The following is a 72089-nucleotide window of genomic DNA, read 5'->3' as shown; positions in this document are numbered from 1 at the left end:
GCAAAGAAGTACGAGACGTTAGGAACGAGGCCTGGAACAGGTCCTTTCCTCGTGCCTTCAGAGGGACCGGGGTCCTGCCCGCACCTTGATCTTGTACTTGTAGCCTCCAGAACAACGAGACAATAAATCTCTGTTGTTTAAGCCGCGCCGTTAGTGGTCATATGTATGGCAGCCTTACAAAACCAATATGGTAAGCAAAGGGCTTGCTGAATCTGTTCGGTTAGAAGTCTTCTTAAAGATTCTCCATTTTATTACGGAATTACTGGTGAAACAAGGAGGAAGCAACAGAAAGCACGTATTACTAAGGTACACAGAGTCAACTAGCAATTTCAATCAAGTAGTCTGCCAGCAAATGACCTGAAAAACCTTACATTTTTATTTTAAACTTAGTTATAATCCTTAAGGAGTAACAGAATCCTTTGTCTGAAAGGGACAAAGAAATCCATCCTCAGCTCTTCTCTTTGCTTATTACCAATATGAATAGATGTATTGTTTCTTATTGAATATTTTCCATGAAAAGATTCTATGATCCTTCTCAGGAATCTCTTTCTTGGCCATCTTGAGTTAGGTATTCCATCCCAAGCAGCTTATACCTACCTCCTCTCCAAAATAGTGTGAGCTGGTTGGTGATTTCTCTCCTCCTCTCTGATCTGGAATGTCATAACATAACATATTGGTGGCTGGGTCAACAGTATAATGTTCGTTAAACAATTGGCGTGGACAATGCGAGTCCTGTTGCTGTAATACTCTGTGATAATTATAAGCAATGTCATGATATTGGATCTAATTCAACCTCATTAAATCATAGATGAAAACTAAAATAAAATGGAATGATCCATATTGAGAAAGCAAGAATGCATAAAGTCTCCATATTTTCCAGCTCATGAAGCAGCAACTGGGCTCCCCTTCTAAGATCTGTCTCTCTTTATTAGCTAGAAACTGTAGAGATCCAGTCCATGGCTGAGAAACCATGCTGCTTAGAGATGGTCAATACAAACAATTAGAATATAAAGGAACTAGATTCTCAAGGTCATTGAGCCACTGCCCAATTGTGTGTCTCCTGTCTTTGTAAATTATACTATTAGACTGTTAATCCCTTAAGGTCCCAGATGGCTTTTAGTGAACAAAGGGTGAATATAATGGTACCTCATACCGGGAATACTGGCCATGTCTTCACTCTATTTCAGAGAAAACCAGAAAGTCTGTTACGTTTTTCTTCAGTCAATACATGAGCCTCTCACTGTCCATTATCTGTGATAGCAGCCGGAATTTATAGAGCCCAAACATGATTATGTTACCTTCTGCCCTGATTAAAACATTTATAGTTAGCAGTCATTAAAATACCACATTCTAATTTGGCCTTTAAATCATGAGTTCATCATCTTCCACATTCAAAGCTGAGCCTTGAGGCTTACTGCCCTGGGCATGAGAAGGAAGTTACCTGACTTCTTTAATCTTGAAATGAGGCTTGGGCTAGGGATGATTATCTAAATTTCTGTAGGCTAGGGGCACCTGGGTGGCTCAGTAGATTAAACCTCTGCCTTCAGCTCAGGTCATGATCCCAGGGTCCTGGGATCAAGGCCCCCATCAGGCTCTCTGCTCTGCAAGAAGCCTGCTTCCCTTTCTCTCTACCTGCCTCTCTGCCTACTTGTGATCTCTCTCTCTGTCAAACAAGTAAATGAAATCTTAAAAAAAAATTAAAAATTAAAAAAAAATTCTGTAGCCTATAAAGAACTAAACCTAGTAATTTGAGATCACAGAGCCTGCCATAGTGTAGAGAAGATACCCCATCCTTCTGTGATATGATAGCCAGGCCATGAAGTTTGCTGTCGTCCCATGGTGGATGAGGGAGCAGTGGTTCTCAACCCTCTCAGATCCAATGTCCCCTTTCCAAAACCAATGTTTTATAATGCTTTATTACTCTGAAATGAAAGTCATAGATAATATAAATTATCTCCACATAGAATTCCAAAAAAATCAATATAATAACCTAAGCCTAATATAAAGGAGAAAGAAAGTAATTTATTACAAAATAATAAGTCTTTCTAGCCTAAACATGTCTAGACTAGAAGACATAATGAAGGGGTCAGATGCTTGAGTCTTGTTATAATGAGAAAGTTTGCATTTAAGAGAAGTAAAAAAAAAATTCTTCTGTCTAATAAATACAAGGAAATGAAAGGGCAGAAGTACAAGTGGAAATGGAAATAAAAACCAGAATTAGGATATGTAATATCAGATGAGACTTACTTGTATATGATAAGAGAAAGAGGGAAATAACCGTAATTGAACTGTGGATAACAGCCAAGACAAATTACAGATAGTTGAAATGGAGAAAATGAGGAAATACGATATTTGTACAAATGAGTTTGGTTTTATTTGTTATACAATATAAAATAATTCCCTTTATTGTGATAACGGACAGGCAGTGATGAAGTATCACATATGCACACAACACAGGTCTTCTGTCTTAAAAATCCCACTGCATCCAATCTTTGGTATAATAAGACCTTGGATACTGTATTCTTAGGCAGAGGAAGAAGGCAGATTGGAAAACAATACCATATCAAACGAGGGTGGTTTGACAGGCTTCTGGGAACAGAATCAAAGTAAGATTAAAAAACAATAGACTGTTACAAATTACATAATTTTAATAGGTAACTTTCACAGCATAGATCACAGTGTGTTCTACAACATTAAAAACGTTAGAAATGATGCAAAATATATATATTTTAAAATCCTTATCATTAACATTCAGTGAGATCCCTGTATTTCTAAATCTGTTAAAAGGAGTCTCAAACTCCCTTGGATACATATTTGCAAGTTGCAGCAACAAACAGAGACTGATCTGGAAAAGCACATTGTACCAACAATTCGTACACCATGAAGGCACAGCCATTGGTGATGCATTCCGAAGTCATGGGCAAATCTTGCTAAACTTCCAAACAAAATGAGGTATAAGCAACACTCAATTTACATGGTACATTTCTTGAATTCATGGTCTATTAAGAATCATGTAAAAGTACTTCGTGGTTTTGAAGTGTGCAGGTCCACTTATATGCAGACCCTTTTTTATAAATATAGTACAGTACTGTCAGTGTATTTTCTCAATAATATTTTTTGTTCTCGAGCTTACTTTATTGTAAAAATACAGTATAGAATACACAGAACACACAAGATACGTGTTAACGGACTGGTCTATATGTGGATCTTCAACTGTGCCGAGTATCAGTGCCCAACCTTAACCCTTATGTAGTTCAAGGTTCAACTGTGTATGTGAACTAGAATTAGATTCTAGGCTCAGATAATTATAAGCATTTTTTTCACCTTTATGAAAGCCTAGTGGGATATTAAATCATCAGGCATAGTTCTCCAGAGAAGGTACACAAAGAGCCAATAAACACATGAAAAGATGTTCAACATCATTAGCTGTTCAGGAAATGCAGATGAAACCACCATGAGACAGCACTTCATTCTAACTAGAATCATTATAGTAAAAAAGGCAGACAATAGCAAGGATTAACAAGGATACGGAGAAACTGGAACCTTCATCCACCGCTGGCAAGAATGTGAAAGAGTGCAGTTACCGTGACGGATAGTCTGCATTTCTGCAAAAAGTCAAACGTAGAGTTACCGCATGACCCAGCAACTACACTCGTAGGCGTGTACCCAAGAGAAATGAAAAACATGTCTACACAAAAGCTTGTACAAGAATGTTCTAGCAGCACTATTTATAATAGTCCAAAGTGGAAACAACCTAAGTGTTCACCAACTGATGAATGAATAAATAAAATGTAGTATATTCATACAAGGAATGTATTTGGCAATCAAAATATTGAAGTACTGATACGTGGATGAACCATAAAACCATTTACTAAGTGAAAGAAGTCAAATGCAAAGGAGCAAATATTATATACAACCAGTTATACAAAATACTCAGAATAGGCAAATCCATACAGACAGAAAGTAGATTTATGGTTGCCTTGGAATAAGAAGTTGAGGTGAAATGGGGAGTCATTGCTAATGTGTACACGATTTCTGGGTGGGGGAGGTCATGAACTGTTCTAAGATTGATTGTGGAGAGTTGCACAACTCTGTAAATATACTAAAAAATGAGTAGTACTTTAATTAGATGAATTTTGTAGCATGTGAGTTTTATCTCAATGAAGCTGTTATGAAAAAAATGTCCGGCAAAATCTTGCACAGGGTAGTCCTAAGCACTGTGAGACATCCGTGTCTTCTGTCCTGTCCAACTAAACACTAGTAACAGCTGCCAATCATTGCAATAACCAGTAATAGCTCCACAGAGTTCCAAATATCCCCTAGAGAGAATCACTGAACTGTGGCAGAAGTAAAAATAAAGTCTACCCAGGTTGGTGGACTAGAAGGGGTGAAGCAGAAACGAGGGTGTGAAGATGCTTGGATGAATTCTCATCTCTTTATTCCGAGTTCCTGAAACTGTGGAGTGGAGATGAGACAGGCTGGGTGTCCCCTGGCCTCACTCATTTGGGACAAGTATGCTAGCTGAGAGGAACAACAGGAGTGGATAGATGATTCCTCCACTCATGGTTGGGGATCCTGGGAGGAAACCAGTGGAGGGCAGTCCTGCACCCACTTGGGGGAATGCCCACCGTAGTTAAAACGGTGCTGCGGTGTGTTCAGTCAGAGGGGTTCTGTCTGCATTCCTGATTCTCCCTCAGTTCCCCTGTGGCCTGGATGCCGAGTTTAGAGCCAGCAGGCCTGTTATGGACAGTCTGCCAGGAGCTGAATGACACATGTGGCAAACATACTGCCTGATTCCAGGAGAGGCGGGCAGGAACCGAAGGGCACTCCTACACTCCAAAGATGACGGAGAGGGAAGAACACGGGACGTTCATCTGCCATGGATGTTAATAGTAAACACTCACAGAATGTCCATATGACTCGGCAATCCCACTTCATGGTATATACCCAAGAGATATGAAAATGATATGCCCACACGAGAACTTGCATGCAAATGTTCATGGCAATATTAATCATGATAGCCAAAAATGGAAATAACCCAAATGTCCATCAACTGATGAATAAATAAAATGTAGCATATCCATACAATGGAATATTATTTAGCAACCAAAAGAAGTGAAGAACTGATACATAATACATGACTAGAACTTGAAAACATAATGGCAGGTGAAAGAAGCCAGGCATAAAAGGCCACATAGTCTATGATTCCATTTACATGAATGCTCAGAATAGGCACAGCCATAGAGACTGAAAGTAGATTAGTGGTTGCCCTAGATGGTGGGGAGAGGGAATTAGAGAGTTACTAATGGGCACAGGATTTTTTGGGGGGCAGTGAAATGTTCTGAAATTAATAGTGATGCTTTTGCACCTCTCTACAAGTATACTGAAGGCCACCTACTTGTTAATTTTAAAAGGGTGAGTTTTATCATATCAATTATATAATGTCAGTGATATCTCAATTTCAAAACATATGTGTATGTGGACATGTACATACAATGCAACATAATGACACCACGTTTTGTGTGTATGTTTTGAGTGTAATGATTAGATCTCTAACCTTGCTACACATGCTGATGCTTTTGCTTTGCTTTTAAGATAAGGACCTCTATGCATGGCCTGTGAAGATCTTTCCAACCTCATCTCATACCACATCCCACTAGCTGTCATTTTTCTGTAAGAAATTTGCACTTGCCAGACCGTCTTTCTCCTTACTTCATCCGGATAATTCCTTGTCAGTTCCTTTGGCAAGCCTTCCCTGACCTCCCTGACAAGGTCAAATCTCACTATTATATCTCTCATGGCACCATATGTCTTTTTTTTTTTTTTTTTTTTTTTTTTTTTAAAGATTTTATTTATTTTATTTGACAGAGAGAGAGAGATCACAAGTAGGCAGAGAGGCAGGCAGAGAGAGTGAGAGAGGGAAGCAGGCTCCCCGCCAAGCAGAGAGCCCGATGTGGGACTCGATCCCAGGACCCTGAGATCATGACCTGAGCCGAAGGCAGCGGCTTAAACCACTGAGCCACCCAGGCACCCCTATGGCACCATATGTCTTATTATACCACTTATACTGTGTACATTATATTCACATCATAATGAGTGCTTTTTGGGTTAATAGCTCTCTTTTCAATTAGACTGTAAATTCCTTGAGGTCTAGTAAATCACGTCTAGTTTACCCCCCCCCCACCATATACCCTGGAACAATATTGGACACACAATGCCTGATATATTTATAGAGATCGATAAATATTTATTGAATGAGTTAATTACTCCCTTTCTCTCTAGTTCCTTTTATTCCACTTCTGAGTTTACTTTCACTTCAGTTCATGTGTTCACTCAGTCAAAAATGCCTATTGAGTGCCTACTATGTTCCAGACTGTATATGGTTGCCTATGACTAATGAAATAATGACAAGCTTAATCAACTACAATGATAAAGGTAGGAGTCCATTTACCCACAAAAGATTCTGAATCAGCTTCAAGGATACAGGAATTCATCTTCTCATAACATGGCTATGTATATAGTACCAATGGAAGGTTTCCTGGACTTTTCCTTCAGAGTTCTCAATATATTATTCAGTCACCTAAATCACACAACTTTGTCTTGAATGTTTTTTCTTTTTCCTTTTTTTTCTTAAAGATTTTATTTGAGAGAGAAAGAGTGAGCATGAGCAAGGGGAGGAGAAGAGGGAGAAGCAGGCCCATGGGCCAATGCCGGGACCCCAGGACCCCAGAACCAGACCTGACCCAAAGGCAGAGGCTTAATGGACTGAGCCACCCAGGCACCTCTTGAATGTTTTTTTCTTGCTCCTAACCTAATCTTACTACCAATATCCAGCTCATCTGCAAATTTCAAACTACAAAAAGTCAGCTAACTGATTTTCATTAATGACTTTGATTATTCAAGCAATTGAATTCTCTTAATGAATCATATCTTATACAAATTAATTTGTCTATATAAATCAATCATAGCAAAAGACATTCTTATATATTATGCATATTTGTACTGACTCCATAAGTATAAGCAGTAGTGTATTTTTGGCAGAGGTATGGTTTCTCAAATTATGTCGATTGAGTATTTCTGTTGATAATCATAATTTTTCTTTTGAGTGTTCCATAGACAGTAAGCTTTTTCTTTTTAAAGTTATTTTGCCATTTTAGGTCAGAAAGTAAATGAATGAAAGCATACACACAAAAACAATATATTTCATATAACCTGTGGGGAGACAGCAATCGTACAGCTGTAAATTCTGTGAAGGTGCATATCATGGTTTTTGTTTATGTTTTTGTTTTTGCTCATCATTACATCTCCCAATCCCTGGTACTGTTACAGGAATAATGCAGGTGTTCACTAAATACCTGTTACATGAATGAATCAAAATACTCTAATTCAATAACTGATATTCTTACAGGATAAACTAATGAAATTTCGCCTAGTCAGCAAAGACTTCAAGTACATATGGAGGTGTTGGATGGAAGAGGAATTATATATGTTCTATATACGCATACTTGCTGGGTGTGAAAAGCTCAGGAAGGCCAGTTTCAATGCAATAGAATACAGTGGCATGGATTGTCTTAGGAGATGGTAAATTCCCTATTATTTGGAAATGTTCAAAATTGAACTCAGCCCTTGAGATGCAAGCTTTACATGGAAAGTTGGAGTTTAAAAGATGACTTTGGAGTTTTTTCCTACCCTGACATAGTGCAAAAAATGGTGATTGAGACACATCTTCATGCCTTTAAACTCATATAGTTCAAAATATGGTAAATTTGAACAAAGTTTTCTCATGTGAATCATGCAATAAAAAATCAGACTTATATTCTCTTGCCCCTCCTAATTCCAAGTTAGAATATGTATTTTACTCATTGGTTTATTTTATAAACTGAGACACAAACCAACACTTGACCTATGAATACCAATTACCCTTTCCTTTCTCCCCACCACCTCTTTGTATTTTTTCTTGGAATTTTCCCCCCTTTTAATACAAGGATGGTGTAAGGATGAACAAATAGACTACAAAATGTCTTCTGTAGACTCTTCTTAACTCCCAGAAGACATGAGGTCTTTGTTTTCTTTAAGTGAAATTCTAAGGGACAGTTAGATGAGATTACAAATGTCTCAAATGTTTTCCAAATAAAATACAACACTTAAGTTGAACAGTCTTTGGACATTCATTTTATTAATCTTAGTTGACCTGTGCATTACTTTGCCTCTTCATTCATCTGTCTGGGTTCCATGTTTAGAATGACCTTTCTATGACCAGAAAGACCACAATTCAGAAAAGGAGGGATTTCGATGAGATCTTCACTCACCTTAATGTATAACTATCTCACAAACAAAAGTTTGTGAGACAAAAGTTTCACAAGTGATTAAGAAAAGAGAACTAACATTAAAGGGGGAGTTTTTGAATATTGCATAGCAATTGTTCCTTTTTAAAATAAAATTTCTGAGCTATGCAAAGCAAGTTTATTCCCATAAATGAAACTGCTGTTCCTGTGTTGGCACACTGTCTCTTCTAGCAATAATATGTTTAGAAAGACACTGAACTGACTTTTTTTCAAAGGTATTTGAGAAAGGAGAGAGATAGACTTAGATATTCCTCCACAAGTTCCAAGAAGAAAGTGTCATTCTATGGCATTGAAAACAGTGATATTAACTCCAGCATGTAGGTGTCACTAGGTCATTTAGGACTGCCTAGCAACACGGGTCTTTTTTTTTTTTTTTTTTAAATAGCAACACGGGTCTTACTGAGAATCTTGACACCCTGGATCCTGCGGTGTTTCTTCTAAATAAAAGCTACTCTGCCTGAGTGGAGGGAGTAATTTCCTGATGCTCCTTTTCAAAATTCTTACCAATCTAACTTTTTCTTATTCCATATATGACAGTTACAACACTGAAATTGCTTTATAAACAGTCTGCTGTCACTATCTGATGCCTTGAAAGTAGAAGAAACACCCAGCAAGTTTCCTGACCATTTACTTCCATATGCTGTAATTTTAGAGGTCTCTTACATTCAAGATAGACAACTCTCATGCGAAAACATTAGGAAGTTTGAATGGGAAAATAAATGTTGATTTAAGATAAAAAGTGATCTTTTTGTAGAAATTATTTTAGAAATTATTTAAAATCTTGGACAAATATAAGTTCAGAAACCAGTCACTTGCTTAAAATGTTTCATTAAAATAGCACTTTGTTGTAGGTGATGGTTTGATACATAGCAGTCTCTGTGTTTGGTTGGAATTAAGACCTGGGCATATGTATGGATTTTTAACTTTTGACTCAGTTTCCCTAAGCCAAAAAGTGTACGTTTTTTTCTGATACTTTCTCATTAGAGATGATTTTGGATTTGGTAGTTCAGATCAATACGCTAAGGAAGTTAGAGTTACATAAATGAGTTAACTTTATTGTGTTCCACAGTCTTGAACTGCAGTGTTATTGAGTCAGTCTTGCAAATAAACCCTTTTGGCCATAAGGAGGAGCAGTTGAGAGAATGAATGAGAAACTCAATGCATTTTTAAATTTTTTTAGAGACAGAGAGAGAGAAAGAGAGAGCAAGGAGGGGTAAAGGGAGAAGGAGAGAGAGAATCTTAAGCAGGCTCCACTCTCAGCACTGAGCTCAATGACGGGCTCAATCTCACACCCTGAGATCATGACCTGAGTCGAAATCAAGAGTTGGAGCTGAACTGACTGAGCCACCTAGGCACCCCTAGAATGCCTTTTTAATGATATAAAACCAAATACAGAACCCTTCAATAACTATCTGTCTAAATAGAATCACAAAACATTTACAATTTAGAATTTAGAATGTGTTACCCTGTTAATACATAACAATAGATAATCTATTAGTCAGATATCCTGAAGGAATAGGTCTTGAAAACATAATATTGACTTGGAAAAAAACCAACACATTATTATTCATCCTCTATAATCGTCTCTTCTCTAATTTGAGTTGAAAAACGCTTTGCCGAAAATGTTCCCTTTCCCTGTCGCCCTGCTGCTGTTGTGTATGGGACATGGTTTCAATTCACCTCTACTGGGCCTGTCTTATGTGATTATTATCAAATAATATACTTTTTTTTTTTAACATGTCATCTTTATTAGATTGGGAACATCTTAATAATTAGACTAGAAACTCCAAGAGGAAAAAAAAAAAAAAAGAAACCCCAAGAGGATAAGAACTTCCTAAATTATTCATGGATGTCTTCCTAGGACCTGGTGTATAAGGCACTAAATAAATTTTTGTTGACTAAAGGAAAGAAAGCTTGTCTTACTGTATGTTCTCCATTTGGCAGGATGTTTGGAATATAATAGATACTCAATAAATGTTGAATAGATTTTCCAATAATAAACTTTTCAACTTCATAAAATGTAGGACTAAACCAGAAAACATTTTCTAGTTACGGAACTGACCATTAGTTTCTAATTATCAGATTAGAAATAAAGATGCAATTCAATTAACTTTTATTCTTTTACTTTTGCTTCGATAATTTCTAAAACGTAAACAGAATTGTCAAGATCACTAGTTAAAAGGAGTCTTTATAATAAAATCATTGTTATCTCCTCCAAATTACTTATTCAGAGCAAAAACAGAACTACACAGTAGAGAAACTGAATAGCCACTTAAGCCAGTGATGAAGATGGATATCAAACAGCCATTACATGCCTCTGGTTTTGATACTCGGAGAAAGACACCACATTCCTTATGCTGTATTCTATTAAAAAAAATGTAAGACCTCCATCTAATCATGAAGAAACATTAGACAAACCCCAGTAGACTCCTTTTCTAAAACAATGGGCCTGTATTTGTCAAAACATCATTGTCATGAAAGACAAAGACTGAAGAACTGTTCCAAGTTGAAGGGAAGTAGAGAGTTATAACTAATGCAGTTTGTGGTTCTGGATTGGGCTTTATATTGGAGCAAATAAAAACTATCCATACGAGGCATTATCAGAATAACTGACACAGTTATAATAATATATATATTATATATAGTAACAACAATAATAAACTGTAGATGAAATAAAAGTACAGTGGGCCCTTGAGCAATGCAAGAGTTAGGGGTGCTGATGCCCCCTCCAGCCCACAGTTAAAAATCCACATACAACTTTTGACTCCCCCAAAACTTTACTAATAGTTGACCAGAAGTCTTGCCAATAACATAAACTGTCAATTAACACATATTTTGTGTATCATATACTGTCTTTTTACAATAAAGTAAGCTAAAGAAAAAATGTTAAAATCATAAGGGAAAATATATTCACAGTACTGTATTCTATTTATTGAAAAAATTCATATGTAAGTGGATCCATGTAGTTTAAACCTGTGTGGTTTTGAGGGTCAACAGTATTGTATCAAATCACGTTTTTTTTTGTTTGTTTGTTTGCTTGTTCTGTTTTTTAAGTAGGCTCTATGCCCAAAGTAGAGCTCTAACTCCGGACTCCAAGATCGAAAGTCCACATGCTCCACCTACTGGGCCAGCCAGGTGCCCAAAATCATGTTTAATCAAATCAAATCAAATCAAATCAAATCAATGTCAAATTTACTGAATTTGATAACTGTACTGTGGTTATGTAGGATAATATCCTTACTAAGAGAAGAAGGGCCACAGTGTATGCAACCTACTCTAAAATGGTTCAAAAGTCAAATGTGCATATGGAGAGAGAAAACAAATAGGACAAAAATTAAAAATTAAATTTGGGGTTATTTCAAAATTAAAAGTAATTTTAAAAATCCAAGCAAAAAACACCACCCCTCAAAAAAACAAAGCCATGAATGGTTTTACACAATGGATGGTTAATAATTTCAAGTATCTAACTGTGGTATAAATTCTAGAGCATTGCTGACTCCATACGCTAATGGTTCCTTTGTCTTTTTTTTTTTTTTTAAAGATTTTATTTATTTATTTGACAGACAGAGATCACAAGTAGTCAGAGAGGCAGGCAGAGAGAGAGAGAGGAGGAAGCAGGCTCCCCGCTGAGCAGAGAGCCCGATGCGGGGCTCGATCCCAAGACCCTGGGATCATGACCTGAGCCGAAGGCAAAGGCTTTAACCCACTGAGCCACCCAGGCACCCCGTTCCTTTGTCTTTGTATATATGATTGTTCTCTACATTGGAAATGAACGTCCCATTAGGCCAGGAGCCTAAGTAAACTAAACTCCTAAAAATGATTTTCCCCACTAAATTTTTCTTAATATATTTACTGCTAATTCAATCACTCAGGCCCATCCAGTAACTTTTACTGGTTGCCTGTTATGTGACAGTAGTGTGCTAGATGATGGCAAAACAAAGAGGAGTAAGTTATGGTCTGTGTTCTTGACGAATTCTGGTTGATGGGAGAGTCAGACATTTGATTAGAATGGTGTACTACGGGAGACAGAAGTTGGAGAGATTGTCGTAGGAGCTGATTTCATAGAAGGAGTGATGTCTGAAGTGGATCTTGAAGGATGAGTATGAGTTTTCTAGATGAAGGGGAAAGGTATTTCTGGCATGAGGAGTAGCATGTGCAAAGGCATAAAACCTTGAAAAGCTCAATAATCATTTCTAACTTCAAAGATGTAGTTCAGAGACGTGAAAATGTAGGTCAGCTACTTTAAAAGATATTTTTATTGTGAAATGTTATACACATTCATAAAAGTGCATAAAACATATCAGTTTACTTATTATAAAGCAAATATACATATGAGGATCACTGAGCTCAAAATCTATAAAATGGCCAGTGATTCCCAAATTGTTACTGTTTCATTCAGTTCCACATGCCAACCTACTCCTTCCTGGAAAGGTAACCACTATTCTATTTTAATAGTTGCTTTAACAAATGGATACACCCTTGTAACCCACACCTCTATCATCTCTCTCTAAAATTCCCTTGTGTCCCACACTCCTTCCCCACCCAGTTTAACTACTTTTTGCTTTGTTAGTTTTTGAAAAGGGCAAGAAATCCTTAGAGATTAAAGTTGTGAAGTTGTGGGAGGGCCAGGTGTAATGAGTATTTATTATATATTTATTATATACCTGTACTGTGTTCCAGATCCTGCTGGATGCTTTATTAACCAATTTCTCACTATGCATAGCACACAGCTGAGAAAACTGAGGCTCAGAAGAGGTTCTTACTTGCCTAGAGACACAAAACCCATGATTGATGGAGATAGGACTAACATCCAGATTTTTCTGACCCCAAAATGTACATTGGTTTTATGCTTTTTGTTAAGATTTGATTTCTTCATGTAAAAAATTGGGAGTCAACAGAGATTTTCAGAGATTTCTTTGAACATAATTCTATTGACAGTGTGGAATAATTGAGGGAGGGAAAGAAGGGTAGTAGGGAGACCATGGAAGTGATTATGGCATAAAAGTGATTGTGGCAATGGTTCAGAGATGAGGTTTTAGACTAGAAGTTTGATGGTGCATATGGAGAGAGGAAATTATTTTCTCGAACTTTTTGAGGTATAGCCAATTGTTTATGGTGGTAGGTTAGATGTTGGGGATAAGTGAGATGAGAAACCTGTATACAGGTAACTTCCATTACTTTGCATCTGTGCCAATGCTCTTGTCTTTGACTCTAAGACTTCTGTCTTGAAAGCCTAAATGGATAGGAACACCTTAGGTTAAAATTTGAAAAAGAACAGTTTGGTAAGAAGTTCAGTTTTGGTCCTGCTAATTTTGAGATGCCTGGAGAAAGTCAGATGGTCTGTTTCATGGGTAGTTAAGAGTTTAGAGGCTCCAGAGACAGGTCTGACCTGGACATACTATTTTAGTAATAATTAGAATATATGTAACTTGAGGCACAGGACCTGGACTCAGACCTGTATTTAAATCTTGGCTCAGACACTAATACAGACTTAGGAACAAACTCCCTTATAATAAAAACATTACAAAAATGAAATTCATGTTATCTGAAATGCATTTGAGTGGAAGACTTGTCAAGGATGGTTTGGTGCCCATATGGCAGTGTGGTGCATGCACTGTGTCACCTGGCAAGACCTAAGTGTGCCTTAACACTGGGAATGAAAGATACAAGTTCACATCAGGGGTTTCCTGGTAGGCAACTTATCTCCAGGGTAGCACCCAAGTACAACCTACTCCTTACTCTCCTTAAAATAAACACCTTAGGGAATGCATTATCTTCTTTTTTCATATTATTTTGCTTGTATGATACTTAAGTGTTAAATTCTATATAGTTGATAACAGATCGACAGTTTAATATTTGATCCCAGACAAGGCGAGTCTTAATCACTGATTTATAGAATTTGAGAGTATGTAAAATGGTTTTAAAGCACTATTTCTAGTGGTTTCTTATGCAGCAATAATAAATGTGTATGTGTATGTGTGTGTATATTTATGGTAGAATTTTCCTGCCTTGAAGATGACAGAATAATTTTAAACCGTAAAATGATCTTAGGTTAATCATTAGGATGTACTTCCGGACTTTAAGGATCAAAAGGTTCCCTAAAGCCGTAATAATGTGTCACCTAGGTTGCTGCAGTGTACAATGGAGGGAAGACGTAATTTTTCTGGGATGATTTGTGCAGTGTTTTTAGAGGTAGGATGGTAATTCTCGATGATGCCCAAAGTCTAAGCTCTAGAGCCCTATGAAATTTCAATTAAATTCTTGTGATTTAACAACTCCATAAACTTTGACATAGCATTTTAATACCTTTCACAAATGCCAGGATCTACTGGCTCATCTTTCACATATAGTGTGATCCAAAACGGTTATGGTATAAAGTAGGCGACATAGTATAGGCAATACAGGGTAATGGCTAAGGTCATGAGTCTCAGAGCCATTCTGCTTGGGTTGAAAAGCTGGCTCAGTTGCCTATCAGCTGTATGTTTCAGGTAACCTTGGGGAGTTATCTAACCTATTTCTACCTCAGTTTCCCATTCCCTGCAGAATGGATTGAATTGTTAATAGGATTAAATGAGTTATTCTTGAGCTTAAAACGTATTACTCAGTACATGTCAGATACTAGTATTGTGATAGAAGGGACTGATCTAGGTATTAGTCCTAGTTCTGTTACTTTGTGACCTTTAGCGTATCAGCTAACCTCTCTGGATTTCAGTTTTCTCATTTATAAAGTAAGGTTTACTCGATAATTTCCATGGTTTCATCTTTAAAATTCTGGTTCAGTATTCAATATCTGTTTTACCCACACAGATGTTCAATCTTATCTATACTTCTAATTTCTCAAAAACTGTTTAAAATTCATTCTATTGGCAGGCAATTTTGGGGACCATCTAGTACCAACCACTCTAGTATAAAGACTGTTGCATTAACTCAGGAAGCTAACCATTTTTTACTCATATGTGGCCAGCAAACATTTCTAATTCACATATCTGAAGCAGTGCCTTTTCACATTTATGGAAACTTAAAATTGTATATTCATTTTTTAACCTGCCTTAAATAAATGTGCTTATAAAAGAAGGAAAAGATCCTCTGGAAATGAATATTTCACTCAGATTTTACCAAAGATCTCCAATGTTAAATAAAAATTACCTGTAACTCCACTGTTAAGGTGTCACATTAAATTTTTTTCGATACGCTTAAACATACTGCATACAATTAAGTATTACACAAATGATTTTTCTTGGCTGCATAACAAATACCATCACGTGGACATATCATAATTTTTCACCTTACATGTAGGTTGTGGCATTACATTTTAGTTTGATGTTGTATGACTCTTCTTGACAATGGGACAGAAAAAAATGATCAACCATACCACGTATGTGACTGGTGTGTAGAATGCACAGTACCTGCAATTCCCTTAAAAAAATGGATTACTTGGACCACTCTTCCTTTTCCTGTCACCCCTATAACCAAGCTGCTAAAGCCCCCAAGATCTATGTAAATGTTCCGTTCAGTATTTTTACAATACCGAGTTTATCAATTAATTACTGGACCTACCACAAACTTTCCTATGAATTTTGTAAACAGGTTTCAGTCCCTCGTTTGCTCTTCCAAAATACACACAGAACCTACCTACCATTGAACTGCTCTTTCAGGACCCCGAAAACGGACAATTCAAGCTACACAACTGCGGGGATTTTTCAGTGCATCTTTCGGCGGGAGAAGATAAAACAAAGCGTAAGGGCTTTTTCTCCCTTAACATTTCCCGACCGACAGTGGACACGTATTTGCTCGTAGAACAAAAACTCCGTCCTGGGAGTTGAGGCGGCGGCTCTCCTTCCCCAAGGGGCGACCGCATGGGTTTGAGGAATTTGACAGACGACCGCGATCTTCGGGGATGTTCCAAGCAGGACGGGGGCACCGAACTGGAGGGAAAGTGCGTTCTGCCCACGTGACCCACCTTCTTCGCCTTCAGGTTCAGAAGCGGTTCAATTCCGATCCTCCACCAGCTTCTTCCCAAAGACCTGATGAAAACCCCAAAGTGCTGAGAGGCACACTTCGAAAATTCTCGGGTGAAAAAACAAAAACAACAAAAAATCGACCTTTACCCTAAGCGTGCTGACAGCCTTTTCGGAATCACCACTACTACGGCTCACCCATTTGTCGAGCCTCTTCCTACAGCTCATTCCCGTGCTTTTCCAACCCTCCTTGTTTCGGTTCCAACGGAAGGAGAAAAGCAACAGTTTGCTTGCCCATCAGCCCGTCTCCCAGGCACCAACAGCCCGGGGCTTCGGCTCTCCGTCGGCCCGCGGGAGGACGCGCGGACGAGTGGCCGGCCCGAGACCCCCGGGTCGCGGCTCCAGCGCCACCGACCAAGGTTCCCTCCCCTCGCCTGGCCGTGGAGCGTCGCCTCCCCACAGGCCCGGGCGCCCGGCGGGGCGCATGCGCGCGGCGCTCCCGGGCGTGCCGGCCACACTCCCCCCACCCACTCCGAGAGCTTGTCACTTCCTGCCCTCGCCCCATCTCCGTCCGGGGTCAGTCAGTCGCTCCCTGTCGCTGCGGGAGAGTCTCTGCTTCCCCCTTCCTACCCGCTCCGCGGCGGTAGCTCAGGCTCTTCGGGGAGGGGGAGACAGAGAAAGAGAGAGACGGACTTAATAAAGTTTCCTGAAACAACAACTACTAGCAAAAGAGGCCCAAGGTGGGGGGGAATCCCCATTCTTCCCCGCCCCTCTCCAAAAGCCTGAGGGACCGTTGCAGGTGGAGCGGCGCTGGGAGGGGGGGAGCCGGGCTCCGGCGGCAGCCGTTGCCCCGGCGAGGGGCGCCCAGGTCCTGCCCGCTCCGGTTCCGGCTCCTTCGGTGGCGACGGCGGCTTCTGCGGGGCGGTTCCTCCTGTCAACTGCCTGCGCCCGCGCGCCGCCCGCCCGCCCAGCTCCACAGCGCGGAGGGACGCCGTGAGCCGCCGCCGCCGTCGCCGTCGCCTCGGGCCGCGGAGGGACGTGGTGAGCTGTGGCGCTTCCGCGTCAGCGCCGGCGGGGACTCTTTGGGAGCGCGTCGGGCCCGAACCCCGGTTCCCTTCGAGTGGTCCACCGAGGCTGCGCCAGGTGGGGCCCGAAGCCGCCTCCCACGCCAGGCTGTCCCCGCGGCTGCCCGGCCTGCCTTCCTTCCTTCCGCCTGCCCGCCGGCCCGCCCTAGGAGTTAAGTAAGTTGGGCGCACTTGGTTACGGGGACGGGGTCTCCACCGCGGAGACCCCAACGCACGTGCGTGGCGGGAGGGCGCGGCGTGGGCCGGCCGCCGGCGGGAGCCGCACCTCGACCGGTCCTGTCGCTGCGCCCGCCGCTCCTCGGGCCCCGGCGCTGGCCGTGCCCGCCGCGCTCCGCGCCTCTGTCTCCGCGCGCGCCCGCCCGGGCCGGCGAGGCCGCTGCCTCCCGCGCAGCCGGCCAGGCCCTCGCCTTGCGCTGCGCGCCCCAGGCTGCGTTTCCGGGTAGGGTGCTGAACCTGTGCGGGAGTTGGGGCTGGAGAAGCCTTCGTGCGTTTTTCTCGTCTAGGTTCTAGAAGAAGGTACGGGTACCGTGGAGGGAGAACAGAGGGCGGGTGGAGGGAACGTATGTGGAAAATACAGCCAGAGCCCCCCCAGGAAGTTCAGGGTGAGTGACGGATTTGTGCTTCTTTCAACAGCCAAGCCGCAATGAAGAGCTTCTTACAGTGAAAGGAAAGTAGGTCTCGCCCACTGAAAATGCCTTTAAGGGACAAATACTGTCAGACTGACCACCATCATCACGGATGCTGTGAACCAGGTATATTCCTTTCCCCTCCAGTTACTTTGCCCTCCTTCACAGCTTCTCTGCCTTGTGTTTCCTTCCAGTTTTCTTTTCCTCCTGCCCAAGAAGTCATGTCTAAGTAAGCAGGCTGTAATTTTCCCCAGTATAGAACTAGTTATGAAGCTAAAAGCTTGTATAAACAAGAGGTCTCCTCTGCCTGATCCCTTAAAAAAAGTGCTGGAAGTGTCACCTTAAATCTTTTCCACAAGATCAATCACTCAGTTCCTTTTCCTTCTTTTGAGGCAGGCTGCAGTTAGTAGTATTTGCCCCGTGTCCTTTGAATGTTTAAAACTGAAGACAGGGGAGAAAATAGGTAGCAGAATAGTAGCATGTCTTTGTGAAAGGGGATTCATTTAAACATTTAAAAATTAAGTTTCTTACGCATATTCACCAGGGTTTAGCGGTTAAAGCCTAAAAGTGAGTGTGGTTGGGCTAAAAAAGTTTGTTAAACTCAGCTTGTTGGAAGAATCAGGTTTTGCTGACTGCAACCTTTAAAAAATTTTCTTGTGCAGAATATACTGTATTGCAAAAATAAAAAATCTGGTTATTTAGATAGAGTACATAAGTATTTTTAGGGTAGTTTATTCAGTAGAACTGTTTTTAGTTGGATTTATGGAATGAACAAGTTCCTTTTTTGAGTCTCTTGAAGAATATTAGAAGACTAATTTGATAAATGTGGTATGTAAACTTGAGTTTTCTAGTTACTAGAAGTTTGATATGTTTTGTCAGAAACATTTAGAGGTACAAGTTAAAAGGGAATCATTGAGTACATATGTTACTAAACCAAACAAAGGCTATTCTAGTTTAAAGGCAGGTGTTTATCATTATTTTTGACCTAAAAATTATTAGGACTCTTTGTGCTTTTGCTTATTTTTTTGTTGGAGTATTTTAACTGCTTTAGTGTACTTGGTTCTGTCACAGTGGAGTTCAGGTAGAGGACTTTTTTGACTAATGGGAAAAAATGGCAGTGGTAAAGAGAAAGAACTCCCATTTTCAGAAAATTTTGGTACACATGTACTATGACCCTGTCCCCCCCCCCGACCCCCCTCCCCCACCCCACTTATTGGAAATCAGTAATAACTTACCTCTGCTAGTAATATAGTCCCAGGATGGGATCCAGTTTGTGTTCAACTGCCCCTAACCTATCTCAGCACCCCTTCATACTGCACATTTTGTGTATTTTATGTGTCATTTATATTTTATCAAATATTGAATAGAATTTGTTAGTTTTGAAGTAGAAGGCTGTGAATGCCTTTTATACTTGTAGTTCACTGATCTTTTATTCCAGTTTTTTTTTTAGAACATTTCAAGTCATTTAAATCGAATTGGTTAATGAAATAATTTTAAATAAAACCTTTTACTTAGGAAGAAGTTTATATGTTCATTTATTTCTTTATTTCTTTGACAAATTATTATTGAGCACCTGTTAGGTGCTAGGCACTGTCCAAGATGATGTGCATGTAAGTGGTGAACAAAAGAGATAAGGTCATTTCCTCATAGAACTTTTGAGTGGGAAGAAATAGATACAGACAAGTAATTAAATAATTTGTGATCATGCCTTATTTGGTGTATTCTGATAAAGTTTTCTAGAGACTTTAATGTCTTTTTCAGGATGATTTTCAGAGTTGAACTTTTTAATATGTATTGGAACTTCTTTGTTTTTTTTTTCCCTCCCTCATTAACAAGAAATCATCTAAGTTGCATTAATTTTAAAAAATTAAACTTTCTTTTGCCAGAAGCTTTTTGAATGCAGTTTATTTTTCAGACTACCGGGTCATAAGTAGTTGTGATTCTTTGCTTTCTTAGCTAGATTAAACACTTTCTGAAGAGTAGTTTGGTGGAAAGCTAGAAGTTTGTTAACTTACAGGATAGTTAATTGTCATTATTTCAGAGGAAGGTAAGTGCTGTGTGGAAGGTTTTTCCAGTACTGAAAGGAATATGTTGCGATAGTTTTAAAAAGAGGATGCCTTCAGATGGAGGGAAGAAGATAACATGGTGTTTGAGAAGTTCTTTTAATGGGCAGTCATCAGGGATCTAGCCTCTTTTGAATTATGAACAGTGGGGCTGATCCCTGAGCAGTGTGTTCCTGAGGAGGCCTTAATAGGATGGGTCAATGTGTAGTGAAGAATGGTGATATAAGCCTGTCAGTGTATGTAAAGTACTTTCTTATTTATGTTTTAAGAATGTTTCTTACAGAACTTTTCAGAATTCAAAGGTAGAGAGAATGGTATAAGGAACCTGTTGTAAGCGTCATACAGCATATCGATACATGGACAAATCTCTTTTTTTTCCCTCTATTCTCGCTTCTTCACAGTTCCGTTTTCCACCCTCCCACTGCTTCCCTGCCCTCTATTATTTGTAAGTAAATCCCAGACATCATAAGCAGAAAGTTATTTTAAGGGGCTTTTTTTAAGGTAGGAGAGACTGTTACAAAAGTAGGTATTTGGTTCTGGGAAGTGTGTTCTTAGAAGGATATAAAGACATATGTTAACTTCTGAGGTTTGGGTGTTTTGATTAGAGGGAGATGATGGCTTTTTTCCTAATGGTTGTGTAAACTGATCTTGGGAGGGATGATAGGATATAGGAGAGAAACTTTTATAAAATACTAATATATAAAGTTTTTTAGGTTTTTGTTTGTTTTACAGTGGGAACTACACAGATCTGTATGCTAAGTGGATGTTTCCATGGATAACTAAGCTAACTTGGGGGTTATTTTGAATGGTGTCTCAGGATGTTGATGTGTATAGTGGTAGTAGTGTTCTGAAGGTGATTAGGTAACAAATTTTGCTGTAGGTTGAAATCAGATGTTCTTTTGTGGAAATGGAAGCTGGTGTATCAAAGTTTTCTGGAGCATTTTTATTTTATTTATTAACTTACTTATTTTTATTAACATATAATGTATTATTAGCTCCAGGAGTACAGGTCTGTGAATGGTCAGGCTTCCACACTTCACAGCACTCACCATAGCACATACCCTCCCTAGTGTCCATAACCCAACCAGCCCCCACAACCCTCAGTTTGTTTTGTGAGATTGAGTCTCTTATGATTTGTCTCCCTCCCATTTCCATCTTCTTTCATTTTTTCCTTCCCTACTCCCCAAACCCCCCATTTTGCTTCTCAGATTCCTCATGTCAGGGAGATTATATAATAATTGTCTTTCTCTGATTGACTTATTTCATGGAGCATTTTTAAATGAGGAAAGGGGACTCTGAGGCCAAATTTCTATTTTTTCTCCATATCCCTCCCTTACTCATTACTGTTTTTTAAAAATTTTCCCTTTCTAAAATTCTTGCTACTTATAGAGCCAAACCTTGATACTTTTAGTTCTTTATAACTGTATAGTTTCTACCCACTCTTTTGTAGTTATTATTTTTATTTGTCAATTGTTTTGTACAAATCATGAAGAGAGATCCATCTAATCCAAATAATGGTATCATCAGTCTATTTATAAACTTCTGTTATTGCATCTTTAAAAGGTTGAATTCTACTTCTTAGATTTTGGAAACAGTTTTTCAGTTTTTGATGTCAGAAAGCAATTGATTCGTACATGATGATGGCAGTGGTGGTGGTGGTGATAGAACGTTTATTGAACACTTACTATATCCCAGGCTCTGTTTTAACTAGTTAACCTACATTAGCTCATTTAATCCTCATAGAACTCTATAATTTAGGTACTTTTATTAACCCCATTTTAGAGATGGGAAAGAGATCAGAGAGTTTAATTTGCTTTAGTTGTTCTAATAAATGTTAGAAAAATATTTTAGTGTAGTAAGTCCAGGTCTGTAGTCTTTGTATTTTTAATCGCTGCAGGTAATGCCAATGTCAGATGTTCTCAACATGAGTTGTGGGTGTGTGCATGTTCTTAATTCATTTAAAATACTCCTTACATATCTCTTAAAATTGGGAAAGTTGTACTTAATAAAATGACTTGGTCCTGAGATAGTTCCGTCCAACTTGTATACACTGAGGACAAGATTTGAGGCCTTAACGTAGAATCTAAGGCTGTGTCTATATACATAGCACAGTAGGCTTTAGCCCTTATCAGAAAGCCAAATGCTGCCCAAGACCAGGCCCTGAAGCAGTAGCAGCACACATTATTGAAGTAATCCTCCTTATTTTCCCACAGAGTGGATGATCCTGGGTTAAGATGGTAATAGTTGAGTAGAACATTATAACATATCGAAAAAAGTTAATTAAAATGGCTGGTTTTTCTCTACCAAAACCATATCTTTAGTATCTGATGGAAAACTGTTTTCCTTTTCAGTTACCTTTTTTCATATTATCATAATCTAATTTATTATATAATTATACTGTGAATCTGAGAATTTTGGAAAGTAGACATCTGTATATGAAAATGAAAATTTTTGTTTTTAAAGTGGAAATAGTATTTTTACTTATTGTAAAAGAGTGTGTGTGTGTGTGTGTGTGTGTGAGTGTGTTTTAACCTGCATACTTCTAAAAGCCCAGGCTCTGAAACACTAGCAAAGTGTGAGGCTGAAAATGAAAATCACCCCGGTAAAGTCCACCCTGACAGAATCCTTGTTTTGTTGGTATCTTGCTAGACTTTTTATGTTTATATTAGTGGCTATACATAAACATACATATACATTAAATTTCTTTCTGTATCTATTGAAATATATATTAATATAAGTGAGATCATATTCTCTAACCTGTTTTTGTTGCTCAGCAATCTATTTTTGACAACCTTTGTTGTTGGTATATGTAGATTTAGCTCATGCTTTCTAACAGCCGTGAAGGACTCTGTTGTAGGGCTGTTTCATAGTTTATTTAGTCTGGTTCCTATTGAGAGATTTTTAAGTTGTTTGAAATTTTTTCTCTATTATTTAGAGGCTGCAGTGAACATTCTTGAACATCTGTCATTGTGCACTTCACTAGTTCTTTCCTTAGGCAGTGGTTTTTGAGTTTTGCTCTCATAATTGCCCAGAGAGCTGTAGTAGATTGTCCAGAGGATTCTGGAATGGTTTATGAGATGTGGCTAGGACATCGTTGCCCTAGAATTTTGATTAAATACAGAGGCTCCTCTTCAAGGGGAATAAAAAGGCAAACATGACGAATATGTAGTAAATACCAAAATAGTAAATCTTTGCATTTGAAGCGTTAAGTAGCTTTAATTTAGCCTTGAATTGAGAATAATCTTAGTTATTTTTTTCCCATTATTTCATTGTGCCTTACAAAGATGATGGTGAAGTATATACGAACAAGTGTGATTATCATTAACATGATTGTAGCAAACCATTGTTTTTCTTCAATAGTAAATGATTTAAATAACCCTTTTTTTGTGGGGATTGGGGTGGGTGTTTGTCTTCCATGTAGTTTATATCCTGGAACCTGGAGATGCTCCTTTGTTACAGCAACCACTACAGACATCCAAATCTGGTATTCAACAAATAATTGAGTGCTTTCGATCAGGTATGAATGTTTTAGGATGTATTTTTCAATCTTCACATAATAGTTAAAAACTACCTAGAAATCATACTAAAATGTGTACATTGGTTTTATAGGATATTTTTAATTGTCTAATTTTTAAAAAGTGGATGAATAAATATTGACTTGATTTAGATTCTTTTTCAGTACTATATATTATATACTAATATAGAAATAAACTTAGTGTGGTTTAAAGAAATACATGTGGTATTTTTATTGGTAACATGCCTCTTCTCAACAATTTATTGTTAATTTTTTGGCATATCTTTGTAAACCCTTAATGGGCACTAGTAAATTATACTGGGTCTTTATAAGCATTGGCAGAGTAGATTATTTATTCAGAATATCTGAGATGTCACTTGTTCTAGATTAATTACTTTATCATCTCTGTTTATGTGACTCACCTAACCCTGGAGTTTCAACATCTTTGATAGAGCACAAGACAGGAAAAATACTTACTCCAGTCCCTGGTCTCTTTGAATACATTTGTTTAGCTTCACTTTCTATTAGATCATTATAATAATTGCATGTATAAGAAGTATATTTGTGCAGTTGGAGTGCAGTGCTTTAAAATACGTGTTGCTTACTACATATCCATGACTGAGAACTGTTAGAACTCCTTTCTCGGTGAGATCATAGGTTGTGATTCTTATGATCCACTTATCCACCTTTTGTAGATTTGGCTTCTCTGACATCGCAGACTATTGAGTCAGATATAAATAAGCAAACATACGTGATTGATGGGACACTTAATTGATGGAAACTTAAGGGTTAGAATACCTTTGTTATTATTCTTAAGCTTACTATTCTATTAAAAAATTTCTGAGATTAAAAGGAAAAGATAATTTGTATGTAACCAATTGTTTTGTATTGATAAATGCTGTAAGGTGCTTATTTTTAAGTCATTGTAAAGAGAAATAACGTATTTGCCATATTTTAGGATCTAAGAAATAGATTGCTACTTAATCTAAAATAAAATTATTTTCATTTCTGACTTCCCGAGATCTGTTTCTTGGATTTTTAATCTAATTTTAAATAGATTTTTAATCTGTTTTTAATCTATTAATTTTATTTTATTTATTTATTTTTTAAAATTTATTTATTTGTTAGAGAGAGAGCGAGCGAGCACAGGCAGACAGAGTGATAGGCAGAGGCAGAGGGAGAAGCAGGCTCCCCGCTGAGCAAGGAGCCCGATATGGGACTCGATCCCAGGACGCTGGGATCATGACCTGAGCCGAAGGCAGCCACTTAACCAACTGAGCCACCCAGGCGTCCCAGTTTTTAATCTATTAATTTTAATCAATTTTTAATCTATAGTCCTCATGGCTTTGCTTTTATGTATATTTAAATCAGTTAACTATTGAGTGTGTATCCATGCCTTGCTCATGTTGAATGGTGGCGCAATCTATTTTAGGGTGTCTTTTGTTGTTTTTATTTTTGATAGTTGTCCTTCATTAACAGAAGTAACTGATAGGTCAGATTTTCCTATGATAAATACAATTAAAATTTTACTTACTAGGGGTGGTATTTATAATATATTTCTGGCATAACAGAAGAATGGTTAGTTTCTGGTCATAGTAAGAGTTTTTTAGCTACTTTTGGTAGGTAATTCTTTTTGTTCTTTCTCAAGAAAATGAAGGTTATAGCTTTTCACATTTTTTATATTCTTTGCTATAGGTTTTTTTTCTTTTCTTTTTCTATTTTTTAAGAGAGGGTGAGAGAGGGGCTGTGGGAGTGGTAGGAGGGGGGGTGGAGGAGAGAATCTTAAGCAGGCTCCACACCCATTGTGGAGGCGGATGCAGGGCTGGATCTCACAACCCTGAGATCATGGCCTTAGCTCAAGAGGAGTCAATGCTTAACTGACCGAACCAACCAGCTACCCCTATAGGTTTCTTTTTTAAAATCCAAAATTTGAAATGAATAAGATTATTTTATACTTACTTCAATTTATTATAGTGTTATTTGATTAAGAAGTTAGAATTGGTTCATTCATAAATGCTTTGTCTTATAAAATATACCTTTTCAAGAAGATCCTGTTCTCAAAATCTATGTTTAACTTTGGAAGATGAATATTTAGAAATGAAATTGTTTTCTTTTTGCACTGTGCTCATGTCTGTTTCCTGTATTTGCTATTTCTTTAGCAGAAAAGTGTCTGTGAAATGGGTAAAATGTTCTTTTTTAAATGTCCCCTTCTGACCTTTTAAATTCACATTTGCCCTCTGAGTTATGTTTTATTTAGGAAAATTCTGAAAATACTATAAATTTAATTCTGAGAACCCAATTATTTAAATTAGAAGTGGTTTAGAAATATGCTTAGCAATACAAAGAACTAATTTTGGATTTAAAGAAAGGAATTCTTTTACTTTGTTAATGTGTCTCAGAACTAAGCAATTTTAATTTCCTCAAGATTGTAATCTCTTCATCAGTATAATCTAAAGTTTGCTAAGGTAGCTCTTTGGTAGTGAAGTATCCAAGCCCTGGCTGACTGAAACTTTGGGAGGATAGAACGGAAGTTTGGGCCACATGACTTAGGGAGGAAGATCCATTCTTACCCTCTAAGTTCTTCCTGGTCCCATTCTACTCTCAGCCACACCTTCAGTGACTCATTTCTTTCTAGACTCTTTCCATTGCAGCTGGGTTACAGATACTGCATTTAAAAGAACTATCCAAAGTCTGTGCTTTTGCTCTCACTAACCTGTGGAGGCTAAGTCAGGTGGGGCATTAGTAATGTGTTAGGATATCTAGCTTAATCTTTAAGCTCAGGTAGTTGTCTTTAGCTATTATACCATTTCTAAGTTACTCACCTTCTGTCCACACTTGGCTATCTGTACCTGGTATTAATTCCTACCCAAGCTGGAAGTTCATAAAAGGCTGAGGAATGAGTTAACTCATTTTTTTGGTCTGCCAGCCCCAAATGTGCTGTACTGACTGCATGATCAGTTTTGACTTGTTTTCTTTGCCTCACACTTTAGTCTTTACTTTGGACTGTTTTTCTGGTTTTAAATGATGAATCTTTCTTGACTTCTGATATCTTTTTATTTCTGGCTGCTTCACTTTTAAATTAATTTGAGTAGATTTTTCTTTCTGGAATCAAGTAATATTCCTATATTGGAATAAGTAATATTATTGGATTAAGTCATAAGTGCCTGTGGTTTAAAAATAATAAGGAAGTATAAAAGGATGTATAGAAATACAAAAGTAAGTCTCTGCTCAGGCAACCACTGCTACATGATTTATGTGTCTTCTTCTAGAGACCCTGTATACATGTACAAGCATATATCCCTTACTCTTTCCCCCAGTGCTAATGGTAGCTGATTCTGCACACTGTTATGTATTTTTGCTTTATTAACGTACATTTTGCTGTTGTTTGACATTTGTCCATAGATAGATACCTCATTTTTTAGAAGGTTGCCTATTTTGCTCCAACCTACAGATTCTACTCTGAAATCCCTGATGGCTTAATGACTTTGAGACATGCTGTTTGCTCTGTATCCCTGGCTTCTGTACTATCTTGACTGCGTCCTGCCTTTTGCTAGAGCGCTGCCTTAGCTCTATTAGACCTTCTAGGATCACATCTGTGACTCGGTGTCTTCAAATTTCTCTTCTTTTTATTGACACTTTTATTTTAGCTTCCTTTCTTCCTGACCTCTCTCCCCAAACTGAAACAGAATTTTAAGTAACAACAACAACAAAAAAGGTGTACTTCGATGAGACATTTATTAAAATCGATTTAATTGAGCTTAATATTCTTTCTTAGTCTCTCAATCTTCTGGTAGAGGCAAAGGAGCTATTGAATGTCCTAAGATTAGAAACAGAAAAATGGGGAGAAAAGAGAGGGATAATTATTTAGTCTGATATTCATGGGGAGAAAAGAGAAGGATAATTATTTAGTCTAATATTCAAAACTGGTCTTTCTTATGAAGTTGATATTGTTTTTTTGAATCCTTGAAATATATAACGTTATAAAAATAGATATAATATCATAGAAAAAAGAGTCTATAAAATACACTACTACTATGTGCAAGGAAGAGTATCTTTTCTGACTCTTAGGGAGGAGTGACTTGTAATGAAAAATGAGAATTAGCTTTGTATGGTATTTGCTATTGTCATTATCCTCTTAGGTTTGGTCATTTAACTTCTAAGAAGAGTTTTTTGTTTCGTTTTGGTTTTGTACTGTTTAAAACATTACCTGCATTTAGTGTAAGCTGTTTCTGGATGGTGATGCCTTAGTCCTGACTGCAAACAAAAACTTAGAATGGAAGTGTGATTTTTCGGAGATATGTAAGATAAGAGAGCATCGTTATCAGATAGGTTTTGTTTTTGGTTGTTACATAACAATTTTAGGAAATTTAAAATCAGACTAGATATTTTTTGCATGAATAAGACAGATGTAGATTTATTTGTTTGATTTGTTGTTCTTATATTCTTCAAAGAATGTCATCTAAGGCTATGTTCCTAGAGGAGCAGACATTTATATTAGTCTGGGAATTTCTTAAGGGCACAGATCAGATCCTTCACTCTCATGTTTCCAGTAATAACATTGCAAACTCATATTTAATAGGTGTCCAAAAAATGTTTGTAAGACGAAAATATTAACCAAGTAGGCACTAGAATCATTTTGTTTTGCTTATACATTTATTGTAGTATGTAGTACTGTTCCATAATGAACCTAGTAATTTTTTTAGAAAGATTTTATTTATTCATTTGAGAGAGAGAGAGCACGCACAAGCAGGGGGAGAGAGGCAGAGGGAAAGGGAGAAGTAGACTCTCTGCTGAGCAGGGAGCCTGATGTGGGGCTTGATCCTAGGATGCTGAGATCATGACCTGAGCTGAAGGCAGACTCAGCCATCTAAGCCACCCAGGCGACCCAACCTAGTAATTTTTTTTTAACCAACTCTTGCAGGTGGTAGTTTTAAGAAATCAATTTAAATTTTCTTAACCCCCCCCCCCCCCACTTTAAGAACTTTTGTTAAGGGATGATCAGTTAGAAATTTCCTTCATAAACTGGCCTTGGAAATCATTTTTGACAGGAATTACAGCTTCGCTTGCAGTGCGTTTAAACAGTCATGCTAAAAATGATTAAGCTCATGTGTGAATCATAAAGCAAGCAGTATACCATTTAAAAATCATTACTGCTACAACTTAAAATGGTCATTGACCAACATATCCATATATTAAGGAAAAAAATGGAAGCTTATCTTTGGCACAGAAGAGTTAGAATTAATATCTCATCATGTAAAGTGACTGCCCCTCCACCCTGATGTAAAACTGAATACTGATTCCTTTTGAAAAAAAATCTTGTAAATATTTTTCTCAGTACATACAATGTATTTGATGTTAAGGAATAGCACATGACTAAACCCTTGTTGGGATTTGAGTAATTTTTACTGAGCATCTATTATGAGAATCTGAAATATTCACTAATTAGTTAATTTCTAATCATCAGAAGCCTTACTCTTTGGAGGGCTTTTTTTTTGTTTTTTTGTTTTTTTTTTTTTTGAAAGATACTGATTAATGTAATCAGTAAACAGTGACTTCTAAGATAGTTTTAAGATCTAGGGCAAGAAAACGTTACTCATACAGGAAAAGGAATAATTAGGAGTAAGATTGTGCATGGGTCTCTTTCAGGATCAAGGGCAGTGGAAGAACTTTATGTTGCTGTCCAGATGACCATGTCTGTTGTCTCAGGTGACAGAAAGTTTTAGCTGTTGACAGAGGCACAGATGATTGGCTGTGTCTAATTGTTAGTGAGCAGAGCAGTCAAAAATGGTAGCTAATGAGACCATTATGTCCAAAGCCATTATGACCACATGGGAAAAACATCCAAACCTTAAATGTCAACTAAAACTAACTTAGGGAAAAACTTCTATTGTCTGTATTTATGGAATGGGCAACGTCTTATTTTTCTCATTTGTAAAGTGTGTAAGTTGAATTAGAAAAATCTTTGAGGTCTCCTTTTTGGCTTCCCAGGCAACTTTATTATACCCTAAAAAAAAATCTATAGAGAAGGTTTCCTTAAACATAAAGCTTCTAGTATGTCATTTAACAAACCTCAGTCAGGCATAGTCCTGAGAGGTGGGGATATAGCCAGTAAGCATTAAAGGTATCTTCTCCGGGGACACCTGGGTGGGTCAGTTGGTTAAGCGGCTGCCTTCGGCTCGGGTCATGATCCCAGCGTCCTGGGATCGAGTCCCACATTGGGCTCCTTGCTCGGAGGGGAGCCTGCTTCTCCCTCTGCCTCTGCCTGCCACTCTGTCTGCCTGTGCTCTCTCTCTCACTCTCTCTCTCTCTCTGACAAATAAATAAATAAAATCTTTAAAAAAAAAAAAGGTATCTTCTCCGTTCTTTTAGAGCCTCCAGTTTAGTGGGACTACAGAAAAATAATTACAAGATACTGGGATAATACAGTACAGATGTATAGGGTGCTGTAGGGATAAGGGTGAAGAAATCGTAACAAAAACCAGGAATCAGAAGGCTTCCTGGGGGAAGTGACTTCTAACCTGGAATTTTGTTTGTTTTAAGATTTTATTTATTAGAGAGAGAGAGAGAGAGCATGAGAGTGGGGAGGGTAGGATGCATGACTCGATCCTGGGGCTCAGTCCTTGGGCTCGATTCTGAGGCTTGATTCTGGGGTTAGATCCTGGGTCTCGAACCTGGGGCTCGATTCTGGGACTTGAACCTGGGGGTTGAACCTGGGGCTCAATTCTGGGGCTTGATCCTGGGGCTCAATCCTGGGACTCCAGGTCTATGACCTGAGCCGAAGGCAGTTGCTTAACCAACTGAGCCACCCAGGCGCCCCAGAGTTTGAAGGATTACTAGAAGTGAGCCAGACCAGGGCAGTGGGAGAAAAAAAAAACATAGGTGAAGTCCTGAGAAGAGAGAGAAACAATTTGGTGAACCCAAATTTGATGTACCTGTGTCAACACAACTGTGCTTATGTGTGTGTGTGTGTAGGTGGGATGGGGTGGGGAAAGGATTTGTGAATGATAATTAAGATTGATGAGTTAAGGGTAGGGCCAGAGATTTTTGGGGGAGGATGCTATTGGAAACAAATATACACTCAGCTAAATATAACTAGTTCTGTAACCAGGACTAAACAAAAATACCTATCTATTTCTCTTTAATTTTTTAAAAAAGATTTTATTTATTTATTTGACAGAGAGAGATCACAAGTAGGCAGAGAGCAAGAGGGGAAGCAGGCTCCCTGCTGAGCAGAGCCCGATGTGGGGCTTGATCCCAGGACCCTGAGATTATGACCCGAGCCAAAGGCAGAGGCTTAACCCACTGATCCACCCAGGCGCCCCCTCTTTAATTTTTAATTAATTAATTTTTATAGTTGAGCAAACCTGATGGACAAAGTGAGATCTCTGATTTAGGGATGCAGTCTTGTATTTTTAGCAGTAACTGTTTTTTATGTATAACCTCATACTTTCTGTTTAAATCTTCAATTGGGTTCTTAAACCTAGTTCAGCTTGTTTTTGCATTCCTCTTCAATCTTTTTTTGACTATTTTTAAAGGCAGAATTGAATCTTTAGTATGGGTCTAGCAGGTATTTCAATTTGGAATTAAAGTGCACAAAGTTTTCTGTGTTTTCCTCTTACTGGTGCTGCACTTAACTATACTTCTGTAGATAGGTTAGGTTTATCTAAAATATTTTTATCATCAGTCTACTTCTCATAGTTTGTCAGTCACTTAGGAGGTTAACTATGAACTAAACAAAAGCAGTCTTTTGCAAGTATATTTTGTAATGCGAAGTGGACTAAGAAAGTGCGTGCATGTGTGTGTTTGTGTGTATGTATGTATGATTTTACCTTTTTTTAAAAAAATATTTATTTATTTGACACAGAGAGCTCACAAGTAGGCAGAGAGACAGGCAGAGAGGGGGGAAGCAGGCTCCCTGCTGAGCAGAGAGCTCAATCCCAGGGGTTCAATCCCAGGACCCTGAGATCATAACCTGAGCTGAAGGCAGAGGCTTAACCCACTGAGCCACCCGGGCACCCTGATTTTACCTTTATATTAAGAATAATACTCAGGCTGTCCTCTGAATCCTTTTAAATTTATGTTTTCTGATTTCATGGTAATACGGTTTAGTGCAGTAAACCATTGATTCGGATTTGAGAAATGGTGGAAATGATTTCATTATATTTATTTTTTTCCCAATAGAAACCCAGATGTGTAATTTAATTTTTCTGGGATTTAGGTTCATATTTTCTTTCATGATTGTCTAAGATAGGTTTGGTTTGGTGTATTCATTTTAGAAGATGGATAGTATAGTTTGTAGTAGTCCCAGAGCTTAACAGAGTGTCAAGTGTCAAGTACTTGTGGAATGATAGAAGGACACTTTGCACCTAGATAGTTTTAAAGGTTTAATAGTGAAGTCAATATTATTAGCGTCTTTTTTATTTGAGGCAATTAAAGGCTAATTAATTAGTAAAGCATGGCAGATCAACTTTGTCAATTTACCTGTGGCAAAAACCTATAGGAAATAATGGCAAATTTAAATTTAAATTTAAAACACAAATTCTATTTGTGTTTTATTCCTGGTGGATGTTCTTATTTTAAAGATTGGATGCTCATTGCCATTTTTTTTCCCCTACCTTTTGGTCTTCTGTCGTAATGCTTAGATTCCCTGTATCAGTGGCATTTCTTCAACTAATTTTAATATTGAGCATTGTCAGAGCTGAATACTTTGTAGTTATAAATAAGACAGGTTTGGTCTTGGCTGCTTTGGAGTTTATAATCTAATGGGGAAGATAGGCTTTAAATTAGTTTAAACTGTAAACTATCAGTATTTAATTAGTTGCACTTGGAGTGAGTTTTTGAGGGAGAAAGGCTTTGAATAAATTTATAGTGGTATCAGGAGGCCTAAGCAAAATTCATAAGGATTCTATACTCTGACACTCAATGACCATAATCCCATGTTGACCCAGAACCTGAAGTAATTTGAGCTGAGTTTAAAAAGAAAAGTCACATGCAGTCTTGTGACACAGTTTCGACTTTCTTTAAGGAATTGGGAAAACGTATTACAGAACTCCATATTCACGTCTTAATGCAGAAGGGAGCAGCGAGAAACTTTGGCAAGGAGTAGGGGGTTGGTGGATGAGGGGTATGTTTAATTCTTTCCCTTTCCAAATCTATTGCATCAGAATCTCTAGAGGGGGTCATGTACATCATTATTCCCAGGTTATTGTGATGATCAGCCAGATGTTGAAACCACTGTTGGGATATGCTAAGAATTGATTGGCTGCTGAATTAGAAAAAGAATATCAGTTTTAGCTGTCACAATATCCAGGTGGTGATAGAATTTTACTTAGAATTTAGTTTATAAGTTAGTTCTGAATACAAATGGTGGAAATTGGCAATGCGTGTATTTTGTTTGCAAAGAGTAATTGCACTTCGGATTGTCAACAGTGGTTGCCCAGTTTAAAAATGCACATTAAATTTACCTTTTGTGTTAAGTTTTATTTTCTTTTTCCTTCAGGAACTAAACAACTTAAGCACATTTTATTAAAAGATGTGGACACTATTTTTGAATGTAAATTATGCCGCAGTCTCTTCAGAGGATTACCAAATTTAATTACCCATAAAAAATTCTACTGCCCACCAAGTCTCCAGATGGATGACAGTAAGTATTATTCATATATTCTGTTATGCATTTTACAGCTAAGTGTTCTTATACTGCAGCTATACATTTGTGTTAAAATGGTATCAATAGGGATGCCTGGGTGGCTCAGTTGGTTGGGTGGCTGCCTTCGGCTCAGGTCATGATCCCGGCAACCTGGGATCGAGTCCCACATCGGGCTCCTTGCTCGGCGGGGAGCCTGCTTCTCCCTCTGCCTCTGCCTGCCACTCTGTCTGCCTGTGCTCGCTCTCTTCCTCTTTCTGACTAATAAATAAATAAAATCTTTAAAAAAATGGTATCAATAATTTAATGATGGGGAATAAAATTAAATACTTAATGTTCATTTTCTTAGACAAGTACTTTAATATGAGTGCTTTTGTGTTTTTCTTAAAGAGGTTAGTTTTATGAGTACACTTATTTATATCAAGATATTGGATATTGTTTTTGAATGTTTATATGGACCATATAGTTTATATTCAGGATTTTTCTAAGTTAAAATGTGAGTGCTTGAAGGGAGTATTGGTATTTTTCATTTCTGTTTCTTCAACAACTTGTTACATATGACTGATAATTTACTAAGATTATTCTTAAGTAAATAAGAAGATTAGAAATAGAGCAAAGAACGAGTAAATGCATTGATTTCTTGGGGATGGTAAGAAGAGCATTAAAAAATAATAACCTTTCTATTTTTTTCTGGGTCTTGATTTGAAGATCAGTTTTGTTCTCGGTGAAATTTATTTATAAATCGATGATTTTATCAGAAATGAGATTGTGTTATAGGCCAACTTGAGATCTGAAGTAGCTTTATGTGATGAAGGCAGGTTGTAGGCTAATAAAGTCTTTGAGGAACTGAATGTTTGTTGGATTAAGTGTATTGCCCATGTATGATTAAGTTAGCAGTATATGTAATGGTATTATTTTCTTGCTTTAAAGAACTGATATCAATTCCTTAAGATATTTTAATAAGTAATAGGTTACTTTCATTATTTCTTGTTCAGGGGTTTAACTCTTTGTGGTCTTACAAATTATAGAACTTATTTTGTCCATTTGAAACTGTAGTTGAATTGTGGAGTTTGTGCACTTTTCAACTTAACTTTCTTGGAATAGGAATGAAATGAAAATTCCAAATATCAGAATTACCACGTAATTGCTAGCATGAAACTAATTTAAAGTATATTGTAGGACATAGTTGAAATAAGAATTTCATCTTTGGAAATTTTTCCTAGTACTAGATCTTATTATAGTCCTAGATCTTATTATATTTGTTTTTATCATTGAGATATAAATGAAAAGGCAGTCTGTAGGAATTAGTTTCAAATCTGATATTTTAATAAATAAAGTGCTAGTAGAAAATTAGTGATATTTGTGATAGTTTTCCTTGTTTTAGTGTAGAGTTGACTTTTAGAAATATGAATAAATGGATCTGTTGGATTATTGTGCACTTTCCTTGGCAATACTCATTCTAGAAGTACTTTGGTGAAAGTGTTATCTTTTTAGACACTACTTTATCCGTTTTAAATGGGAAGATTTCTAGAAGAGCAATAATGAATTATTTCTTGTTTTCTAAATATCAGATTTGATGCTATATTTGTAGCTAGATTTTAGAGTTGTATGGAAACATAACCAGTGTTAGATAAATCTGTTATAGGAGGAATATTTGATTGTCTATAGGGGACATAATTATTGTGCAAGTACATAAAACTAGCTCTGTTTTTGGAATAAATCTATAGTTTTTAATCACTTGTTTGAATGGGATCGTATCCTGTTAAGCCCTGTAATAGCAAAGACTTCTGTACGTGTCATTCATTTTTATATCCTACAAATCTTTCTTTTCCATTTCCAAAGATCTTTAAGGGTTCCTCTCTACAAGTAGACTAGATTATTACGGATTAAGTTAATAGGAATGCTGTTATGTTTTCCAAAAAAAGAATCATTTTTTTATATAATAGTACATTCTTCATGATGTGTTATCTATCTTGGGTTATGAGAACTTTGATTTGCCTTTGCTAGTCTGAAAATTTTAGATGGAAAATTTGAAATACTGTTTTAATTATTTAGGACATTGGTGTGCTTATGTAGTTGGTGTTAAGGGCACTTAGGAGTGGAAGTAGCTCTTCAGATTTATTCCTTAACATTTGTGTATGTTGATGAGATTTTAAATTAATTTTAGTTTAATTCTAGTTTTAAAATACATAAAAGTAGATAATACTCTTCTAAAAATAAATATAAACTAGTAATAAATTTTAAGATAGAGATTCATAATACATTTTTAAATATTAGATAGCTAGAGCAGGCAGATGATTTCAGATTAAAATGTTGTTTTTTCCTTAACAGACCTTCCTGATGTAAATGATAAACAAAGCCAAGCCATAAATGATCTCCTAGAAGCCATATATCCAAGTGTGGACAAGCGAGAATATATTATTAAGCTAGAACCCATAGAAACTAATCAAAATGCAGTGTTTCAGTATATTTCAAGGACTGATAATCCTACTGAAGTCACAGAGTCAAGCAGTACTCCTGAACAAACTGAAGTTCAAATACAGGAAACCAGCACTGAACAGTCTAAAACAGTACCAGTTGCAGATACGGAGGTGGAAACTGTAGAGCCCCCGCCTGTTGAGATTGTTGCAGATGAAGTTGCACCTACATCTGATGAGCAACCTCAGGAATCACAGGCTGACTTGGAAACTTCTGACAATTCTGATTTTGGTCACCAGTTGATATGCTGTCTTTGTAGAAAAGAATTCAATTCCAGACGAGGTGTTCGTCGTCACATTCGAAAAGTACACAAGAAAAAGATGGAAGAACTAAAAAAGTACATTGAAACACGAAAGAATCCAAATCAGTCCTCTAAAGGACGCAGTAAGAATGTTCTAGTTCCAATAAGTAGGAGTTGTCCAGTATGTTGTAAATCATTTGCTACAAAAGCGAATGTAAGGAGGCATTTTGATGAAGTTCATAGAGGACTAAGGAGGGATTCAATTACTCCTGATATAGCAACAAAGCCTGGGCAACCTTTGTTCCTGGATTCTGTTTCTCCTAAAAAATCTTTTAAGACTCGAAAACAAAAGTCGTCTTCAAAGGCTGAATACAATTTAACTGCATGCAAATGCCTCCTTTGCAAGAGGAAATATAGTTCACAAATAATGCTTAAAAGACATATGCAAATTGTCCACAAGATAACTCTTTCTGGAACAAACTCTAAAAGAGAGAAAGGCCCTAATAATACTGCCAGCAGTTCAGAAATAAAAGTTAAAGTTGAACCAGCAGATTCTGTAGAATCTTCACCCCCTTCCATCACCCATTCTCCACAGAATGAATTAAAGGGAACAAATCATTCAAATGAAAAAAAGAACACACCGGCAGCACAGAAAAATAAAGTTAAACAAGACTCTGAAAGCCCTAAATCAACTAGTCCGTCTGCTGCAGGTGGCCAGCAAAAAACCAGGAAACCAAAACTTTCAGCTGGCTTTGACTTTAAGCAACTTTACTGTAAACTTTGTAAACGTCAGTTTACTTCCAAACAGAACTTGACTAAACACATTGAGTTGCACACAGATGGGAATAACATTTATGTTAAATTCTACAAGTGTCCTCTTTGCACTTATGAAACTCGTCGGAAGCGTGATGTGATACGACATATAACTGTGGTTCATAAAAAGTCATCCCGCTACCTTGGGAAAATAACCGCCAGTTTAGAGATCAGAGCTATAAAGAAGCCCATTGATTTTGTTCTAAATAAAGTGGCAAAAAGAGGCCCTTCGAGGGATGAGGCAAAACATAGTGATTCAAAACATGATGGCACTTCTAACTCTCCTAGTAAAAAGTATGAAGTAGCTGACGTTGGTATTGAAGTAAAAGTCACAAAAAACTTTTCTCTTCACAGATGCAATAAATGTGGAAAGGCATTTGCCAAAAAGACTTATCTTGAACATCATAAGAAAACTCATAAGGCAAATGCTTCCAATTCACCTGAAGGAAACAAAACCAAAGGCCGAAGTACAAGATCTAAGGCTCTTGTCTGGTGAGGAACAGTTACAGAGTTTTGCTTTTTTCCCCCATCGAACTAAAAAAATCATTTGACCATAATTTATAGCTGGTTCCATTTTAACACATGTTTGCTTCCATATATCTTATGGCAATGGGAACTGCAAGAGTAATGTGCATATTGCATTTACCTCTTCAGTGACCTTTATTCCAGTGGCTTGGGAACAAAAGTTAACTTCAGAACTTATCTTCCACAGGACAATGCAATGTAGTGGTAGGTAGATGGCACAGGGTCAGTGCTTTCCTCTCAATGTTGTAAAATATATACATTTATATTGGCTTATGTTTACAATAGAAGTCTTCTGTTTAACTAACTTTGCACAGGTTTGATTTGATTTAGTGACCTAGTCTACTAATTAATACATTGTAGGAAAAGTTAAATATATTAGAATGAATTTGTGAAGGCGATAATTATAGGAAAAAAGTCTTTTGAGGCACTGTAATTATTGTAAAAATTAATCTGTGATGGCTAAATAAAGTGCTACACTCAGAAAAAAAAAATCCCCAAATTGAATTTAGAACAATTAGCATTTATTATTTACATTTAACCTAGTGCTTCCAGTCAAAGGGGGAAACTTGATAGACAAAAGTTTGGATTTTTTTTTCCTTCTCTTTGGAAGTATGCATTAGTTATTGTTTTTAGTTTTGATCTGTGGAAAAAGTGATTATATAGGTTCCAAATCTTAACTTTTCCCTTTTTGTTTTAAATAGACTTTTTGTGATCATTTCAACATAGTTAATATTGTTAAACAGAGGTTTTTTTGTTTTGTTTTGGTTTGGTTTGGTTTGGTTTGGTTTTTTGTGGTTGTGCGTTGTAAGAAAAGGAGAATCCCTAGGGAAGAAAGAAAAAAATTTTAATTTTTTAGAAGGTTTTGAAATAAATGTAGATTTTTAAAATGCAATATAAAAGAAGGAGTAGACTCCCTATACTTGTTTTTGCAAGTCTCTCTATATTTTTAAAAGTTTACCTTCAGTACCTGTTCCCTGTATTAAGGCATTTAATATATTTAATTAGTATTAAGTTAGTTTTGGATTCAGGTTTTAAAGCAGTATACTTAGTTTGAGTGCTGAGTAGGTTAAATGTTGTGGTTTGAGTATCACACATTTTTTTATTTGTGTGGAAACTTGAGATGAAACCATCCTTTAGAAGTCATTTACTATTGTATAATTTTAAAAACAAGGTTTTATTGGTAAACTCAAAAATGTTCATTTATTCCCATTTCTCCTCAGATAACTTCAAGTGATGTACGAAAAGGTTTGGAGTTCATTTTTGTGGAAAGACTTTAAATTGGTGTTAGAACCACTAAACGTCTTCAAATGGTACTATGAGAAAAAAAGGAAAAACAAATTCATAAATATTCAACTGTAACTGCTGTTTTCTGACTAAAATAATAACCATCTAACCACTCGTTTCTAAGGCACTGCCTCTCCCAGCACTTCCAAGTAGCTGTGACATTACATATTGTCATTACAGTCCATCAGCTAACCACCCTTGACCTTGTGAATTTGGTCTATAGTTTCTACAAAAACGTTGCAAAGTTTGTTTTCCAAACAATTTGTTGATTAAAGTGATCAACAACTTGAAGAATATATATCACCACTGGTGATTTTTAATTGACAAAAAGACTATATCTTAGTGATTTTAGTTTTGTTTCACTTTATGTGGCAAAATTTTATCTGGATTGTACAGATATATTTCCTAGTGAGTGTATGTTAGGACCAAAAGAGAAATTAGTATCAACAAATTATAAATATTTAGCCTATTAAATATTTGTAATAATTCTACGTTCATTTATTTCTAACTTGTTCTCTAGCACTTAAATGTTTGAACGTTTCATTCTAAAATATATAATACAGGAAAGTTCCAGTTCATTTTCATCCATGGATCATACATTTTTTATTTGTAAACATCTGAGGTGTTTATGAAAATTAAACATTCCCCCTTTTTCTTTACATTTTATACAAAGCACTTTAATAATAGATGCAACTTAATTTTTCAGTTTTTTTTTTTAAGATCACACATTTACTAATGTTAATATGAAGGTAGTAAATAGCTTACTGATATTTTGTGGATGCAGACAATCCATGCACAACCACTTCTTATGATATTAGTTTATTTCTTTAAATATTGCTAAAAAAGGATGATGGGAGTATAAACCCTGAATTTTCTCCCAAGTAAAATCTTAAATGACTACTTTAGATGCTATTTGATTCCTACTGTAAAATTTGGAAAATAATGAATTCTTGTCCATTTTTTGTAATCAAGATTTTAGGAAAAACAAGTACATCTATCTTTATGAAATATTGGGCAGGTTTTTGTGTATCAATATTTTGTAATTTTTAGGAAATATTTTATTTTTTAGTAATTTTTGTCAGATTATAATTTTAAAAGGTACAGCAGAGAATATACCATGTTTTTATATAGGTTCACACCTGTACTTAGGAGGGACCCTGTCCATCTATATACTTTTTGTATAAAATTTTAAAATGTTGAAGATCCACAAGGTCATAATAAAATGCTTCTATAGCTAGAAAAACATTTACCCTTCCCAGTGCTTTGCACTAAAATATACTGTGAAAGGAAACTAGAAAGACTGTAACTGTTGCTGGAAATGTTCTATATTGAATGTACATGCTCTTGTTGGAAAAATGTACTATATGTGATGGAAATAAACCAGACTCAAAGTTATTTCAGCTAAATGTGCTTCAACAAAGGTGCATTGGTTGAACCTTAAATGTTTTATCAAATTTAAGTTTATTCAGTGACTATGAGCAGCTACACTTGAATTATACCCTGATAGTTTTATTTTTAAGAATTAGAGTGATAATTTCTCTTTAATTTAAAAACAGATTGACTTTTCCACGTATGGAAAACTTGTACTTACAGATCTAACTTTAATGATTAATAGCATAATATATTTAGGGAACTAAATGTGTAGGTGGTATTTCATTTATAAACCATCTTCATTAGTTGCACATTATTAAATCTGTATGTTTGACTTTTGCAAGGTGTTATCTTTTATGCATTCTTACACATGACATATTCCAAAGATATTTTCCAGACTTAAGTACCTTCAACCAATGAAAAGATACGAGTATTCCTAAAAAGCTGGAGTGGCTCTTTGCTGTAGCCTCTCATCTGCATATCAGCCTCTTGCTCTCTATTTCACTTTTTAAATACTGTAGGGAAGAAAGAAAAATAGCTTGATGTGGGTGGAGGGGAGCCCAGTTGCTGGAATTCCTTACTACAGCTCACCTATTTCCATAATACCATTCACAGTTTGTCTCCTCTGTCATAACTCTAGGGCCACAGAGTAGGAATTTAGAAGGAGGAATTGAGGATTCCAAGGACTGTCAAAAGGTTTCATCTGGGTCATAGGAGAAAAAATAGCACTATATCAGGAGGTGTCTGTCTAAATTAGAATTGCCTGGAGAGAGTAGGAATATTTTATTACAGTAGACAAATTAGTGGCTTATGGCAGATAGGCATTAGAGGCTAGATCAGGACAAGTTTAAAAAGGTAGAATGAACAGGTAAGAAGGTATTAGAAATTCTTTGTTCTTACTATTTCTTTCTGGTCTTCATCCTTACTTTTTGGTTTTATTTTGACTCATGAGCTCTGTCTTCTCAGAGGGCTCCGGCCTGAGGCTCTTAAGGAGAACAGTCTTAGGAAGTTTGTGCCAGAAGCTTTTCTGCATACAGGCTATATAAGCAAATATTTATAGCACTTTTTGTTGTGGGGACAAGTAGTTAAGGAGGTAAAGAGCCATCAAAAACTGCTTATTTTATATTAAAACCTTCTTCTGGCTATAAATTATATCTACTTTTGCTGTTCTTTGATCAGTTAAGAGTTTTCCTACAGAATTCAACCCCTCCTGTTTCCTGAGATACCTTCCACATCTAAGTGCAGTGGAAGAGGAGAAACAATAAAAAGTATGATGTGCATTTCAACTTCATAAGTTTGGATAGTGCAAGTGAGAGCTGGAGGAGGTATGGCTGACACTTGGCAGGTGTTCATTAGAACATACAGATAGACCTTGAATGCATAATAATTGTTTTTTTGTTGTTGTTTTGCTCATGTCTCTCTCTCCCCCTCCTCCTTCCCTACTTCAGGAAGAAAACCACCTTCTTGAAGAATACATGTGTTTTTGCAGAATATATATGTTACACATCCTTAATTTTTGGCTTACTTATGTAGATATGAGCTAAGTTTTTGGTTGACAGATTGCTTGTATTATTGAAAAGTACCTTTTTTTTAGGAATATGGAAGATTGCTTTATGATATATAGGCTGTTCTACTCAGTTTGCTTTAAAGAGCCTATGGATTCAGTAGCAGAGAATTATGTGGTTTTGCTATGGTTTTAGACTGTGGGTATGGATGGAGGTTTCTCAATAGGTGTTTTGGCAAGAAGATATGGAGATAGAGAGGCATGAGTGTGTATCATTTCCTGTTGTGAAGTTGCAAAAGATCTTTTCAAATAGCATGACCACTGGAAAAAAATGTTTATTAAACTTTAGATTTCCAGGAAATATTTCCTGGATATACTCTAGATCCTTACTTAGGAGTTTTAGGAGCTACATTTTTAATGGAATCAGGTTACCAGGATTATGATTTAGCTGTGGATCTCTTGGTTGATCAGAAGCTGAGCTCTAAGATGTGCAATATGATGTTGGCTGTTCCATTAGACAAAATCCCTCTGTACCCTGTGCTATTTTTTCTTTCTTTTCTGACTTTAAAAGCTAACAGAAACCTCAGGATTGGAAAGGAGTAAGGATCAGCAGTCTTAAGAATGGCTATTACTTGTTTGGTTTCTAAGGCATTAGACACATGATAGAATCCTGAATAAACATGTTTCACTTAAACTCACCTGCAGTTATTTTGGCTTTTCTAACTTTGAAACTCATTCCTTCTCTCTCTTAGAATTTGTTTCTGTACCATTTTACTCTGAGTTCTCTTGAATTTCTGGCTCTTTCCTTTTTTCTCTTCTGGGTGATTAACAGAGATCCTTAGTACCAAGATAGCCAAAATGTTTTTTAAGAAGGTAAGAGGGTAGAAAGTCAGCTTATTTCTTCCTGAATCTTCATCATTCTAAATTCTGTTGGTTGGGTTTATTATTTCTTTTTGAACTGCTGCTTCTGCATGTATTCTCTACCACCACACCACAAGCAGAGGGGAACTTGATGACGACCATAGTTGTGTCTGGTTGGGAAAATGCCCACAGTTGGAGGTTTTGCTGTTTGTGTCCATTCAGCAGAGTTAATTTGCTTGATTGTATGTTTTTGAAGTCAGGGACTGTGTCTTGGTAATTTTGTTTAGTGCCTAGCACATTTTCATGTATACCCAGGCACTTTAAATAAAAACTTGATAATGATATTAAAGTAAGTGATAGTCTTTTCCATCTTAAAATTGTGCTGTCATTTACTGTGAGACTTTGGGTCTTCATTTCATAAACTTTTATTACCTCCATGTTGACTTTTACTTATTTTAGAAAATGCTACCAGTACTAAAATGAGTATTTGTAATAATAAACAGAACTGTTGGTAGTAGATAGTGATAATGAACATTCATGGAGTGCTTACTGTATGCCAAGCACTCTACTAATCCTTTCCATCCAAAATGCCCCTCATCTACCAAGAAGATCCACCAGTAAAATCCACCAGTAAGAACTGTTACTTCATTATCTCCATTTTATAGAATAGGAAGTTGAAGCTTAGAGTTCAGTGATTTACTTAGGTTCACATAGCTAGTAAATTATAGAATTGAGACTTGACACTAGATCTGAGTACAAAGCATGTGCTCTTAATCTGTGTATGTTACATTTATTTGCACACTGTACCATTTGCAAAGCACGTTTGCTACATTACCTTATTGGCAGTTTAGTGTAATGATCTGGAGCTAGATTAGTTGGTGAAATTTATGGATCCACATGTTATTTCGTGTGTGACTTTGTACAAGTTACTTAAAACATTCTCTGCCCTAGTTATCTCACCAATGAAATGGGGATAATAGTTCTGAGGATAAAATGAGAAGTATATGTAAAATATTTAGAATAGTGTTTGGCATGTTACAATAAATGTTAGATATGGTTACTGTAACTGATTTTCATGGCATTTTAAAATGTGTAATTTTTTAAATTACCACTCAGTTTAGATCGAAAGGGTGCTTTAGAAGAGAGAACTTTATTTCTGCATGTCAGATTTTAACTGCTGCTTTGTATTTAATTGGGACAATGAAGACACTTAACTGTATTACTATTTGCTGTCAATTTTCTGATCAGATATTACTAGTTTACCATTCTTACTCAGATTTTTCATTTGTCTTGAAAAAGATAGCAGGTGGTTGTAAGCACATTCATTTTAAGTTAGGCTTTATTTTTATGTTACTCCCCAGAATAACCGCTCTGTCTTAAAATTCTCATTTGTATCGCCCTATCACAAATATTTTATTTTTGGTCATGTGCAGAATATTGACATGGAACAAATTTTAACTGAGTAACACAGCTGAAATGTTTCTGGAAAACAAAAATATATGTGCAGTACTATTTGAAAGAAAGCTTCAATTATGGAGCTGGGGATTCTTCAGGAAAGCACGATTTGGGCCAGGTCAGGAATTTCGTTGGTAAATGTGTCATGAAGAGATAAGAAGAAATGGTACTTTTTCAAGAGTCTTGCCACTGGTAGTCATTAGTGGCAGTACTTAAAATTTCAACTAAGGCCCAAGTACTGTTAGATTATCTGCTGAGAGGGTTTACCCACACACCTGCCTGTTCTCGATCTTGCTTTTTTAACAATAAGATAATTAAAATTTTAGTATTTAGGGACTTGTATAATTAGCAACATCAGAGAACCTTTGTCCATAAGTTTGGATGAACCTTCATACTCTGAACAAGTGCTGGGGTTCCAACACCTGTGTTGTGTGGCTTTTAGTGATTTTGATACTCAAATACTTGTGTCAGGTGCTGGGACCATATTCCTATCACACACAAACACTGTAATGTTTAAGGAATAGAATGATATGCTTGAAAAAATAGCCAAACCAAAATAAATAAAAACCCTCACCCTGAATGCTTGAGCAATAATAAATTGCGCCCTATATATGTGTCCTGCTTTATATAATCTATGTAGGTGTCCCTGCTTTATATAATCTCATAAAACTTTCAATAGGAGAGTGTGTAATGATGTTATATTGAGAGGAAAAGTTATTACACCAAAATGAACCCCAAGTGCATGGAACTGTTATTACAACTCAGGTTTTGAATATTGGTTTTTAATCTCTTCTATCTGTGGGATTAGCTCTGAGAAATGGAACTGTGGCTTTTAGTTAGCTTTTCTTTCTAAGCTGTGCAAAAGTATTTTTTAAAGAAGCTGAGATTCTTGCATAGATTGGTGCTTTGGTAGATCTGAACCCCAAAATATCTGTTAGTTGTGACTGGTAGCTTTTATTTTGGAGAGAAAGGAAAAGCAAGGAATACTTTTCTAAGAAAAAAATAGTGAAGACTAGGAAAATACTGTGTGCGCAAATGTGATTGGATTATATGAAAAAAATTATACTTTTAGGGAAAGGATTTTTATGTAGTTTTCTTGAATTTTTGACATATAAGTTGTTAGGGGTGTTTTGTACAAGCTTCTTTAGGAGAGTGGCTTTGTCATTTTCAAGCCTTTTGATCATTAGATATTTTTGGAATTCCTTGGAATTCATTGGGCATTTGTAGATGGTTGAGACTTTTCTGAGCTTCATTCTCCTCTGTGTGAATGGACAGGCTTCGGGGTGTTAAGATAGGCTAATGGGACTATCATAAAGATAGGCAAGAACACAGTTTATGAGTAATTTTCAGTATGTCCTCAACTTAAACTTTTTTCAAAACATTTTCATGGTTTTCCAATTTGTCCTTTCTTTGCTTGGCCATCTTGAGTAGTCAGGTATTGTTTTCTTGTAATCCAAGAGAACAAAATCACTTATTTGCAATAAAATTCAGATATAAACAGATTATTGCCTGCACAAGAGGAAGAGATGGTTTTGTTTCCTGTAACTTCCCTGAATCTCTTCTTAATCTCTAAGTGCACAATTGTAATGATAGGAATTGTTAAATTTTAGGGTTGAAGATGCTTCTTTGAAGGCCCCCCCTTTTTTTCCCTAAAACAGCTAACTAGAGCTAAGTAACAGTGTCTTCAAATCCCAGATGCTACAAGATGGAAATAAGACCCATAATGCTTGTATTACTACCCACCACCCAGTTTGCCTTGTCATCTAACTGCAGGTGTGTGAGAGCATGTGCACTCATATATAAAAATATTGTACCACTTTTTTTTTTTTTTTTTTTTTTTGGTTGCAAGCAAGACAGAGTTTTACTTGGTCTGTAGCTAGTGATGAGAAGTTTATTAGATAGCTTTATGTGGAAAATAAGGGAGATTGTAGTGGCCAGACATTATATACAAACTGGCTTCACCATATAGCTTTCAACTAGGTCTTAATAGAAACTGGAGAAAAAAATCAGTGCAACTCTAGTGACTGGGTGCGGTCCTCTTAGGAGCAGAAGTATTACTTCTCTGCTGCTATTAGTCCTTTGCAAGATTCTACTTTTACTTTTTATTTTTAAACTAATTACCTCATTCTGTATCTTGTCAATGTGGTTGTAACTCCCTCATTACTTCTGCTGCCTGCCTTTTCTGTCTTTCAGCTAGCTTTCCCTCTGTATAGCTTGCGTTCAGACTGACTCCTGTAAGAGAAGATCTGATTGGTTGTGTTAGGTACATTTCTTGTTGGGCAAATGTTCGATGCCAGGCCTCTATAGGTTGCTGGCTGTAAGTCACTCTTCACAGATTGGGTGCTCTTGGGATATGCGCTCTCTGTGGCTCTTGTCATTGGTGATCTTGGTGGCATGTCAGTGACATAAAACATGTCCCTGGACTCAATAAAAGGCATCTGGGTAGGAATCTTTTAGAGAAAGGATCTGGATAGTCCTAGAATGGTAATCATCTTTCCAGTACACATGATTTTCTTCTATTTTAATGGTGATATAATTAGGATAAAGGGTTAGTGCACCTACCATGATGAGTCCTGCATAATATATAGAATTGAATCTGTTATACACCTGAAACTAATAGAACACTGTATGTTAATTTTACTACAAGTAAGAAAAAAAGTCGGAGTTTATAGGTACCAGATTCATGGTGTGAATATATTTTGCTCTGGGGGGAAAACAATACCCACCCCAAACCCAGAAAGATGATAAAATTAAAGGTAACCTGGGGGGTTAACTCTTCTGTCGTACAGCACCAGTCCTTTCCATACTGGGAAAATGTGGGAAAGTTTTCTGGTCAGCGTCTGCAGTTGATTTTCTGAACTGACTTGCGGTGTTTCCATCTTTGGCTTTGCAGATTCATAGCCTGAAGTTTCCACTCAGAAAGAACCATTACATCTCCTGTAACAGCATATTAGGCCATTCTGTCAATTGCGGCTGCTTACCAGACACCTCCAATTATGCTGTAGAGTTTGAGCTGGTGATTGAGTGAATCTTTAATGCATTGCTTCTGCTTTTCTACTTGTATTTTCCATATTTGGGTTCACTTTGCAATAGCTGCTTTACATCCTTTCATTCATTCCTTCAGTGACACATACTGTTGAGTGTCCATCATGTGCCTGACACTATTCCATTCTTTTGGGGAAATGGAATCATACAGTGATTAAAGCATGGATTTTTAAGAAACATGCAAACCTGTGTTCAAGTCTGGCTCCTTAACTTACTAGTTACGTACTCTTTCTAAGCTTTAGTTTTCTGGTATGTAAAATGATTTATTAGAGACTACCTTATAGGTAGGGTTTTTGTGGGAATTTACACAAATTTAGTGATATATTATATGCCTGGCTCAAGTAAGAGCTCAGTAAATGTGCATTATTACTGTTGTAATAATCACTAAAGTTGTTATCAATTTGCTGCTGAAATACTTTCTTGCACTTAGTTTCTGGTTATCTTGCTTTGCCATTTGCAGTTCGTTGCCTTTTTGTTGGCATTAATCCAACCGTTTAATGAAAAGTCAGATGTAACATCTGTGATAAAGCCAAGATACACAGTAGTTTATTAAGTTAGAACGTATTATTTTATGGGTCTTTAATCTGCTGCCATTTCTGATAGCACTTTTTGCTGATTGTTGAAGAATTTGTTGAACTTTTCATATAATTTTGCTTTGTGGTTAATGTCTTACAGAAGCATGTATAGTTTCAGTAGCAAAACTCAAAGCAGCTTTCGGTTTTATTCTTTTGTTGTAAGCATTTGCTGTGAGTACATGAATATACTCTGAGTTTATAAGCAAGAATTATGTCTTCTCTCTGTATCACCAGTGTCTCACAGTGTACCTGGCATAAAGCAGGTGCTAAGAGAACGTTGAAGGAAGGAAAGGGGGGAGGCAGGAACATGACATCAGTTATCTTCTGGTTTATCATTAGTCCACAATATAGCTTTCATTTTAAACTTTTCTTACCTTTACCTCATCTTTGGATCTATATAGTTTCTCTACCCGTGAGTTCCTCTTTGTTTCTGTTACTGATGGCTTCTGTTTTCCTTCTTTGTGTGAGCCTCTTAGCTTCTGCCATTGCTGCTCAGTAATGGTGACAGATGAAAACTCATGAGAGTGCTGTATTGACTGTGTACACTGTAAGTAATCCATAATCAATTGCACACTGTATGGGTGTACATTTAGTGATTTTTTAGATAATTCCTTTAAAGGTTCACTTTTGTTTAATTCATGCCTATTGAATTCTTTGAAGTGCAGCTCACATTTCCCTTCTGTCCCACTCCCTGATCCAAACAAAAAGCAGGCAACTAATTTTTGATTGCTCCTTCTGTCCTTCGTGTAATCTTCGGAATTGGAATTGATCAGTTGTTTCATTTATCTATTTCTCACATTGCCTACTTTAAAACTTTTGCACCATCCTTAAAGCCCCCAAGTGTGTTTTTGCTTCCTTAGTAAGAAGTACCTTAGCCAGTATCATGGCAAAAGATAGAGGACATTTCTTTATGTTCCCCTTCCGCATCACAATTATTTTTTGTCTTCTCTTCCTGCTTTGATTCTTTGCGGAAAGAAGTGCTCTTCTTTTCCAGATCTAACACTTATACCTTCAATCTTTTGTCCCAAGACCTTCCTCCAGCAACCCTCCTCTCTTTCCCTCTCCCCATCTTCTTCCTTTCCACAAGCTTCTTCCCTTCAACTCACAGACATGCTCAAATTCCTTTCATCCAGAAAGTAAAGTTTGCCTCCATACTATTCAGTCTAGTTACTGCCATCTGTTCCTCCTCCTTTTCACTGTCAAGCTTCCATGTGCTTTCTTACTGCTCTGTGTTAACACTGATTTCACTGTAACTGTCCAGTTCCTTGTCTTCCTTTTCCTTTAGACTGTAAAGCTCTTAGATCTGTGTCTTGATCACCACTGATTCCTCAGGGCCTAGGATGTTTCCTGCTACCCAATAGGCATTCAATAAATATTTGTTCAATGAACGAACGATTTGGTATCATGCCTCTACCCTTCATTTATGAACCATTGGCATTTTTTTCCACCCCTACATTTCTGTTAAAAGTTTACTTGAAAGTGGGCGCCTGGGTGGTTCAGTGGGTTAAAGCCTCTGCCTTTGGCTCAGGTTGTGATCTCAGGGTCCTGGGATGGAGCCCACATCAGGCTCTCTACTCAGCAGGGAGCCTGCTTCCTCCTCTTTCTCTGCCTGCCTGTCTGCCTACTTGTGATCTCTGTCAAATAAATAAATAAAATCTTTTTTAAAAAAAGTTTACTTGAAGGGCATTGATGGCACCATAAATGCTAAGTCTAATGGCTTCTTGCTTTTCATCATGCTTGACCTCTTCTTGGCCAATAATGCTTACAAATTTACTTTTCCCAGATTTTTTGGTCACTTGTAACTGGGTTACCTTGGGCTAATCTCAGCATGGTATTGCATCCAAAAAAAACAGACAGGCCCAAGATTCTGTGGAAAATAATGAACCTGTTTACTATTTTATAGAAATTTTCTAAGGAGATAAAAAGGTACAATTGCATAAAGCCTAGTGAACTTCATACAAGTTATTTTACCCATCTCTCTTCCCAAATCCTTGTACAACCTGGCAGCTTCCTCCAGTGTTTTCTGTAACATTCCCCCCAAAACCTTCCATAAAGTTTCTACCCAAAAAACCCTTTTCCACATTTCCCATCTTATTTTCTTCCAAGAATAACTTTTTCCAGTTTAAATCATCTTAGCCTCTCAGCTTCTTCCAGTTCTTTTCTATATCCATTATCCTGCTTAGCATTCCAAAAGTTTAGAATGTTCTCTTGATATCATCTGGTTTGCCCTTACCAACTTTCTTTGCATGATTTTACTTAATCTTGAAGCTTTAGATCAGACACTATTTCCTTTAGTGAGTATTTCCTGACTTCTTGGTTTGGCTAGGTTTCCCCCTATGTTTCTATAGTGCCCCATGAATAACTAAATTGAAATGATCTATTTGTGGCTTTTCCTTAGGCTATAAGCATCTTAAGGGTAGGGCTTCTATCTTTTCTTTATGACCCTGGCATCCATCATAGGACCTAGAACATGGTGGATGTTGATAAATATGTATTGAACTGATGCTCCTGTGAACTCTCATCCTTTTTCTCTTGCCACTGGCCTTTGCTCCTAGGCCTTTAAATACGAATCGAAGTTTCCTTAGTCTCTTTTTCTTTTTTTTTTTTACACTGCCTCAGTGATTCCTTCTCTTCCAGTGCATCAGTTATCACTTCCGTGAAGATGACCCCAGACCTGTTTTCTAGCCTGGCTATTCTGATTACAATCCCATTTGTTTTCAAAGTTGCAAGTCAGGGCGCCTGGGTAGCTCAGTCAGTTAAGCAGCTGCCTTCAGCTCAGGTCATGATCCTAGGGTCCTGGGATCGAGTCCCACATCGGGCTCTCTGCTCAGCAGATATTGGGTCCTTACACAGAGAGCCTGCTTCTCCCTCTCCCTCTGCCTGCTGCTCTGCCTACTTGTGCTCTCTATCTCTCTATCAAATAAATAAAATCTTAAAAAAAAAAAAAGTTGCAAGTCAGACATCTCTGTATGGATGTTTCTCCAGCACCTTAAATGCAACAAAAACTCAGTAAACTGAACTTATTATCTTCACTTTAAACTTGTACCTTCTTTATGTGTTCCCTGTCTCAGTTATTTATACTCGTACCCACCCAGTTGCCTAGACTAATTAGAATCCTAGGAAATGCCTTGACTTTTTTTTTTTCCTTCTCTTATATTCTTCACCTAGTCAGTGATCAGTGCCTGTCCATCCTGCCTTTGAATGTTTTTTTACATTTGGCTCTTCCTTGCCATCTCCATATTTAGTAGTTTAATTTGGACTCTTATCTTGTACCTACACTATTGCATTAGTCCTGTAACTGACCTCCTCTCTAATCTGTCTTCCATGCTGCTGTCAAAACTATCTTCCTAAAAAACAGATCTGCTGTTACTGTCTATCACTTGACTGACTTGTTCTCAGGTCTTGGCTTAATTGTCACTTCTGAATAAAGACAGCCTAAATATGTCTTCCTTGTAGTTCTGTTTCATATTCCTTTCCTTCTTGTCATCTAATACAGTTTGTAATTATGTTTATATTTGTGCATTGATTTGTTTAATGTCTGTCTTTCTGCTGGAGAGATTTATGTAAGAGACTAGGGGAGTTATGTAGACCCTGTGCCTAGCACAGTGCTTGGGACATAGTAATGCTTTGAAAATATTTGTTGAATGAGTGGGTGGATGGTAGCTTATCAGTATAGGCAAATAGGAGATAGCAAAAGCAAAAAAGTTACAGGTCCTAGACTCTTTGTACATTCACACAGACCTTGGTCTGTAGTTCTGGCTTTTCTGTAATAGTAATGGGCTTCTCCCTTCTGTCTTTTGCATTTATTTCCACGAGAATGGGAGTCAACAATTACATTACCCCATACTCACACTAATGCTGGTGTGACTGCAGTTGGTTTGGGGGCTACTGGGTGGTGGCAGCTAGATTTTTTTTTACCTATTATTGATGATAGGTGGTGCCCCAGACATGCAGGCAAACTGGTTATTTGCTAGGTCAAGTTAACCCAGATTCCTTTTTAGCTTCTTGAGTGATGCAAGCCTTAACACCACATATTAATTAAAGTGTTTATTACTTATAGAATTAGTTGTATTTAAATGAGGTATTTACTTGCCTTTTAAAGATTGAAGATTTCAATTTAACAAACTTTGTTGAATAGAAGCTAAAATAAATAGTTTAAAAATATCTAGGGATAGGGGCGCCTGGGTGGCTCAGTGGGTTAAAGCCTCTGCCTTCGGCTCAGGTCATGATCCCAGGGTCCTGGGATCGAGCCCTGCGTTGGACTCTCTGCTAGGCAGGGAGTCTGTTTCCCTTCTGTTCTCTCTGCCTGTCTCTCTGCCTACTTGTGATCTCTCTCTCTCTGCCAAATAAATAAATAAAATCCTTTAAAAAAATATCTAGGGATAGATCAGTAATAATAAGAAAATTAAAATTTTTTGCCTCAGTGAAACTTGCTCAGGTATCAAAAATCAAAGAATTTGATGCATATTCTTCAGATTTCACTGTTTTTAGGTTGACTAGCTTCATCTATTCAGTAGGCATATCGAGCTCCTGCCTGTGTGAGATACTGAGTTAGGTGCTAGGGTTACAGAGATAAGAGACAGTTCCTTCTCTCACGTATCATAGAAGAAGAATGTATTATAAGGATACACACAAATGGAATATCAAAGCACACTGAAGGGTAGGGGAAAGCTTTTCATAATTCCTAAATTCATTCTTGAATTGAGTTTTGAAAGAGTTAGGTAGAAAGAACTTCCATGTGGGTACAGAAACACGAGGCCACATGTAGATCGAGGGAAGGAATGTGAGATAAAGTGATGGCCAAATCAAGAGAGATCTTATGTACCAACTAAGTAGTTTGAATCATATTTTGAAGATTAGGGGTAGCTGTTGAAGAATTTGAAGCAGGGGTATATGGTAGCATTGAGGAGATTGAATTGGGGTGGAGAGTAAGATTTGTGCTGGGGAAATCAAATAGAAGCCAGTTTCAGAAATCTAAGTAGGAAGTGATAAGGGCCTACATTTAGGTAAGGCAGTGAAACTGTAGAGACAGATATGGATACTAACTATAATTATTTCGAAAGTGTAATTTTCCAGCCCATGGAGATGATAAGGAATTGAATATGATTGCCAGGTTTGGGAATTTTGGTTGAGCAGGTGGGTTAGACCATTCCTCAAGGTAGGGAACGCAAGAGGAGCAGCACTTTTCTGGTGGGAAATGTTGAATTAAAGTTGAGATGTGTTGAGTTTGAGGTGCTGTTGGAACATCTCATTGGAGATGCTTAGTAGGACCGGGAGATACAGACTAGAGGTCAAGAGAGAGCTTATCCAGGGGCTTGAGATTTATGAGTCATTAGTGTGTATGTATTTTCAGCCTTAGGTTTTGAAGAGGTTATGAAGAAGAATAAATAGAGTCAGCATGTCATACTATTCACATTCTTCTGGTTTATTGTGTAATTTGGGATGATGCCTTTCTATTTCAGTTTTGCTTTGGGGAAATGATGTTTGGCTAGCACTGATTCTCCATCTGCCCCACCCAGTACTACTTACTGCTGCCGTGTGTACAGTCTGTAATGTAACATATATTTCATACTACCCTAAGAAGTGCTGGATAATTAAATTCTAATACTGTTAGGCAATGTGAACTAACCTGTGTTTTATTTAGAAGGCTTTACAAAAATTTGTAAGACCTATTTTAAAAGATTAACTTTAGAAAGTAAATACCTTATTTAAAAAAAATAAAACCACTAGTGTTCTTAGACAGAATAAGAGCTGTTTGTTGAGTCCTATACCTTGGACACGTCCCGGATTTGTTTGTGATTTAGCCCGCCCGCCCGCCTGCCTTTTTTTTTTTTTTTTTTTTTAAGAGATGGGGAGAGAGAAAAGGGTTACAGGGAGGGGCAGAAGGAGAGAGAGAATCTTAAGCAGGCTCTATGCCCAGCACAACCTAATGCGGGGCTCAGTCTTACAACCCTGATATTATGATCTAAGCCAAAATCAAGATCAGATTCTTTTTTTTTTTTTAATTTTTTTATTTTAATAAACATATAATGTATTTTTATCCCCAGGGGTACAGGTCTGTGAATCGTCAGGTTTACACATTTCACAGCACTCATCATAGCCCATACCCTCCCCAATGTCCATTTCTGCACCACCCTCTCTCGTCCCCCCTCCCCCCCGCAACCCTCAGTCTGTTTCTTGAGATTGAGTCTTTTATGGTTTGTCTCTCAAGAGTCAGATTCTTAACTGACTGCCACCCAGGTGTCCCTAGTTCCTGTGCTTCTGATCAAGGCAGAAACTATTTCTGAAAACTAGGAGGAAGCCATCTCACCAAACCAATAGTGTCCGACATAATCCTTAGGATAGGCTTAATTTAGTATCCATAGCCAGATTCTAAGGGGAAAAATGTGCTCTTAAACACTGACCAGATGATTGAAGTATATTAGTTTTACTTTGCTAAGCTGCATTTTCTGCATGGGTGAATATTTAAGATAACAGTTAAAAACTAGGTCCTGCATTGTTATATATGTTCCTGTGGCCCTCACTGGTTTCTCCCAATTTCTTTTCATTTTCTTTCTGAAGGGAGAACCTAACGATGAAACTTTAGACCTTGCCATTTAGATTGCCACTAGAGCTCTCCACAGGTGGAGGTTTTTGTGCCCTCAGAACTGACATGAAGCAGCCTGTTTACCCTGCCCAGGACAATGGATACTGAGGAGTACGGTATGCAAAATGAGTTTTAAGAAGTCAACCCTGCTTGGGATTGAAATCAGTGACTTAATACTGAAAGCATAGGTCTGTATACCATTTGAGCTATCCAGCTTTTGATTAACTTTTAAAATCTGCCTTTAAAGGGAAGAATTCCTGGGAGACTATCTTTGTCAAGTTTTAATAGAGTGAATTTTATGGATGAGTTATGACCCTTAAAAACTGAAGTCAGTAACAGAAATGCTGACAGACTTGAACTGGAAGAGGACAGCTATATTATAGTCGTATAATCTGTAGTTAAATGAGAAAAGAAACTTTTAAAGTTTTCTGTTCTAATGCTTTGAAAACAATTTCTTTTTCTTATTATTTGAACTTTAATAATAGACATTAGCATAAACCTAATATTCATGTCAAAATAAGACAAGGCACATTGCTGTAGCATAGAATTATTTTAACTCATAAACTTTTAACTAATAGTTGTTTCAGATCTTCTCTTCTAAATAAATTTGTTTTTATTTATTTTTTTTATTTTTTAATTTTTTTTTGTAAAATAAATTTGTTTTTAAACATTGATTTTTTTTTCCTGGCAAGCTTCTATATACCCATTCTCACCTCAGTAAATCATTAAGTGATTATTGAATAAAGGTAATTTGTATATTTAGGCATGTGTAGGATTGTAACAAAAATGAAGAGTTTAACAGAATTTTAGAATATATATTTTCTGCATTGAGGACTTCATTTGTTTAATAACCTTCTTTATATTTGTTGATATTCTTTAATGCCCTGTGCCAACGTTTTAGAAATTTTGTTTAGAAATTTCTTACAAGATTTATCATATTTCAAAAACACACACAGATTTTTTTATCCAAAAGATAATGAATACCTTGAATTTATAGTATGTATTATGCCAAAATTTAATAAGTAGTTAAGTATTCTTTTAGCTTTACTAGATCACTGGGAGATAGAGGGTGGTTTTTGTTTTGTTTTGTTTTGACATTCTTTTTCATGTAGTAAAATCCACAGCACTCTTATTACATCAACTAGACCGAGTTTACAGTCTTAATCAATGGAAAAGTAAAACTGGCACCTCTTGATTTCCTGGTTTTGTGTATCTTGGGTGGAGCTGACTCCTGGGTATGAAGGTTGTGATGGGAAATGATGCTAGGTACTTGCAAGAAAATACTGGAAGATGTTTGCCAAACATCCTGTATAAGTATGATTTTCTCATACCTCAGAGCCCTACCCTATTTAAAGTTATATCTAGATGCATATTGTTCTTGTACTGGAACCTGTTCAGTCACTTTTGGTGTAATACTAGCATGGCATCTCTCCCGTGTAGTAGTCTTGAAGGAAATTTGGCAACCCAATATTTGAAATTAATTTCTAACAGGTTTTGCAAAGTTGCTATTTAAAATCAAACTATGACTAAAACTAAATGCATCATTCTGCCAACACTGACTTCCCTTGCTGACTGTTTTGTCCATGCTATCACCATCATTTTGCTTATCTTGCAGATTTCAAAATCCTAGTTCTTTTATGACTGTGTTCTTGATAGCTCCAACCCATGGTGACCTCTTCCTTGGATGAACTCACAATATTTACCTTACCACTAATTTTTCACACTCATCCTTTGTGTTATTATTGCATTATTATTTAACTAGAGTGTCCCAGTGATTAGACTCTCAACCCTTTGAGGCCCAACAGTCTTTCTCCACAGCATCATGAATAAATGAATCATCGGGCGTGTTCCTATTCTCTGTTCTCTAGATGTCCGTTTGGGTTTCTTTCTTTTCAGGGTCTCTTTCGTGTCTTCCTTTGGCCTAAACCACCTATTGCTCTTGACTTGGCTACTCTGGTTCTGTTAGTATCTTGTGTTAGTGGAGATTATGAATGATTTTAGGAGATCCTGGGGCTAATTTTATGGGACTAGGGGGTGATTTTTCCACCTTTTTTCCTATCTCAGGATCCATTTTTTAAACTCTGCCACAAAAGCTATACTTTTTTACAGTTTTTTTTTTAAGATTTTATTTATTTATATAACAGAGAGATCACAAGTAGGCAGAGAGTCAGGCAGAGAGAGAGAGGGGGAAGCAGGCTCCCCGCTGAGCAGAGAGCCCGATGTGGGACTGGATCCCAGGACCCTGGGATCATGACCTGAGCCGAAGGCAGAGGCTTAACCCATTGAGCCACCCAGGCGCCCCTTTACAGTTATTTTTAATAGGTATTGATTTATCAAAATATATTCTGGAATTCTGTATCTTAGAAGCAATAGTTTAGATATATAAAAAAGGAGGACTAACCGGAAACAAAGAAGAGAAATACTGTTGAATTGCCAAACACGAATTTTATTTCCAGACTCATTTGCTTGCTGTGGTACTTCTTCCCCCTGCCCTTATAGCCTTATAGCCTAATGGGAACAGAACACACAGAAGTGTAAATAATTATAATATTGCATTATATAAGTAACTGCAAAGTAAAGTCTTAAGCTATTTTTTTTTTAGCCACCTGGCATTTTGTATATACCATCTTTTGAGCCATAATTCTATTGAATTGCTGATGGGGATTCTAGAGATTTAGTAGAACCTCATTTTAAACTGGAGAAAGTTGAGGTAAGTGATTGCACCAGGTCACACATGTAGTAAATGAAGAAGTCAGGAATGGAGGCCAGCTATCTCTTAAAGATTATTTTAGTAGGTAATAACACATACATGTAAAAAAATAAAACAGTACAATGAAGTGTTCTGTGAAAGGTAAGTTTTCTTCCTATCCCATCTTTCTCTTCCCTCATTCTCTACCCCAGAGTCAAATTATTAGTTTCTTGGGTTTTCAAGAGCTGTTCTATGTGTAGATAAACATAGAAATGTATACATTCCCCTTGATGCAAATGGTAGCATGTTTGTATACACTCTTCTGTATCTTTTTTTTTCCACTTGGCATATGTCTGAATTTTGTGGAACCCAGATATTCTTATTTTTTGGTCCATGAACTTCCATTTTACTACATTGTCTGTCATTTAAACAACCAGTTTTTTTGTTCATGTGAATGGACAAATTGTTAAATTAATCGCTGTCTCTAGTATATGTTGCATTCCTCATGTGACCATAATGTACTATGTCACATTGCTTTCAGAAAGAGATCATGGACATTGGTTTATTTTATGATAAAGTTGAAGGTAAAAAAAGTAAGTGAAATATATAATAGTTATTACTAGTAACCTAAAATATCTGATTAGGGTATCTACTTTCCCATTTGAGAAAGAAATGACAGGCAGAGTTTTCAGGAAAATGATTTACCTTTAGACTTGTGTAACATCTGTTTGGTATGTACAAAAATGTTTAATTTTTCAGTGCCAGTGAAAAGCAATGATGTTATAAATATCAAACCACAAATCTTTATTTTCTAAATTTTTAATACCTATTTTTTTAAGATTTTTATTTTTAAGTCATCTGTATATCCAACATGGGGCTTGAACTCAAAACCCTGAGATCAAGAGTCACACGCTCTACTGACTGATACAGCCAGGCTCCCCTATTATCTAAATTTTTAAATCTCCAACCTCATATGCAAATAACAGACACAATTTTTCATTTGTTTCTCAAACCAGATTGTAACTATGTGTTTTAAATCTTCTTAATATGCCTCGTGATCATCTGCATAAAAATGTATTTTTAATTTTGGTCATTTTATTTTGGCTAACATATATATATCAATGCAATTATGGCTTTATTTTTCAGACATTAATGGGGCCTAAAGAACACAGTTTTAGATCTTTTGGACCAAACTATATCACCAAAGGCAAATCCATTAAAAAAATATGTCCCATGCCGAATGTCCATGATAGGATTTATAGAGGCTAAGTATTTATATTTGAATTTTACTTTAGATGGACAGTAATCCTGCATTCTCCTTAAGACGGCAGTACTTCTCAATGCACTATTTACTGAGTAATTCTGTTTGAAAATAGTATTAATTATAAATCCATTACTGGTCGGAAAAAAGTTAATCATACTAAAAGTATATTTTTATAATACTTTCACAATAGTTAAAATTCAGTAGTAGAACAAATAAGATCATATCTTTGAGGCTTATGGCATTAGTGCTGCTTTTACGTGTGTTGTCCTCAACCCTGAATACAGGGTTCTCCTGGTTCTTACTGCATTCTGACTTCGGAATTCTTGGTGTAAGGGAACTAGTCTTGTCAAAAACTGATAAGTCAGGTTAGAACCTTGCTATATTTATAGGTCTCTCTCCTATGGAGATGTTCTCAGAAAACAAAAGCTGACAGAGCACCCCAAATGAAAACAAACTCAAGTAAACATGTATTACGTGAGACACAGAAAATATTTTGATATTTATTCTATGGTGTAAGTTTATATGTTCTAATTCTACCTCTACTTGAATTTTTTTTTGTTTTTGCATAAATGACTAATTTAACAAGTGAAACAAACACTTGTTGGTGCCATTAAAAAAAAACCCAATCTTGAGCCTTCTCTGCTGTAAAAATTAAGCTGTAAATTCACAAGGTGGTGCCCTGGAGCCTGGAAAAACACTGTATTTTCTTCCTCCTTTTTCCATAATTTTCATTCCTAATTGGTTCTGGTGTGCGTGTGTGTGTGTGTGTGTGTCTATGTGTGTGTGTGTTGACTGCATTTGGATATGTATATGTGTGTTTGAAATCACATGGCACATGGCATTGTAGTTTGCAAATGGGGAACAAGACAAGGAAGGCAGGCTAGCCTCCCTGCCAGGCCTCACAGGTAACTTTGACGTGGCCATTACTTTCTAAGGCTGGCCTTAATTACGGGTTGATCTAGCAAGGTGACTGGGTGCTAGAGAACTGGGTCATTCTAACCAACCTCCTAGATATGGTGTGCAAATTCCACAATGCTAGTTTTAAAATTTTCAATGAGGGCTATCAGGCATACTGGCTTCTCATTTTTAGGGCTCAGTGTATGTTCTCCAAATAGGCAAATCTACAGTCTACTAAATTATAATCAGAAGATTGCTTGAAGAGCATTGAATCAGCTCTCAGTGACCAAAATCAGCAAGTTCGGGTAGTATAATACATTCATCTTTCCCAAGGAATATATTTGCCACTCAGACCAGATGTTCTTCAATTCTCAGAGCATCCTTTTTACTAGACCAGGCTACAGACAGATGGCCAGCTTTTGATTTCTTTATTTTTTTCTTACATAGTTACTATAGATGATCTCCTTTAACACATTTTTTCCCGTTAGAGTTTAATAAAATGGCATTCATATCTGTAAAATAGCTCGGTGCCTGGCATACAGTAATTAAATGATAACTAATATTGATAAGTATAAGTAGTGTTGAGTTCAGGTCACCTTGATACTTGTATTGTCAAAGACAGTCTTTTGGGCCATTTCTTTAGATGAGTGATCTATTTCATCTTTTACATTTTGAGTTATTTTCATTCTTTATTCTCTAATTCTTTTAACTCCTTAATTTCATTTATCCTTAATATCGAATCCATGAACTAATTAAGGACAATCATTTTTTGCTCTGGATGATTGTGTTACCATTTTGTTTTTGAGACTTTGATTCTTTTCAAATTTCAGTTTTTTGCTCCAAAATACCTCATTCCCTACAGTTTCCCATCTGCAATGTGAATCTATTGAAAGAGATCATCTTCAAGTTACTGCTCAGCTCTAGAGTAGATAGAATTTTAGGTCTTACTTGAACAGATGATGTCAGGTATAGCCCTTTCCATCTAATCATGCTTACTTTCATTTCAAGCTCTGCCTAAGTCTTTCTCATAGCATGTAAAGTTATTTTGAAAATGGTAACAGCTTTGGGATTCTTAGAATTACAGGGAGGCAATAATTGAAAACCCCAGAGGTAGAGGTGTGATGATGGTGAATGATCACCACCAGTCAACAATGATATTGCAGGTATGACAAGTACACAGTTGGCAAAACTTTTTGTATGTAAAGGAGTATAGAAAGGAAAAATAGTTGATTACTCCAGCAATAATGAGCACTGTCAGCCTTCTGCTCTTCATCCATCCAGGGATCAGTTATTTTAAGAGTGGCAAAATAGATTTAGGAAAACAGTGGGGACATTGCCACAGCTCTTTCTAGTATTTGTAAAAATACAGATTATGGTGAATTTTTGAAGCTGGTGGTCTCAGAACCGCTTTTGTGGGAGTTCAGAAAATGGAGAGATCATTTCAGACAGATATTCAGGGAAAGCTTGTCAGGAGTGGCTTTGGTCTGGGTCTTAAGGGATGGGCAGTGCTCGAATAGATGAAAGGAAGGAGAAAATATTTTTTGATGGGTGAAATACCAAGAATAAAAGCATAGAGGTGAGCAATAGTAGTGTATGTTAGGGGAGTGGAGAGCCAAGTAGTTTCGTGCAAAATTTCTTAAAATGTGGTCCATGAGAGAGAATTGAGGCAGTGCTTCCTGTCAAATATCACTTACTTCAGGATTAGAAAAATGTGGTCGTTCAGCACAGAACTGGTTGAAACTACTGATGCCTCTCAGTGCACTAAGCTTCATGTTTTCATGTGCTCCCTGATGTCATCAAAGAATTCCATTTTAAAACACTTTTTGGAAATTGGAAAGGCTGTCAACATTTTCAAAATAATTCTCTCTGTATCTCTCTAATATTCAAATGGAAGAAAAAAAAAGTGATATCACTCTGAGGGTGGATGTGCGCCTGTCATGTCAGGTACACTTCATGGCTTTCCTGCTTTGATGAGGGAAGGATAGCCACACGTTACTGTGTCTCGTTACAGCTGCTGTCACCACCTTTCCAAGAGGTATTACTAAGAAAGAGGAACAGAATATGTTGTTTTTCTCTACTAGACAGAAGTCTGCTGCCTTTCAAGAGGCCTTAATTGAATGTGAAAGCAGAGGAAATAGTGTCACTTGACTCTAGCTTGAAAGTCTTGGAGGAATTTAGTGTCCCAGTACAGAGGCTGCCTCAATCTGACAAAGCATTCTGTGGAATTCTGCTTTGGTTCTGCGTACCTTTGTGAGTCAAAGATTTCATTACTTGTTATCATGGAGAAAAAGTTGCAGCTGATCATTGAAGAAGATGTATGTGTTGCTATGTCAAAGACCGTATTATAATTTCATCTCAACAAGCCAAAACTCACTCAGATTTACTACTGAACAGTTAGAATTTTTTAAAGTAATTTTCTTCAGGAAGCCACCATTTTTCTTTTATGAAAAGTAACAACGTGAGGGAGGCATAGTCATTTATAAATATTGGTTTTTATATATTGCTTATGTTCAGGAAATCAGTTTCCAGTGCAATGAAATAAAGTATAGGGTGTATGCATTTGGGTGCATGTTTCTGGAAAAGAAGTCTGTATCTTTAATCAGAATCTCAGACTGGTCTTTGACTCCCGTGAAAGGTTAGAAACTAATAATTTAGCTAGTGTGGAGACAATAGGATGCTATGGATGAGCAAAGGAATGACAGAAAATTAGAAAGCTCATGTAAAGAATGTGAGAAAGAAAGCTTCAGCAGGACTGAGGGGTGATTTAGGGATTCAGATTAGCTCCAGGCTCTGAGTTATCCTAATAATCTGAAGGTAATTTTCTAGATAGAGCTTCTCAAAGGTAGGAACCCCCTGTTACCTTCTTCGGTCTTAGTGTGTAAGCACAGTGCCTGAGAAAATAGGTACTCAAACATGTCAAATTGAATCACTCTACGGTTAATGAAAGTTGGACCACAACACCCAAAATAAGTTTTATTTTATTTTATTTTATTTTATTTTATTCTGTTTTATCTGTATTTAATCCTGTTTATAACTCACTTGGTGGAAAACAAGGTTTTTGAAGAGAGAATGCTTTATAAAAAGCTCAAACAACCTTCTTTTTGTTCAGGAGTGGTTAGTTAACGCAAACTTTTCGCCTCTTTGGATTTGTTCTGTGTAAGTTTTATTTCTGATAAACATTTACTAGAGGTGTGCCTCTAGACATGATAATTTTGTCCAGTCCCTTAGAAAGAAGGAAACTTGTAGGATGGTGTGGATGACTAGGTCATCATATATTTAAGCAATATTCTAATGAACATCTAAATTTGGATTTGTTCATCATTAGGTAAAATCAACCTGACAACTGTGAGGTTGGAACTTATAATGTATTTTCATTGGAACTTATAATGTATTTTCTATAAATTTAACAACAACGCCCTGGAATCCCACCCCTACATTATATCAGTATAATTTTCTGTGATTTTTAAGCATTTTCCTGGGACAAGGTTTGGCAAAACAGACTTCCTAAGTATTAACAAATGCTAAAAATTTAAATGTGTTCTCTTGGAAGACAAAGATGTTTAGACTCCAGTTCATTGTAACATTTTAGTTTTGCTCCCCCTAAATTCTTTTAAGTTAAAGAGAAAATTATTGAATACATTGTTAAAACACTGGTATTATAAAAAACATTTGTTCCAAAAATATAATTGTTTTTTTCTGTGGCAATTATAAATCAAATTAGGTTTGTTAAAAGCCCAGAAATCCTACCCCCTCCCCCTTCTGTCTGAAGTAGAAATGATTACTAGAGTAAAATAAGGTCTGATGCCCACCAGTTTGCTAAATAAGATGATTATTTTCATAAATTTGAATTGGGAGAAAGTTAGAATGGGTACATAAGAATGGAGTAAAATTTTATTGAATTAACTTGTGTTTTTTATTATAAAAATAAAATGTGCTTATTGTATACAACTTGGGAAATATCTCAAGATTACCTGAGGCCTCATCACCTGCAGATGACCATGTCACACTTTGGAGTGTTTCTCTCCATTATTTTACACATCTGTGGTGTAGTGTGTGTGTACGTACACACATACGTATACACCCCTACACACACAGTACAAATGGGGATGAAAACGGATTTTTTTCATTCCATCTAGTATACATACTTTCCCATATGATTAGGTATTATTTCCTATCATTATTTTAATAGGCTAATATCCACTATAAGAAAAAGACCGTAATCAAACCGACATCTTACTGTTGGATATAGGATATTTCCAGTTTTTCTTGAATTTTTAAAATTTTCGTTGCTTTTTGTTTTGCTGTTTTCTTCTGTTATAGATACTGCACTGAACACCCTTATGGAAATTTTGTATGTATTCATAATTATTCCTTACGGGTAAATTCTAAAACTAGAATTGCGGGTCAAAGAAGGGTTCTGATAAATTTCCTTACATTGCTAAAACCTGGATGAGACTTCAGCTGGGTGCTGGCTTCCCCTGATCAACACAGGTTTCTCTCCTGTGACGGTGGGACAACCTGTTGGGCGGAAGCGGCACGGCGCGGAGTTTGGGTTCGCGGCTCCGGGATTAGCTGGGAGGAGCCGGCGCGCGAGTCCCGTTTCTAACCGGCGTGTCTTTGTCTTTCTCCATGGGGACCGCTGCCGCCCGTGCGGGCCGAAGCCTCGGGAAGCCGTCGCCCCGCAGCGCCGCCGCCCTGCGCCCGGCCGCCCCGGGGAGCCGCTGCCCGTCGGCGGGCGCCGTCACCACGCGCCAGGCCGCAGCCAGCTGCCGCGCCAAGCTCCGCGGCGGCGCCGCCCGGGAGCGCCAGCACGCCGCCCGCGGACTCGGGAAGCCCGCGCCGCCCTGAGCGCCGCCGCGAGCGCCGCCGCCCGGCCACCGGCGGGACTACGCCAGCGCTCCGCACAGCCCGAGTACCTCAGGCGCCCCACGCCGCGGCCCGTCTTCCTCCCCGCCCGCCCTCCAGCCCCTCCGGGCTCCGGGAAGTCCCCTCCGACAGCCGCGAACTCCCCGGGGGCTCAGCCGTCTGCACACGTCCCTACCCCCCCCCCCCGGCGCTGTCATCGAGCCTCGTTCACCGCAGGACTCTTGCCCGCGCAGCCCCTCGGGAGGACCGCGTGCCTTAGGGCCGGCGGGTCGGGAGGATGGCCTCCTTCCTAGTCGATGCTGCTCTCGGAGCATTACTTCCTCATCCTGCCTGCCAAAACCCCGGCTTTTTTGAGAAAATTACCACTGGGCGGTAGCATCCTCTTTGCCTCCTTGTAATTTATCAACTTCCTAGGCAGTTTCTTTCCCAAGTTCTTCAAATACTAGCTACCGCCTTAGTCGTCTTCGCCTCAAATCCTCATCATCAGCAAGCTGGTTACCTCCCCAACCACCGCCCCCCCCCCCCCCCGGTCTGCCAGAAGATTGTTTTAATTAGTGTACAAATCCCTAGTGACTACGGGGTCATCAACACAATCTGGAGTGTGTGATGCATAACTGTGGTTGAACTTGAGCTCCAACATCCAGTCTCCTCCTTGTAACTTCATCTCCAATGACCATTTTCTTTCCTTCGGATCAGTCCTCGCCCTCATAGTTCTAGACTGCCGCCCCAGGGGATCCGCTCAGTTTTGCACTGACGCCATGCTTCTCCTGGGGTGCTCCCAGCCCCTAACTGAGGACAGTGTGGGTGTTAGTGATGGCCTGTTCACGTGACATGCCGGGCTCCTCTATCGAGCAACTGTCCTGGGGACTCCTCCGCAGCCTGGCTGAAATTCTCTTCCAACTGTGCTGCATGCAGTCTAAGGCTCTTCTCGCATAAGCCCCCTGTCCTTTCATAGTGTCACACTTGCATTGTGGTGTGAAGACCTCCCCTCCCTGCCCCTGTTTTCTTACCCTTTTCCTTCACTGATGTTCCTTCAGTAAAACTTGCAAGTCGAACCCTGCCTTGGTTCTGCTTCTAGATGGACCCGAGCTAACACCTTAGCAGACATTCCACTCCAGTCACCGCTTTCCTATCCTTCTGGATCCCTTGTTTACTGACTTCTAGTTCATTAACCTCATTTTCCCCACTATCAGCCCCTGTTTTAGATTCACTTCCTTCCTTGTCTAGCCTAGATGCCACAGTCTGTCATTCTAATCATCCTCCTCGAAACACAGTGCTCTCAGCAGTCTTGAACCTCAATTTCTTCCACTTGTCTGGTAAAATCCCAATTCTGGATCAACTTTAGCATTTGCTTTCCATGGGCTTGATTGGAACAACTGAACATTTTGCTCAAGAAAATCACACAGTACGGTCAATTAGTTTCACTTCCAACTTATTATTTCCAACCTCAAATTGGTGCTATTATTCCTAGGGAGTCTCAGTTTCCCACTAAAAATTGATAAATCTTTTCATCTCTCCTCATATTTTTCTGATCCCCTCCTGGCTGTTTACTTTAAATTTCCCTTGGAAAATAGAATATATTACATAAAAACTCCTTCAACTTCCCACTGTCAGAGCCCCGTGCCCCACCCCCAACCCAGCTACCTTGGTAAGCATCTCCTTCCTTTTGGTGACTAGGAGGAAGTTTTGAAGACTAGCTCCTCCTCTTATGCTCTGGACACCATCTCCTGTCGCCTTCCTGACGACATTTCTCCTTAGATTTCCCCTTTTCTCTCTTCTGCGTCATCAAGCTCTCAAATGGACCATTCTCATCAGCCTGCAGACATGTTCCAGTGCCCCTCCACCCCCGCATCTAAACCACATCTTTCCCATCTGTTAGCCATTTCTCAGCTCTCCTTTGTAACTAACTAAACTTCTCTAGGGAGTTATATATTGTCTTTATTTTTTTCTAATCTTCCAATTACTTTTTAGTCCATAATGTGGCTCCCTGGACCACCACCAGCACGGAAAGTGTCCTTGTTAAGGTCACCAGTCACTTTCATATTACCCTGTCCAAGAGGACACTTTTCTGTCTTCACCTTGACCACTGTCTGCTTCTTTAAATGTTCTCTCCTATCCAAGACACTGTTCTCTCCTGGTCTTTCTCCTCCTTCACTGATCAGTGTTACACTCCTTCTGCCTACCTTCGAGAAGTTGAGGTTTCTCACGTCCACTCAGGTCCCCCCCCTTTTTTCTGTGTTCTTCCCCATAACAGTCTTATCAGTTTCCATGGATTTAAGTACCATCTGTATGCTAAAGGGCTTCAATTTTTTTCCCCTACCTTTACCTTTAAGTTCTAGACTCACATATCTAATTGTTTGCTTAATATCTTCATTTGGAGAAGTTGGATCTTTCAAACTTAACATGTCCCAAATCTAAATTCTCATTCTTATCTCAAACCTGTTTCCCCCCTTCTCTATTAGAGTGAACAGCACCCCCATCCTACCACTTGTTCAAGCTAGAAACCTAAGAGTCATCCTTGATTCTTTTGATGACCTCCTTTTTTACATCAAATAGACCAGCATAATCTATTAGTTTTATCTCCAAAATATACCTTTAATCTGCTTCATTCCATTGTCAATGCTATCACTTAATCCTGATGAATGTTTTTTCTCACTTGATTACTGTGACGGCTAGTCCTACCTACTCTCTCTGCTTCTACTCTTGACCTTATGACCCACTTCAGTACATTCTTGATACAGTGGCAACAATGACTATAAATGGAATTGGATAAATTGTTGCTCATAAGATAAACATCTAACCCTCCTACATGGCTTACACAGTCCTGTACGATCTCTCCATCCCTATCCATGCTCACCTCTTTATTGCTCACTATGATGCAGCCACACTGGTTCCTCCAACATGCCGAGATCTTTTCTGTACCTCAGGGGCTTAGTAAATGTTATTTCTGCTTAAACTGCTCTTCTTGGCTATCCTTTCTATAATGCTTCAATAGATCTTGAGAAAGGCCTGCCCAGAGCATTGACTGAAAGTAGTCCTCACCACTCTTCTCCCATTTGCTATCTCAGTTCTTTGTTTTTTTCATTACTCAATCCTTTATCTCAATTTTTAACTTTATTTATTTGTTTATTTACTTTTCATGTGTGTGTCTGTTTCTCATACTGGAATAAATGAGGGAAGAGACTGTGTCTGGATGTCTAGATTCTTTAACATTGTATTTCTAGCCCCTAGCACAATATTTGGCACATATTAGATGCACAATAAATACCTGTTGAAGGAATGAATAAACACATTTGCTAATTTTCTGTTGGGAGTTCACTTTTTATTGATTTATAAGAGCTCTTTATATATTAAAACCATCAACCATCTGTTCTGTATGCTACGGACATTTTCCCCCATGTCATATGTACAAATTTAATTCATGATGTATTTGATAGGTAGAAATACTACATTTTTCATTTAGATAAATCTCTTCGGTGATTTCTGCTTTTGGTGGTATGTTTAAAAAAGTCTTCTCCATCTCAATATTATATAAATATTTGTGTTTTCTCTTCTTTTGATTTTTTAAGATTTAAATCTTTACTCCAAATGGAATTTATTTTTGATATAGATGTGATTAAGGCTCTAAATATTTATTTAGTTGTTGCATCATCATTTATTGAAAACTCCCTCTTCCACTGTTTTAAACCACTTTTACCAAATATTAAATTTTTACATATACTTGGAGTGCTTTCTGGATTTATTATTTTTTGATTGGTTGGCATCCTTCTCTATTCCTGAACCATGTTGAACCATTACTGTCATTTTATAATTTGCCTTATAATGTGATTAACTTCTTAATGGGGCAAACGTTACTCTGGGGCAAACGTTATTCTTCTTTTTCAAAATATTTTCAGCTATATTTGTGCATTTATTCTTTCAGATAAACTTTAGTTATATTTCAGTCAAATTCCAAAGGAAATTCTATTGGCATTTTGTTTAGAATTGCTTCAATGTTGCCATCTTTGTAATACTAATTTTCCCATTCAGGAACTTGTCACGTGTCAAGGTTGTTGAAGGCTTCCTGTATATTCCTCAGTAATTTTGTGGGTCCTGCATATTTCTTGTTAATTATATTATTAGATATTGACGTATCTTTGTTGGGATCATTTTCTCATGATGTTTTATAACTGGTTGCTCCTTGTAGGCTCAAGCTATTGATTTTTGGTAACTTTTCTGAACTCCTCCATTAATCCTTCTAGTTGATTCTCTTCTAAGTAGGCAATCATTTGAAGTATAACTAATGGTAGTTTTCTCTCTTCCTTTGCAATATTTATACCTCATATATTAAATAAGTGATGGTATTAATTTTGCTCTTATTCCTGACTTTTGAGGAATGTCATTAATATTTCACCAGCTTTTAATGTTAGCTGTTGGACCAAAATAGAGGTCTCCGTCTGGTTAAGGAAGTAGTTTCCTGGTTCGCATATACTAAGCATTTTATTGGAAGTTGTTGATTATATTAAACATATCTGGGAAACTAGATATGATTATATGGTTTTACTTCCTTGACCTATTATTATAATAAATCATATTAACAGATTTCTCAATGTTGGATTATTTCTGCATAAGACATTCTATTTTGTTATGGTGAGTCCATAATATAATGTTGAATTCAGCTTCTTACATTTTATGTAGGATAATTGCATTTATATTTGTGAATAAGATTGGATGGTAGTTTTACATTTTTTAAGTCTATTTTTATCAGCATCAAAAAATCATGCTCTATGCTCTATATTAGTATAGAGTATAGGAATAGTTTAATCTTTGAGGATTTGGAAGAACTAATTGTTTAGGCTCCAAGTTTTTTTTTCAGGGTAGGTGAATGGGGATTAATTTCAGGAAACATTAAAGTTTTCTTCCATGACTTTGGCCTAGAAGGTTAACTACTATTTGTGGACATCAATTTAAAGATAATATTTTAAAAGAATATCATGCATTTTCATAGAACTTAAAAATGTATTAGCAAACTTTTACATATAATTATCTTATAATTAAGAATATTTTTCTCTATATTTATAGTTATAGCTCCTTTCTCATTTCTAATTTTTTGGTTGCATTTTTTTTCTTTCTTTTATTAGACTTGCCAGTCTTTTAAAAGAACACCACCTAGCTATTTCATAAATCCTATTTTGTCTATTTTTTATGTCACAAATGTAAGTTTTACTCTTTATTCCTTCTTTACTCTTTTCTTAAGTTTGTTTTTTGAATCTTTCTTTGCAATTGATGACTTAGTTCATTTATTTTTATTTCTTTCTTATTTAATAATAGGACACATAAGACTATAAATTTACCTGTGAGAACAGCTTTGACTGCATCTCAAAAGTTTTGGTATGTAGTCTCTTAATTGTTGCTATTTTAAAAGAATGGATTATAATTGCTGTTTTTATTTTATTTTTGACTGGTGTTATTTAGGATAGTGTTGTGAGGTTTGTTTTTGTGAATGCTGACTTCCTTTTAATAAAGAATAAATTTATTAATATTTATGTTGCTATTTTAATAAAGAGCTAACTTTGTTTGGTAACAGTGAAGGTATCTGTGAAGTGGTCTTATCTGAAGTTATATGCAAGCATTACCTAGAGTTTCTTTTATAAGATCCTCCCAAAAACATCAACCAGTGGTGTCTATACTAATTACTGACAATAGGGATTTCACATACTAATACCAATAATTTACTGAAATTGTGATTTCTATGTAATGTTCTAGTTGCTCATAAAAAAGGCAAGAAAGAGCTTTAAAATGTTTATTGAATCCAAAATCCTCAGATAATATGGAACTTAAATGATCATCTAATAATTAGAAAAACTCATTATCAACGTTTATGAACTTAGGAAGGATTTGAGAACTGTGAACATGGACTTTGTCATAAAATTTTGGCATTAAGAGCAATTTTTCTTTAGACTTGGAGAAAGTAATTTTGAAAACATTTTTATAATTATCAATGTGATTTATGTACATAAATAAAATAAAAATGATCTGTAACTCAGAAAAAAACACTGTTAACATTTTGTTATATTTTCTTCTAGGACTATTTCTGTACATTGCTCTTTCTTTCTTTTTGATAGAATTAGGATCATATTTTTTTTTATCTTGGTTTTATGCATCACTTATTATTTGTGAGAATTCCCCTATGAAATAGGAAGTGGAGATGATTGGGAATTATCTCCACTTGCTATTTCATAGGGGAATTCTGTCTGAGACATAAGTCTCTGTTCTACTCCTGGCTGGCCCCTGCAGATATTAGGGGTCAGATTGCAACTGGGAGGGCTAGAAGCAAAAGTTGCAGTCCTGGGGACAGTGGCACATTGGGGAAGTCTTGGGACCTCAGAGGAAAGTGGCCAAAGAGTGCCGCTAGGGAGACAGAACCCTGAGCTCCATGACATTCAGCCTGATGCATCCCTAAAGCTTGGGATGAAGCACTGGAGCCTCTGTCTTTGAATGAACCACCAGCTGGGACTGTGAGAATCTCAGTAATGAGCATAGGCTGCAATGGGTTAGGGTCTAGATGCCCTCACTCCAAGTCTTAAGCATTCCAGATGCCTCCAACAGCCTTGCCAAAACATAATTCCCCCTTTCCAGTGAGTGGGAAGTTCAGAATCAGATTAAATTTTACTTAGAAGTTAAAGTAATAACACCTCTTTTATACCTGAGTGTGGTGTACGAGAGTCCCACTAACAAAATTGTAATAAGTGAAAAATGGTGCAAAAAGAAGCACAGGATGTCTTGGAAGAATGAAACCTCTCTTGGTCTGGAAGTTAAGGTTAAGTTCTTGGGAGAAGTTACATTTAGCTGAGAATTGGACAGTGGGCAGAATTTTCGGGACAGCAAGGACATTGCAAACAGGAAAGAAGGCCATCTGGGGAGGTTGGACGTGGGAGAGAACATGGTCGATTGGAGGTGAATGGAGGTCTGTGTGGTGTGGGAGTTGGGAGTTGTCCATCGTGAAGCAAGATGGACAGTGTACCCAGATAAGACTGGGGAGGAATGCTGAGTCCTGATCACATGGGGGCCTGTAAACCATGCCATGAGCTTCTTCAGGAAAACAACCAGACCATTGTTTTACCTTCAATAAACTCATGGTCTAGCAGAGAAAAAAAAGAAATCCAGTAAGAAAATTATTAAACACAACAAGATTTACTATTATCTGGGACCATGGAAAAGGAGCACTTAAATATTGCTGAGAGAATCAGAGAAGAGTTTGTTTTCAAGGACGTAAGTACTTGAATTGAACCAGAAGAGTTGAATGGGAGTTTCCCAGTGAGCCTTGGGTAGGTGAACAACCAGGGCACAAAGACTTGGGGGACAGAAATTATGCACTCTGGATGGAATTAGAGTGTGTGCCTGTTACATTGCTTGGATGTTTCCTCTGAGTGATGGCAGATATATAAAGACTTACCAGTATGGACAAGGCATGCTTAAAAAGATCATTCCAAGGACAATGTGAAGGATAAGTTTGAGGGACATGTAACTAGTGCTGGAGGACATAGTAAAAATTTATGCCCAAATACAGGTGAGAGGTGAAGCTCCTGAAAGAGAAAGTTGATAATAGGTGTGGGGAGAAGATGGGAGGGGATGATTTGGAAATGGGAGGAACCAACAGGTTTCCCTAGACCTTTGCACCTTACTCATCTCATCTTGATTTTGGACAACCAGAACATTAAAAATAGGCCTTTCTGTGAAAGAGCAAAATCTGATGACTCCATTCATAGTCATGTATCAATGACTGATTACAGTTAGATGTCCTTCCTCAGAGGACTTCGGATTTAAAAGAATATGCCTGGAATGTGTCGAATAAGTGTGTCAAAGGATGGAATTTCAGATGCTTTGGATCTTGGTAGAAAGGTAATTACTGGATAGGGGAAGGAATAAATCTTACTTCTTCCCTTACATCAGTGGATCTCAACTGGGGCAATTTTGCCCCCACAGCAGACATTTGGCAGTATCTGGAGACAATTTTGGTTGTCACAACTTGGGGTGGGATTGCTGGGGGTTAAAGGTGAAAGGCTGCTAAACAGCCCATAATGCACAGGACATCCCTCCCACCTCCCAACAAGAAATCTATCCAGCCAACAGGCAATATTGCTGAGGCTGAGAAATCCCACCTAAATCATTATAATAGTGGCTCTGTATTAAGACTTATCCTATATCTAAGAATTACATAATTATTAGGTTGAACAATTATGACTTAGGGGACAAAACCACAAAGTGACTTCTTTTATTGTCAGCTCTTCCTTTACAATGGTTCTGTGGGGGCTTGTTCTTGTTCTGGCCTTGGATAAGAACTTGGGCAGTCATCATGAATTTTCTGTTCACTATAGTGCTTCTGCCTCTCTCCTAGCTAGCCCAGCCTCTGGGGTTGGAG

General features: G+C 37.4%; 1 protein-coding gene across 1 annotated transcript; it reads left to right on the top strand.

Annotated features, from left to right (window-relative positions):
• The first annotated feature begins 16866 nt into the window (after positions 1 to 16866).
• Positions 16867 to 63707, top strand: ZNF800 (zinc finger protein 800). Its single transcript, XM_080819054.1, has 6 exons — positions 16867 to 17544; positions 18022 to 18140; positions 23499 to 23594; positions 33091 to 33234; positions 35566 to 37258; positions 63484 to 63707. The coding sequence occupies exons 2-6, from the start codon at positions 18080 to 18082 to the stop codon at positions 63668 to 63670; spliced, it is 2181 nt and encodes a 726-aa protein (XP_080675180.1). The 5' UTR covers positions 16867 to 17544; positions 18022 to 18079; the 3' UTR covers positions 63671 to 63707.
• Positions 63708 to 72089: the final 8382 nt, after the last annotated feature.

The sequence above is a fragment of the Martes martes genome (genome assembly GCF_963455335.1).
Source record: "Martes martes genome assembly, chromosome: 11".
NCBI classification, from domain to species: domain Eukaryota; kingdom Metazoa; phylum Chordata; class Mammalia; order Carnivora; family Mustelidae; genus Martes; species Martes martes.
The sequence above is the reverse complement of the archived record's forward strand: the minus strand, read 5'-3'. Positions and strand labels throughout refer to the sequence as shown.

Excerpts from the sequence above, each read along its gene's own strand:
- ZNF800 (XM_080819054.1), top strand. The coding sequence starts at position 18,080 with ATGCCTTTAAGGGACAAATACTGTCAGACTGACCACCATCATCACGGA. Across the intron at positions 33,235-35,565 it reads AAGTCTCCAGATGGATGACA|ACCTTCCTGATGTAAATGAT; the intron begins GTAAGTATTATT and ends TTTCCTTAACAG. Across the intron at positions 37,259-63,483 it reads AGATCTAAGGCTCTTGTCTG|CCTCGGGAAGCCGTCGCCCC; the intron begins GTGAGGAACAGT and ends TGCGGGCCGAAG.